This window comes from Gossypium arboreum, chromosome 12 (assembly GCF_025698485.1).
Source record: "Gossypium arboreum isolate Shixiya-1 chromosome 12, ASM2569848v2, whole genome shotgun sequence".
In the NCBI taxonomy this organism is placed as follows: domain Eukaryota; kingdom Viridiplantae; phylum Streptophyta; class Magnoliopsida; order Malvales; family Malvaceae; genus Gossypium; species Gossypium arboreum.
The window spans coordinates 8,310,850-8,382,938 of record NC_069081.1 but is presented as its reverse complement, the minus strand read 5'-3'; the positions used below and the strand labels follow the sequence as shown (position 1 = coordinate 8,382,938).

The 72,089-nt window shown below is 34.1% G+C and overlaps 5 protein-coding genes, 1 long non-coding RNA gene and 2 other non-coding genes across 17 annotated transcripts; 3 read left to right on the top strand and 5 right to left on the bottom strand.

Moving 5' to 3' along the window:
• Positions 1-10,555: 10,555 nt before the first annotated feature.
• LOC128286022 (small nucleolar RNA R71) lies at positions 10,556-10,661 on the bottom strand. The gene has a single exon (XR_008276569.1). It is a non-coding gene; the product is annotated as a small nucleolar RNA R71 (small nucleolar RNA).
• A 15,158-nt stretch (positions 10,662-25,819) lies between these two features.
• Positions 25,820-25,925, top strand: LOC128285765 (small nucleolar RNA R71). Its single transcript, XR_008276315.1, has one exon. It is a non-coding gene; the product is annotated as a small nucleolar RNA R71 (small nucleolar RNA).
• A 3,603-nt stretch (positions 25,926-29,528) lies between these two features.
• Positions 29,529-37,193, top strand: LOC108479572 (uncharacterized). 7 transcript variants are annotated; one of them, XM_053022716.1, is made up of 14 exons: positions 29,558-29,891; positions 30,120-30,722; positions 30,879-30,956; positions 31,339-31,582; positions 32,212-32,541; positions 33,105-33,341; positions 33,642-33,776; positions 34,096-34,278; positions 34,613-35,022; positions 35,106-35,309; positions 35,420-35,512; positions 35,608-35,715; positions 35,834-36,190; positions 36,963-37,193. In XM_053022716.1, the coding sequence occupies exons 2-14, from the start codon at positions 30,216-30,218 to the stop codon at positions 36,990-36,992; spliced, it is 2,916 nt and encodes a 971-aa protein (XP_052878676.1). In that variant the 5' UTR covers positions 29,558-29,891; positions 30,120-30,215; the 3' UTR covers positions 36,993-37,193. The 7 variants fall into 7 exon arrangements, with proteins under 7 accessions (XP_052878677.1, XP_052878676.1, XP_017637746.1 ...); XM_017782257.2 differs by having other exon boundaries at positions 29,559-29,891; positions 30,106-30,722; positions 34,637-35,022; XM_017782256.2 differs by having other exon boundaries at positions 29,559-29,891; positions 30,106-30,722.
• A 77-nt stretch (positions 37,194-37,270) lies between these two features.
• On the bottom strand, positions 37,271-40,995 carry LOC108479571 (leucine-rich repeat receptor-like serine/threonine-protein kinase BAM3). The gene is given in 3 exon segments (XM_053022715.1): positions 37,271-37,901; positions 38,118-39,919; positions 39,921-40,995. Coding segments are annotated over 3 exon segments (2,943 nt in total). The 5' UTR covers positions 40,676-40,995; the 3' UTR covers positions 37,271-37,515.
• Positions 40,996-48,524: 7,529 nt separating this feature from the next.
• On the bottom strand, positions 48,525-54,050 carry LOC108479812 (MACPF domain-containing protein At4g24290-like). Of its 4 annotated transcripts, none has more exons than XM_053023311.1 (8): positions 53,963-54,050; positions 52,754-53,040; positions 52,231-52,469; positions 51,676-51,877; positions 50,964-51,032; positions 50,681-50,867; positions 50,047-50,213; positions 48,525-49,606 (listed from the first exon to the last, which is right to left on the bottom strand). In XM_053023311.1, exons 2-8 carry the CDS (start codon positions 53,012-53,014, stop codon positions 48,920-48,922), a joined length of 1,812 nt encoding a protein of 603 aa, XP_052879271.1. In that variant the 5' UTR covers positions 53,015-53,040; positions 53,963-54,050; the 3' UTR covers positions 48,525-48,919. The 4 variants fall into 4 exon arrangements, with proteins under 4 accessions (XP_052879271.1, XP_052879270.1, XP_052879269.1 ...); XM_053023310.1 differs by having other exon boundaries at positions 53,909-54,026; XM_053023309.1 differs by lacking the exon at positions 53,963-54,050 and adding an exon at positions 53,518-53,945 and having other exon boundaries at positions 52,754-53,240.
• A 1,303-nt stretch (positions 54,051-55,353) lies between these two features.
• On the bottom strand, positions 55,354-59,287 carry LOC108479998 (phosphoribosylamine--glycine ligase-like). Its single transcript, XM_017782885.2, has 4 exons — positions 58,657-59,287; positions 58,002-58,372; positions 57,201-57,731; positions 55,354-56,040 (listed from the first exon to the last, which is right to left on the bottom strand). Exons 1-4 carry the CDS (start codon positions 58,928-58,930, stop codon positions 55,624-55,626), a joined length of 1,593 nt encoding a protein of 530 aa, XP_017638374.1. The 5' UTR covers positions 58,931-59,287; the 3' UTR covers positions 55,354-55,623.
• Positions 59,288-60,411: 1,124 nt separating this feature from the next.
• LOC128285684 (uncharacterized) lies at positions 60,412-62,001 on the bottom strand. Its single transcript, XR_008276218.1, has 2 exons — positions 61,553-62,001; positions 60,412-60,725 (listed from the first exon to the last, which is right to left on the bottom strand). It is a non-coding gene; the product is annotated as an uncharacterized LOC128285684 (long non-coding RNA).
• Positions 62,002-70,814: 8,813 nt separating this feature from the next.
• Positions 70,815-71,523, top strand: LOC108477624 (uncharacterized). Its single transcript, XM_017780144.2, has one exon. It carries the CDS (start codon positions 70,975-70,977, stop codon positions 71,521-71,523), a length of 549 nt encoding a protein of 182 aa, XP_017635633.2. The 5' UTR covers positions 70,815-70,974.
• Positions 71,524-72,089: the final 566 nt, after the last annotated feature.

Genomic DNA, 72,089 nt, shown 5'->3' with positions numbered 1-72,089 from the left:
AAGCTATACTTGTAGGGAAAGGCTACACATAAAAAGAAGGCATCGATTACGATGAGGCTTTCTCTCCGATTGCCACGCTCAAGTCTATCTGCATACTCTTATCCATTGTCATTGCACTCAATTATGAGATCTGGCAAATGGATGTCAAGACAACTTTCTTGAATGACTATCTTGATGAGACCATTTACATGGCTCAACCTATAAACGAATACAACATGAACAGCCTCGCGTACAAACATCTCACGATCAATCCAATTACGGTGCATCTAGACTTTGCATAAAGACATGTGGCAGATAGCACATGCAGATATACATATTTTGAAGAGTCTCACAAATAGACTTATAACAATTTAACTTGGCAGAATCATACATACACAATGTTGTTGGAAAAACGAGTTTAGAAAACGCAATGAAAAATAAGTTTAGGGAAAACCTAGAGTTTTAAACTTTTTTTTCCAAAAACAAGTACTTGGTTATGATATCTAAAGTAATAAACACTTAATCAAAATTGTACATTTTTTATTTGTTTAGGATGAATGCTTCGACCGAGTATTCTTTTTCACTATCCTCAAGCTCATGTTTGTCAAGTATGGGCTCGCTTCAAATCAAAAAATTTTCCACAAAATTACCAATAGGGAAATTTTGCAATTTCTCTAAAATTTTAGGGTCAAGCTGTAAATAAGAAAAATATCTCTAGAAATATTCTAAAACAATTTCTTTAGAGAATCTTCTCTCTAAACTTTCTTTTGAATTCAGGTCTATGTAAAATAATGACCTAAGGCTCTCTTTATATAAGGAGAGTATAAAGAGTTCAACTAAGATCGAACTTAATCATTTTAATATTAAATTAATATAATATTTATCAAGATAAGTATTACATTAAATTTGATATTAAATATATTAAATTAATAAAATATTTATCTACAAAGTAAATATTAAATTAAATTTAATATTAAGATAATCACTTTAATATTAAATTTAAAAATTACTATCAAGATAAGTATTAAATTAAATTAAATATTAATTTATTAAAATAATATTATTTTTGGAATATTTAATCTAAAAACAAATTATTTGGTAGAGTCTTAGTAGGAGTGGAATTCTCAACTACCGAAAAACCACCACCGCCAACCATCCATCGGCCACCGAAATGCTGTCGTCACAGTTGCCAACACCGCAATGCCCAGTGGTACAGGCGCGACACTCTCATGACACCCTGAGCCGGTTCATCTACTACCAATTCGGTTTGATCCGGCCACCGATAGGACTGTCGACCTGGTTTCACATACTGGACCCGGTTTGACCAGTTTGGTCTTGGTTCCAATTTTCGATCTCAAGTCCAGTTTTTAAGTTCACTTACCCATTGGGCCAATTGTCTTACTTGGAAATTAATTTCCAAAAATATCATAATTATTCTAATTAATTTGATTAGTTTAATATTGCTTGATCAAAATTAATTTTTCCAAAAATCACTAAGATTTTTCAAAATAAAATTTTCAAGAAAATTCTTTAATCAAATTTTCTAGTTGAACGATTCTTACGACCGCCCAGTTTAATTCCACATCGACTAAATCGGCTCAATTAAATTATTTCCAAAATCGTAGAATTTTCTTCTGATTCAAATACAGTCCGGTCGAGATTTTGTTAAGCCAGCAGAGGGACCGATCAAACATATAAAAATAGGCTCTAGTAATTGCAATTATGTCCAGAAGCATGGTTCCGATAATTCAAAATTTACTTAATCATGGAGTCAGTCCACAAGAAATACCATGATTGAAAACTCATTATTGTATACTCTTTATGAAACCAATTCATCCCACTGTTTTGTCCAATGACGTCGTCATGTGTGTGTTACCCTTATATGATATCCTTGATTTTTTTGAGTTAAATTTTTTCACTCAATACAATCCTAGTTTATCTCATTGTCATTATTGTGTTTTAATGATTAATATGATCACTATCAACAAATGACTGTGATAAATTGCTTGTTCGAGAATGAGCAACCTATGGTCACGTTCTATAATTATCAATCCACACAATGCCAATGAGAGCATATCCTTAACTCTTTAACTGAAGTATGAATTCCATTGTTGTTAGTAAAGTCATGTCATACACAAATCATGTACCCAACATACTGGCTATGGACTTGATCATCATTAAAGCATAAGCCTTTACTTATATCAAAACACATGAGTCACATACACATGGTTTGTGACTAACTTAGGATTTAGGTAAATCACACCATGAATTTCACAAGTGAATTAATTCACAAACAGATTTAAAATTAATTCAACTTGGGTCCAATCCAATGTATCATTTTTTTAATGAGTACATCTATATCTCTACCCATGGAGTCAACTGCTCTGCTAGCTAAGACTAGCCATCTCCACAATTGGAATTGTAGACAACATAACAATCATTCTAAGTATTTGAATCAAATGCTCATTTTGATTCTGTTAAGGGATTATGAACTCGTTTAGATTATCTATTGAAGTAAGTTCTTTTTCTCACAATGTAAATGTTCTTATAGTGCCACTTATCATTAGTTTGAACTTAGACAATTAATGAGCTAATATTTGCTTGTCAAAATTTGGTTATGTATGCAAAACATGAAAAACATAAATACAAAATATATAACAGTGAAATGTGAAATTAACTTTATTTATTCATCATTCAAATACATAGAAAACAATTACATGTTTACTATAATATGGGTACATTTCCCAACAAAAGCATATGCGATCTATTTCACGAACTGTAAGTGGCAACCAGTCACACGAACATATAAATGGTGAACTATCACGCGAATAACAACCCGTGGCTTATCACACTAATAGTCCGATAACGGACAATTTATTTATAAATTCAAACCTAGCACATCCAGATGGTTAACAAACATATCAAAATCTACAGCACGTAAAAACATATATGCACAAGATCAAACAATCCATTCGTCTTCAATCAGGCCATAACATTAATTGGTTATACATTTACCATATCGGTACCAGTTTAATATGTCATATTTTATCAATTGAAGCAAGCTCAAATACCCAAGGTGTGTATGCATATACATGATTCAGCTAACCAAAACACAACAAAACTATTAACCATTACACCTATTTATATGCCACTTATAATCGACCAAAATGGTCAAAAGATAACTAAAATGATGGGTGGATAGTGTAAGCTCTACAGATGATACGATGGACTTGTTCTGCAAAATGTCAACTATAGAAACAGAAAATGAAACAAAGTAAGCATTAAATAAGTTTAGTGGGTTTATATGAAATTTACTTAACCTACCTTGATATTCAAATAATCTTAGCAATTAAAACATATTGAAATTAAGCATGAAAATCCTTTGGCATCCTATTACTTTTATAGGTACATCATTAGTACGTTCTTATCATGAACTTATATCATATTCATACAGAACATAACAGTCTATCATATAGCATATACCAATTCAATCATGCTTCAATTGTAACATGAATAATTCCATTCATATCAATCTTTCAATCATTTACTACTACATAATGTTATTTTTGTTTCTATCTTTCACCCGAAGGCTACAATAATTTAAACTTAATTACATGAAACTGATTTACTTACATATAGAGATGTATTTGAGTTGCTAACACTAGCTTTAGATCAGGATTGCTAACACTAGCTTAGTTCAATGCTGCTAATACTATCTTCAAAGAATCCGCAACAAATGCAAGACCTCAAGCCATCGAATTAATTCCTGATCACAACACCCATTTATTCATACAGACTGATATACTCAGGCCGCTAACACTAGCTTCAGATCAAGGTTACTAACACTAGCTTAGTTCGATGCTGCTAACACTAGCTTCAGAGAATCCATAACATATTTTGGATCTAAAGCCATCAAATTACCCTTGATCACGACGCTCGTTCTCCCTTTTGGGAGTTTAATAGCAAGACATTTACATCTCAATTGTTTACTAGATTCACACAACTTGATATCAAATTTGTATCTTTTTTTTTCTATAACTGTATACACTTTTCATATTTCAAATAGCAATTCATATACCCATTAAACATTATAACATCATCCTATACATATCATTTATTCATATCATAAGTCCCAATTCATTCCATCTGCATATCTATTTGTATTTATAAAAATATCAAAATTTCCATTTTAACTTTTTAGATGCCATAAATCATTAAAATTTTACATGTATGTAATTTAACAAATATAATCATACAATTCAAACATAATATAAAATAACATAGTAAGTTCTATATAAACTTACTTGGAAATACGATAATAAACTAGGCATTAGGGATTACTCCAAAATTTCTCTTTTTCTTGATTATCTACCAATTGATTCAAATATCAATCTATAATGATTCATTAAAATTTATCAATTTAACACTAAAAGCTTTAATATTCAACAATGGCAACATCTCAAATCTTTAACAGTTTTGAAAATCAACGTACGGGTTACCTAAATTAAGTTACAACAATTTGAAAAATATAAAATTTATGAAAAATAGGTTAATTTAAACTTACCATGCTTACCATGCATGAATGGAAAGCTTGGTCGAATTCCTTCCTTTCAACAATTGGTATGAACTCACCTCGGTGATGATTCGAGCCGTTTATATTGCCCGATCGTTAAAATGGAGAAGTATCGTTCTTGAACAGAGTATTGGTTGAATTTAGTTAAGTAAGGCTTTAAACAAAGGGGTATGTGATAGTTTGAGATAATTAAGGAATATGGTTTGGTTTAACAAAGGAACTTGGGTGGTTTGAAAATGGGTAATATAGATGGTTCAAATGGCTTTAAGGTCAAGAAAGAAGTAGTACTAAAATAGAGTACTAACCCAAATCTTATAGGACACTTAAAGGTCGATAGAAAGATAGATAAATTATGACTCACTATCTATATGGAGATAGGAACCAGTCGGTATAAGGGTGAACGCCACACTCTATTTAAGAGTGATAAGTTCAGAAAGAATAGGATGATGCCACTAGCAAACTAGATAAGTCATGTTGAGTCTAAAACGAAATAGGAGAGTTGAAAAACTCACAAAATGTTATAAACATTAATCAAAGGATCAAAAGTCCCCTAAACAAGGTGATTACAAAATATTTATAGTGCTACATGAGACCTAGCTGAAAAGTCACTTGAATTCAACTTTAATGTATGGTTATGAGCTAAAATAAAACTCTTGAAATCTCTATGCCTAAGTAACAACAACTATTAACATTATTTAATGTTCCAATTCAGCTGAATAAATAAGCTAAAAACTTAAGCTGGAAGAGTTCAACGTTTTGAGCAGCCAAATGACTTCAATTCTTTCATTAAATCAGCCTTAGGCAGCTGAATAGACACCAACAACATGTATAATGCTCTCCTTTAATTGTTGTCTATTGCTATTCTTGAACAACTCCTTGGAGAAGAGGAATAGGCTGCTGAAATTTAATGGTGCATAATGCTCTTCTTTAAATGTTGTAACAGCCCCTTGAATGTAACCGATTCCAACTGAATAGTCACATTTAACACTTTGTAGCAACTCCCTTAGACTTAACTTATTCCAGCGGAAAAGTCACCTATAAGCATTAACAAACACATTAAAAACACATTTAAACACACTATACTTGATAAACACTTTTAACTCTTAACTTAATTTAATAAACTATAAATAAATATATTTAAAACATGTAATAGGCTGGACATATTAAAATTATGTATGAACTAACACTTAATTAAAATGGCCAGAATTTAGACATATTTATTTAGACTAAACTATATTAACTAACTTAATTAAATAGCTAGCAGCTTTAGAACGCATGAACTAATTGAGCTAAACCAAATTAACTAATTTGGCTAAGCAAGTAATTATTCCAGCAACTAAAACAAAATAAATTCAAAATAAATTCAAAACAAGCAAACAAGCTTATTGAGCTAGAAATGAGCTGAATTGAGCTCAACGAGCTGTGATTAAGCTTCATTTTGCACTTGGGCCCCTCGAGCTTAGGCCACTCTCGATGACATCGAGTTGTGTCGAAACATGATGCAACCAGGTTCGCATCAACAATGGTGATTTCGGTGAAAAGAAAAGAAATATCAAGAAGATGACCACTTTTGGTCATGAATTAATGTTTTAATATTTTAATTCTTAAGCTTAACTTAATACCAAATGAAATTTCCATTTAAAAACATGCACAAACTGTCTACTATTAAAATAAATGGCCTAATGGCCATTTTAGGCCTTATCTAAATTTTATTTAACCCTAATAAAACCAATAGAAATCAATTTTTACAGTTTTTATGATTTAGTCCTTATACACTAATTATCCATCCAATCACTAAAAATTTTAAACCAAAAATCAATATAATACTATTTACTAACTCGTCCATTGGAATACCGAGTTTCAAAATCATCATTTTCAGTACTACTAAAAACGGGCTGTTACAAACTCAACATCCAATCTGTAGCCCTCAACTAAAAAATGTTTGTATAGTCCCCTTTTAATTTTGATATATGGCGTGTACCCAAGTTTCGGAGTCAGACTTATATCAATATGGTTATATTGAATTTAGGATTGGCAATGTAGCTTAATTTTAGTGTATATCTTCTTAAATACATATATATATGAAATTGAAATAAGTGGATGGAAATGGTTTAAATGATTTGGTACGTGGAATGTCACATGTGTTAAAGTTGCGATAATGAATTATTTGTTAAAGTTGGGATAATGAAATTTTGTAATGTATATGTATCTATGATGCTAAAGGCTAGAATTAAGTATATGGGAATGGTATTCTTTAATGAAATGGTACAATGTGGCATTGGTTGTTCGTATAGGTAATGCAATTTGGTACCATTTGGACTATTTGGAGACAGACGGTCACGTCGTGATGTTGAGCCCTTTAACTTCCTGACGAGATTAAGTCAGTGACCTCCAAACTCATGACTGATACATGACATTCATGACAGGTTTTAAATATTTATATTGAATCGTTCTTGAAATTAACTATTATCACAATGAAGGCAAGTGTACCTATCGAACAGTAGTATAGCTTTAGCAAGACAGGATTATCGAACCCAAAGGAACTAAAAGTACTAGTAATGACTATCTTTTTTATTATCTAGCCTAAGAATAATAGGGTTTGTTTTAACTAAATAATTAACTAAACTAAGAATTCATAGAAAATAGAATTGGGGAATTACTTTTGGAAAAACGATGTAATTAAGACAATACCTAAGGAAAAATCCACCTAGACTTCACTTGTTATTTGACTCTGACTCGGACGATTTATTCATTTGACTTGATCTGTAAAAATCCCTAAGTTATATTATTATCTCTCTCGAGACTAACAACTTCTAACCCTAGGTTGAATAATTGAATTCTCTTTCTAATTAACTCCTAGGGTTGCACTAACTCGATCTATGGATCCTCTTATTAGGTTTCACCCTATCTCTAGGCGCGCAATCAACTTCGCTTAATTATGACAAATTTACTATTAGACAGGGTCTATTCCTCCTCTGAATAAGAGCTTAACTTGAATCATTATCCTGGAATATCAAAACAAGAATTAAGAACACATAATTAAGAACAAGTCAAATATTTATCATACAATTCAGATAATAATAACAAGATCCATCTTAGGTTTCATTCCCCTTAGGTATTTAGGGGTTTTAGTTCATACTAATGAAAGAACACATCTCAAAAGAATAAAAATAACAAAACATAAGAAACCTAAAACTCTAAGGGAATTTGAAGGGAGATCTTCAGTCTTGATGGTGAATCCGGCTTTTGAGATGGATCAATCGGCTTTCCTTGAGCAATTCTTTGCTTCCTCCTGTGCGTCCCCCCTTTTCTTCCTCCTTTAGGGTGTATTTATAGGCTTTGGAATGCCTAAGAGCCCTCAAAAGTGGCCTTTTCTGAATAGGACCCTGCTTAGGCTTGCCAGGGACACACCCTGTGACACGCACGTGTGCAATTACTTCAGGCCGTGGTCAAGCCTATTAAATAGGCATGAGCGTGTGGTCTACCCGTGTGAGTCATGCTTCGATTCTGCCAAATTGACACGGCCGTGTGGTCTGCCCATATGAGGAAATCCAGGCCGTGTTGATTTCGTACGTTGGCCCATTTTCTCCGTTTTTGGCCCATTTCTCGTTCCTTTCACTCTCCTATGCTCACCTAAGTATAAAACATGAAATTAAGGCATTAGGAGCATCAAATTCACCAAATCTAAGGAAAAATCATCCATAAAATGTGCTAAGCATGGGATAAAAATATGTATAAATTACGGTTTAACAAATACCCCCACACTTAAGTATTTGCTTGTCCTCAAGCAAAATCCTCAACTCATAATCAAAATAAATTCTTCTTAACTTATAATTTCTATCAATAATATCTCAAAATAATTCATAGGTAATCATACATTGAAAATTCAACTGAAAGAACATTGATAAACCGTAAATTATACATATTTTTACCCCATGTTTAATGCATTTTATAGATGATTTCTCATTAGAATTGGTGAATTCGATGCTCCTAATGTTTTAATTTCATGTTTTGTACCCAGGAGAGCACAAAGAGTCAAAAGGAGCCAAAAACGAGCCAAAAAGGGACAAAATAGACCAAATCGAGAAGATGACACGGCCTAAGCCTTGCCACACGGGCAGCTCATACGCCCGTGTCTTTCGAGGGTGTCGACCAAGGCTTTCACGATTCACACGGCCTGGCTATTGACCCACACGGCCGTGTGCAATTCAACGGATCGAACACAGCCTAGCAATCACGTCACACGGGCGTGTCCCTGCTAAGCCCAAGTTAAGTCCAATTCAGAAAAAACCACTTTGGAGGGTTTCTAGGCATTCCAAAGCCTATAAATACGCACTAAAGGAGGAGAAAAGGGGAGACAGAGAAGAGGGGTAAGGAATTACCCCAAGGAAGCCGATTGATCCATCTTAGAAGCCGAATTCATCACCAAGACTGAAGATCTCTCCTTAATTTCCCTTCAGGAGTTTTAGGTTTTCTTTATTTTTTGTATTCTTTATTCTTCTGAGATGTTTTCTTATTTAGTTATGAACTAAATTCCCTAAATACCTAAGGGGGATGAAACCTAAGATGAATCTTGTTATTATTTTCTGAATTGTATGATAAATATTTAACTTGTTCTTAATTATATGTTCTTAATTCTTGTTTTGATATCCCAGGATATTATTCAAGACACGCTCTTATTCAGAGGAGGAATAGACCCTGTCTAAGAGTACATTTTCCATAATTAAGCGGAGTTGATTGCGCGCCTAGAAATAGGGTGACAAGATTTTGTCGGATTAGGGTGAAACCTAATAAGGGGATCCATAGATTGAGTTAATGCAACCTTAGAGCGTTAATTAGAGAAAAGTCTCGGTTATTCAATCTAAGGATTAGACGTTATTATTCTTGAATAGGGATAATAACATAACTTAGGGATCTTTACGGAACAAGTTAAATGAATATATCGTCCGATTTTGAGCCAGAATAACAAGTAAAGTCTAGGTGGATTTTTCCTTAGGTATTGTCTCAAGTCAATCGATTTTCCCAAAAGCAATTCCCCAATTCTTTTCTCTGTGCGTTTTTAGTTTAAATAATTAGTTAATTAAAAGAAACCCTTTTATTCTTAGGCTAGATAATAAAAAGATAATTATTACTAGTACTTTTGGTTCGCTTGGGTACGATATCCCGATCTTGTCATTACTATACTATTGTTCGATAGGTGCGCTTGCCTTTTCATTGTGATAATAGTTAGTCTAGGTTTGATCTTCATTATAAATATTTATTACTTGTTATGAATCACTGCGATCAAGTTTTTGGCGCCGTTGCTGGGGAACTGAAATATTAGGACACTAAATTTTTATTACTTTAGCCATTTATTTTTCTTGCAATTTTATTTTATTTTATTATTTATTAATTTACTTTTTGCTCTCTCTTGGCAAGTTTTTATAGTTTATGACTAGAAGAAACCCGTCCGGACTATTACTCTTTGACGAAAAAATCGATCGTACAATTCACATAAATCAAAGAGAAATAAGGCGTAGTTTACACTACACGGAGAACAAGCAAGAAGACTATACTCAAACCCCAACTGACGAGATGGTTGAAAACCCAAGCGATCAGCTGCCTCCTGCAATTGCAGCTAATCAAAATCCTACTCCACGTACTATGTATGATTATGCTAAACCTTCTTTAACAGGAACTGAGTCTAGTATAGTTAGACCTGTTATTGCTTCGAATAATTTCGAGCTAAAACCGAACACAATTTAGATGATACAGCAGTTTGTTCAGTTTAATGGTTTGCAGGATGAGGACCCAATACGCACTTGGGAAATTTTCTTGAAATTTGCGATACATTCAAAATCAATGGCGTTTCTGATGATGCCATTCGTCTTCCTTTATTTCCCTTTTCACTGAAAAACAAAGCTAAACAGTGTTTGAACTCGTTACCACGAGGGTCTATCACTACTTGGGAACAAATGACCGAGAAATTTTTACTAAAATATTTTTCGCTGGCTAAAATGGCTAAATTACATAATGATATTTCTTCTTTTGTGCAGATGGATTTAGAAACACTTTACGATGCATGGGAGAGATACAAGGACTTACTGAGAAGGTGCCCTCACCATGGGTTACCGCTTTGCTGCAAGTACAAACATTCCACAATGGTCTGAATCCCTCGACTCGGCAAATGGTTGACGCAGCTGCTGGCGGAACCATCAACAATAAAACACGGAAGATGCCTATGAATTTATAGAGGAGATGTCGCTGAATAACTATCAGTGGAAAGTTATGAGGACAAGGCCAATGAAAACAGCCGGCGTCTAGAACATCGATTCAGTCACCATGCTCTCAAATCAGGTAGAACTTCTCAATAAAAAGATTGGTGGTTTACTTAGTTCTACGCAGGTACATCCAGTAATGAGGTGTGACTCAAGCGGAGGAGGTGTGCATACAGAATATCAATCCTTCAATCCCACAACCGAAGAGGAACAAGTCAACTATATGGGCAATAATAACTTTAGATCTCAAAATAACCAATACAGTAATACTTATAATGCAGGTTGGAGGAACCACCCAAATTTCTCCTGGAGTGGTCAAGGAAATCAAAAGCCACAAAATCCTCAGGGTTTTCAATAGCCACCTTATCAACAAGAGAAGAAACCAAACCTCGAGGAGATGCTCTCAAAGTTTATATCAATGTCAGAAACCTGTTTCCAAAATACCGAGACAGCACTTAAGAATCAACAAGCATTGATCCAAGGACTCGAAACTCAGATAGGACAGCTATCCAAACTAATCTCCGAACGACCACAAGGTAGCCTACCAAGTAATACTGAACCTAATTCGAGGGAACACCTCAATGCAATTAGCACTCAAGATACGGAAGGATTCATTACACCTGAGCCAGAAATATAGCAAGGCAACGCGATGAACAAAGGACGAGAATAATGATCCCAAATAGGTAAGTACAAATCAAGAACCTCGTGTGCCATATCCTAAAGCGATGACGAAAGACAGAACAGAAGAACAATTCGGTAAGTTTGCCAAACTCTTAAAGAAATTACATATTAACTTACCTTTTATTAAAGTTCTTTCGCAGATGCCCAACTCAGCAAAATTCTTAAAGGAACTTCTGAGCAATAAAAAGAAATTAGACGCTACATCACATGTGGAAATCAATGCAGTCTGCTCAGCTATTCTAAAGAATGAGCTACCTAACAAATTGAAAGATTCAGGGAGTTTTACAATTCCTTGCTTAATTGGTAGTCTATCTGTGAATAATGCTTCAGCTGATCTAGAGGCAAGTATAAATGTTATGCTATATAAAATGTTTAAACGACTAGGTCTCGGTAAACTCAAACAGACTAGGATGAGCATACAATTGGCTGACAAAACAGTTAGATTTCCTAAGGGTATTATTGAAGACGTTCTCCTTAAAATTGATAAATTTATTTACCCAGTATACTTCGTTGTCTTAGATATGGATGAGGATAACGAGGTACCTTTAATTTTAGGACGACCATTTTTAGCAACTGCCAGAACTATTATTAATGTAGGCACAGGAGAGCTAACACTTCGTACAGGTGACGACGCAGTAACACTCCAAGCACGTGACTCAGTCAAAACCTTTAAGACTCAAGATAATGCTATAAAACCGGTCGATAATAAAACTAATATCCAATCATCCTTGTAGGAACTTCCTCGAACCAAGACAACAGAGACTGTGCGCTACTATCATGAAGAGAACAAAGACATCCATGAAGAATGAAGACTACGGATAGAGGAGCTAGACAAATGGCGAGAACACAAACCGAGAACACATGATAAACCGAAACTACGCAAAAACAAGCCCGATACCTCTCCTAATCAACTTAAGGTTGGTGATACAGTCTTACTAGATACCGTTGACCCTCACATTGTCACTACCACACCGAATGAGGAAATCCCTCTTACGGTACTTAGTATTTTTCCATTCGGTACAGTAGAGGTGAATCATCCCAAGTTCGGCACTTTTAAGGTAAACAACACCCGTTTAAAACCTTATTTTACAATTGACAGTAGAAACAAGGAGTATGAACTCCTCGAACCACCATGATCATTCAACGGAAAGGTAAGTCGAGCTTAGACTATAAATAAGCGCTTCTCGGGAGGCAACCCGAGCACTAACATATTTTGATTTCTTTATTTTTATTTTCTAACACTTTGGATCCTTAACTTAATCTTTGAATTGCAAAGTATTTCAGCACACACGACCAGGCACACAGGCGTGCCTAAAGCCGTGGCCAAACAAGGGAAGAGACACGGCCGTGCGAAACGGTCGTGTTGAAGCAGGACATGATTTCCCCAAAACACAGGGTGCGATAAATCCCCACGGCCATGCGACATGGCCGTGGGTGCACTCGATAGGAAAAATACAAGCGTGGGGATGGAAACCCACGGGCGTGCCAGGGACAAGGCTCAATTTTGTTTCTTCGACATGGGCGGGCGGCACGCCCATGCCTTTCAGCCGTGTACAACAATCCACGGGCGTGCTACCATAACACACGGGCATAAGAGAAGTGAATAAATCTAGGCACGGTCGTGCGATATGGCCGTGTACCACACACGCCCATGACACACAGGCGTGGGAGAATAGCCAATCACAACCTAAAATTGTAAAATTTGAAACACACGGGCTCACCCTTATAAGTACACGGGCGTAGCCCTAGGCCGTGTGGCCCTCCCCTATATAAGCAAATCACCGTTCATTTTCTTCTTCCCTTCTCCACTCCCTGATCCCTATTCTCAGCCACCACTACCCTCTCATCCAGTTCATGTGGCAGCTTCATATGCTAACATCTCTGAGCACCTCACCCGATTCGAACTTCAGTGTTTTCAAACAATTTGGCAACATTGATGCTACTCTACAGTAGAGTTGTCAGTACCTTTCCATCTCATCGCCTGATCCTTACCATGAACCATCCAATGATGAATATGTTTAGAGATATTTATTTATTACTGCTTTTTACTTATTATTGAAACTATTTCTATTATTTTTATTAAATTTTAGAATTTTATTTTTATTCTTTATTTCAGTTATTTCTTTTCGAATCCTTATACTTCCTAATATCTCCTAAAAAGTTCCTGATTTTATCACTGTTATATAGAACTCCTAAACTCCTCATCACATAGGAACTACAACTCCACCGGGGAAGGTTCTCCATGACTGCCATGTCTTGCTCGACCACGACCATAGCTACCACTAGATATAATATTCTTTTGGCACAGGACTTATGGCCTAATGAACCTCTACGACTACCGGAGTATCCTCCTCCACTCTCAAACCGATCACTCTCCAAAACTCTAAGTTCGAGGAATTCATCATATAGGAAGTTTCACTTCTCTTCCTATCTTATTTTTATTCTCTAATATCTATCTTTGTACATTGAGGGCAAAGTACATCTTAAGTGTGGGGGGTATTTATTAATGATTGCCTTGTTCTCTTGAAAAGCTCTCATATCATATTTAGAATAAATTTTAATTGATTTATGATTTTGATTGATATATCTTGAATTAAAACATAGGGATTTATGCATTGGTTATTTAAACTTTAAGAAATTAGAGAATCAAGTATGATAAGTTGATTTTTAAGAAATTAAAATTATAGGCTATTTCCCCAAGTCTAGTTATTACTTTGAATTAGAATTCACGAGTCTAAACATCAAAAAGCCATAATTTTGTGAGATTTTTTAGCCTTTTGAGCATCTATTCATCCTTTCATGCTCACTTTTATTATTACTTTGAGTGCGTCAGTATTGAACTGTTATTCTAGAACTTGCTTGATTATGCATGTCGAGACCACACCATTTGATTTGATATATCAAAATGATTAAGGCACTTAGGATTAGCCCGCTCATGCCATGAAAAGCCTACCTCCACGATTAACCCCTAGTAAACCCCCTTGAGCCCAACAAACCAATTCCTGTATTACCCTTAATATTAACCTTTAACCTATTATTGTTGAAATCCCCTAAATTAATCCCTATTTTTGTCTAGATTTGAGTTGAATGGATTGTCTAGCTATGTTTTGTTCTTGATATTTAGTCTATATTATTTAACTTGTTCTTAAAAAAAAAACTACGTATACATATTAGTAATTCCATATTCTGAGAAGAAGCTCTGTTGTATGCAAGTGAAGGTTAACTCTCTTTCTAGTTAGGCAACTTTTCAATTCAATCTCGATTCTAACCCTTTCTTTCAGCTTGTGACCATACCCCCTAACCAAGCCTCATTACAACCCTCTAAAGACCTTTTGATTGATGTATCATCTTAAAATTAAAGTGGTGGAGATTTGATTTTCATGCAAGCCTATGGTAATAACTTTCCATTATTGACTATTGAGTGCTTCCTTTATTGTCCTTAAAACACCTCGAGTGATTTGAGTGAAAAAACCTCGAGTGATTTAAGTGAATCTTTAGCGAGGATGTAAAACTCTGTGATATTCTTAATTAAAGGTAATTACTTAGATGAGGGAAGACACTTATATTTTCGGGATAAAATGCTCATCTTAGAATGATTGAAACTTTTATGTTCTTTTAGTTAAATTCTCAATGTATGATCACCTATGGATTAATTTGAGATATCATTGATAGAAATTATAAGTTGAAAACGATTTATTCTGATTATAAGTTGAGAATTTTGCTTGAGGACAAGCAAATGCTTAAGTGTGGGGGTATTTGATAAACCGTAAATTATACATATTTTTACCCCATGTTTAATGCATTTTATAAATGATTTCTCATTAGAATTGGTGAATTCCATGCTTCTAGCTTTAATTTCATGTTTTGTACTCAGGAGAGCACCAAAAGTCAAAAGGAGCCAAAAACGAGCCAAAAAGGGACAAAACAGACCAAATCGAGAAGATGAGACGACCTAAGCCTTGCCACATGGGCAGCTCACACGTCCGTGTCTTTCGAGGGTGTCGACCAAGGCTTTCACGATTCACACGGCCTGGCCATTGACCCACACGGCCGTGTACAATTTAACGGATCGAATACAGCCTGGAAATCACGTCACATGGTCGTGTCACACGGGCGTGTCCCTGCTAAACCTAAGTTAAGTCCAATTCAGAAAAGGCCACTTTGGAGGGTTTCTAGGCATTCCAAAGCCTATAAATACGTACTAGAGGAGGAGAAAAGGGGATACAGAGAAAAAGGGTAAGGAATTACCCCAAGGAAGCCGATTGATCCATCTCAGAAGCCGGATTCATCATCAAGACTAAGGATCTCTCCTTAATTTCCTTTCAGGAGTTTTGGGTTTTCTTCATGTTTTTGTATTCTTTATTCTTCTGAGATGTTTTCTTATTTAGTTATGAGCTAAATCCCCTAAGTACCTAAGGGGGATGAAACCTAAGACGAATCTTGTTATTATTTTCTGAATCGTATGATAAATATTTAACTTGTTCTTAATTATGTGTTCTTAATTCTTGTTTTGATATCCCGGGATATTGATTCAAGACATGCTCTTATTCAGAGGAGGAATAGACCTTGTCTAAGAGTACATTTGCCATAATTAAGCGGAGTTGATTGCGCGCCTAGAAATAGGGTGACAAGATTTTGCCGGATTAGGGTGAAACCTAATAAGGGGATCCATAGATCGAGTTAATGCAACCCTAGAGCGTTAATTAGAGAATAGTCTTGGTTATTCAATCTAGGGATTAGACGTTATTAGTCTTGAATAGGAATAATAATATAACTTAGGGATCTCTACGGAACAAGTTAAATGAATAAATCGTCCGATTTGGAGCCAGAATAACAAGTAAAGTCTAGGTGGATTTTTCCTTAGGTATTGTCTCAAGTCAATCGATTTTCCCAAAAGCAATTCCCCAATTCTTTTTCTCTGTGCGTTTTTAGTTTAAATAATTAGTTAATTAAAAGAAACCCTTTTATTCTTAGGCTAGATAATAAAAAGATAGTTATTACTAGTACTTTTGGTTCTCTTGGGTACGATATCCCGGTCTTGCCATTAGTATACTATTGTTTGATAGGTGCACTTGCCTTTTCGTCGTGATAATAGTTAGTCTAGGTTTGATCTTCATTATAAATACTTATTACTTGTTACGAATCACTGCGATCAAACATCAAAGTTTTCAAACATTCCAAGTTGAGCATTTTATCATGAAAACATAGGCGTCTCCCCTCATCTAAGTAATTACCTTTGATTCAAAATATCACAGAGTTTCACATCCTTACTAAAGATTCACTCAAATCACTCGATGTGTTTAAGGACAATAAATGAAGCACTCAATAGTCAATAATGAAAAGTCATTACCATAGGCTTGCATGAAAATCAAATCTCCACCACTATAAATTGAGATGAAACATCAATCAAAAGGTCTTTAGAGGGTTGTAACGTGGCTTTGGTTAGAGGGTGTGGTTACAAGCTGAAAGAAAGGGTTAGAATCAAGATTGAATTAAAAAACTGCCTATGTAATAACCCGAATTTTACAGTTATCGGAAAAGTATATTTTCCAATCTCCGTTACTAAAAAATGGATCCCAAAATATTTATCAAAAATATTTAAAAAGTTAATTGAGTGGTTAATTAGAGTTTAATTAAGTGAATTTAGCTTAATTAAGGATAATTGGATAAAAGGATTAAATTGAATAAAGTGTGAAAGTTTAATTATAGATTAAAAGAAAATAAAAGGACCAAAATGGCAATTATGCCATTTAGCATAAGTGAGGTAGCATAAAAGTAAAAATCTATGATTTTCACTTAAATTTTAATTATAATATATATATTTATTAGTAATAAATGATATTAAATTAATTTATTATAATTATATTATAAGATATTTAAATGATAAATAAATTAGTACAAAGACAAATGTATAGTAAATAAAATTGTAACGCCCCGTACCCGAGACTGTCGCCGGAGTCGAACACGAGGTGTTAACAGACTTAATTCATTACTTAAACAGCTCAAACAATTTATTTTTAAAATTTCCAGTCAAGCTAACAATCTACGTCATAGTCGATTAAAAATTCATATATCGAGTTACGAAACTCGAAATCCAATTCCGTAAATTTTCCCTGAAACTAGACTCATATATCTATTTACTAATTTTTTCCTACAATTTTTGGTCAAGCCAATTAGTACAGTTTATTAGTTAAAGTCTCCCCTGTTTTAGGGTTTGACTGCTCTGACCTCTGTGTATTACGAATCAGATATCTCCCTGTACAGAGATTCAATGACCATGCTGTTTGTTTCTAATAAAACTAGACTCAATAAGGAATCTGTACATATAAATCATGACTTCTAATTATCTTTGAACAATTTATGGTGAATTTCCAAAGTCAGAACAGGGGATCCAGAAATTGCTCTGGCCCTGTTTCACAAAAATTTAAACATCTCATAAAATATAACTCATATAGCTGTTTTGTTCCATCCATATGAAAATAGACTCATAATTATTCAATTCCATATTTTATTCACCATCTAATTGTATCTCTACTATTTTTAATGATTTTCAAACTCACATCACTACTGCTGGCCTGAATCTATTTTATGGTAAATTTTACCTATTTCATGTTTTCCATGGATTAGCTAGTAATTTAGCATACATAACACCAAATATGATCATGATTAGCCATTCCAATGGCTAATCATTACCAAGCATTTCCATACCACTCAATAACAATATCATAAGACCATATATACAAAATGATTATAATGCTATACATGCCATACTCAAAATATGCAAGCCATTATGCCAAGATGGTATCTGAGATATAGTGTGAGCATGCCTCCGACCGTTCCCGATTTCGAGCTGGCATGTCAACACTACAAGGAATGAAAAGGAGGAGTAAGCATAAATGCTTAGTAAGTTCACATGCAAATAGCAAGTAACATAACCATATAAGCAAACATAAAACATCATTTGCATAATCATCACCAAGACATTCATATCACATTTTCATTTATCATCTTACCATATTGTTGTTATATCAAGTTTTCAACCCGAGGGTTAAGTACATACTTGTTCAAAGTATTCATTTCACAACACTTACCAATCGTCCCTTTCATCTTGAGTATTCCTCCATTTGAGTAGAACTTTACCCATTGAACACATCGAATATAATTGGATACATGGAAAGTTTGCACATAAGTGCCACATATGTAGCCAAGCTACTATGTAACCCGCCCATAAGCGAACTCGGACTCAACTCAACGAGCTCGGGTGTTCACATCCATGAGTGAACTCGGACTCAACTCAACGAGTTCGGATGCCTAGTTACATCTCACGAACTTGGACTCAACTCAACGAGTTCGGACATTCGCATTCATAAGTGAACTCGGACTCAACTCAACGAGTTCGGATGCCCAAACATCCTAGTGACATGTCACTTGTATCCTAATCTATTCCTAAGGTTCAAACGGGCGTTTTCCTCGATCACACATCTTTGCCATCTTCCACGGAATATCGAAATTGATACTTCGGTGATAGTTCATACTCATCAAGTAATTCACATAATTACATATTATTCAACAATAACCACAAAGCATAATATTTCATGATAATAATCAGCATCATATCATATAAACAACATTAAATTGCTTAAAATGACAATTATGTTCTTGCATTTACACATGAACTTACCTCGTATGCGAAAATTGCTACTTTTACCATTTCGTCCACAACTTGGTATTTTCCTATTTTAGCCGAATTTTAGTTTTCCTTGCTCTATCATTTAAAATATAGTCTAATTAGGACTCACATTATTCAAATTGACCCAAAATCATATTTTGGAAAAATTACAATTTTGCCCTAAACTTTTGCATATTTACACTTTTGCCCCAAAGCTCGTAAATTAAACTTCAACCTATTTTCTTATGTTTTATGACATGCTGATCATTTTTCCTTCTATGGCAACATCAAATTCTCACTCTAACATGTACTTATGATTAGGTATTTTTACTGGATTAAGCCATTTTGCTCGTTTTCACTTAAAACCGAGTAGCACAAGTTGTCTAACATAATTTAAAACCTCATATTCTATAATAAAACACCAAAATACACAAATTTCACCTATGGGTATTTTTCCAAATATAAACCCTAGGTTAAATTATTGCTAGCATAAGCTAAATCGAGCTCTGGGACTCCAAAACATAAAAATCATTAAAAACGAGGCTAGAACGGACTTACAATCGAGCTTGGAAGCTTGAAAACCCTAGACATGGTTTCTCCTTGCTATATTCGGCCATGGGGTTGAAGATGAGCAAAATTGGCTTTAATTTTGTATTTTAATTCATTTTACCCTAAATGACCAAAATGCCCTTACTACTAAACTTTCCAAAATTCCATCCATGTCCAATTTTTGTCCATAGACTTAGAAATTGGTAAAATTGCTATTTAAGACCTCCTAATTAATATTTCAAAACAATTTCATACTAGAAACTTCTAGAATGCAAGTTTTGCAAATTATTCAATTTAGTCCCTAATTTCAATTTAAGCACTTTATGCATAAAATTTCTTCACGAAATTTTCACACAATCATGCAATCATATCATAGACCTTAAAATAATCATAAAATAATTATTTCTATCTCGGATTTTGTGGTCACAAAACCACTATTCGACTAGGCCCAAAATCGAGGATATTACAAAAATATACAAATGTATGGATAAAAATACATACATTTGTAATACATGTATTAGATATTAAATAAATATTTATTATTTTATAAAAGATATTTATTAATTAAATAATTATATTATAAGATTTTATATGATAAATATATTAAATAATGACAAATGTATGGTTATAAATGAATACAATGTACTAATAATATACACATGAATAAATAAATAATACTTATTATTTATGTATAAATACATATGTGTATATATATATATAAAAAAGAAATAAAGAAAGAAAAAAGGATAGAAATGAAGAAACAAAGCAAACGAAACAGAGAGTAGGGGAAGAAAAGAAAGGAAAAGAGAAAAGAAAGAAGAAAAGGGAAAATTAAAGGTGTGAAGCTTGAAAGTTTAATAGGTAAGTCAATTTAGCCCTTTTTACTTAATTTTGATGTTTTAGAAGCTTTGGATAAGATTTTGATGAAATTAAGTTGATATTTTGAAAGTTATTAGATTTCTAGATAATGTTCATGTTGAGTAAAATGATGAAATAAGGGTTAAATTGATAGAAATTCAAGTTAGAAATGAAATAAGGATTGAATTGTAAAGTAAATCATAAGTTTTATGTTGAAGGGCTAATTTGAGGAAATTTCGAAACTAGTTAAATAAGCTGAAAATTTAGTAGTTAAATTTGAGTTGGGATGGAACTTGAATAGAAATAGAGTATGAATTAAGTTAGTAAAGTGAATGAATTAGTTAGGACCTAATTGAAAAAGGCGTAGAAGTTGCTAAAAGGATTAAATAGCTCAATTGTCAAATGAGGAAGGACCTAAAGTGCAAATAAGCCCAAAGGAGATATTCAGAGTGGCAATAGCTGAGAAAAATCAGGAAAAGGGTGAAATAAGGGCAAAATTGGAAAATTGCCAAAATTAGCTAAATAAAAATGGGACTAAATTGGAATATTTAGAATTCTCTTCATTTTTCTTTATTTTCAATAGCTGAAAAACAGCCATGGAAGAGGGTTCAAGCTGGTTTTCATTCTCTAGCTACATGTAAGTTTAATTCTTGCTTTCTCCTTGAAATTTCTATGTTTTTGGACTTTTACAATTGGGTCCAACTTACTTTTTCATTAGTTTTTGATTTCATGGCTAATTTTTAAAGTTATTATGGATGAGTGCTGGAAGCATATGATAAATAAACATAGAATTGAAGCTTTAATTTTGATATATGATAATTTTATCAAGTAAAATTAATGGAAATTGATTTTACGACCTAATTGTGAAAATGTTTGGAATTAAAGTCTAGTGCTGAAATTATGACTTCTAAAAGTTGTAAAGTAGCTTAAAGTGATAGAATAAAGTGTTAATTGAGAAAAATCAGCTAGGGACGAAATTGTTATTTATTAAAGCTTAAGGGGAAAATGGTAATAAACAGCTTGCACTAAAACAATATTGGATAGTAGCAGTAGACTAACTTTGAAAAATCACCATAAATTATAGGAAACTAATTAGGAGATGAAAAAAATATAAAATTAAATTTTATTGAGTCTAGTTTCTTATAGAAGAAACGATGTAAGCAATGGATTTGTAAATCATGAGATATAATGAATTTTGTGAGACAAGGTCAGAATGAATTCGGGTTCCCCTATTCTAACTTTGGAAAATCATAAAAAATTGGATAAAAATAATTAGGGACTTAAATTTATATTCCTAGAATCCTGAATGAATCTATTTTCAATATAAATAAACAAAAATATCATTCAAATTCTATACGAGGAGATAATTAATTTTTAGTGAAAAAGGGTCAGAGCTATCAGACAGCAGAATAGGGGTAACTTTAAAGAATAAACTGTACTTATTGGCTAAACCAAAAATTCTGAAAATTTTATGTTAAGAATATATATGAGTCTAATTTTAGGAAAAATTATCAGATCTTAATTTGGAGTTCTATAGCTCCATATATAAATAATTTATTGACTATGACATAGATGGACAGACTTGAATATTCATAAAAGTAAATAATAAAAATTATAGATGATGTTACTTACAAGTGTGTTATATACATTAAGAATATGGAATGGAGAGGAGGATGAGGAAAATATATATGAATATCTAGCTAGCATCGCTAATTTTAGTGTTTTAGGCTTAAGGACTAAATTGAATAAAAGTAAAACTTTAGGGGACAATTTTGTAAAAATGTCAAAAATGACCAAATTGAAGCAAATGAATTGTTTTATTATCTAAATTAATAAATTGAATGAAATTTTCAATTTAAGATCGAGTGAAAATCGGGAAAATGGTAAATTACCAAAATGCCCCTAAATCTTGATATTTCTGCAATTTCGCTAGGTAAGTTCGTGTAACTTGAATTATATTCTTAAATGCTTGAAATGTATGTTTTTTATATGAATATGATTTGAATGATCATTATATGAAAATTGATAAAACATTGATATATTTGATAAAAAAAGGAAGAAATCCCGGTTGAATGAAAGGAAAATGGATCTCTGAAAATGAATTGACGATAAAAAGGATCTAGCCCGGATGGGTGATCCTATCCTGATATAGCCCTCCCGAAGAATATGTGGAAAATGGATTTAGCCCAGACGGGTAATCCGAATTAGGGTCTGAATTTAGCCTGGACTGGTAATTCAAATCCAAGCTCATTAGAGTAATTGTCGTTGCAGGGGATTTAGCCTGGACTGGTAATCCCACTGTAAGGATGAGGTTCGTGGGAGTGTGCTCTCTGAAATGAAATGTGTAAGACCATGGTTGAAAGATACCATGGCAACCTGATATGAAATGTGTAAGACCATGGTTGAAAGATACCATGGTAACCTGATATGAAATGTGTAAGACCATGGTTGAAAGATACCATGAAACATGATATGAAATGTGTAAGACCATGGTTGAAAGAAACCATGGCAACGTGACATGAAATGAATAAGACCATGGTTGAAAGATATATTGCAACATGACGGGAAAATGAATAAGACCATGGTTGAAATATACCGTGGCAACATGACAGAAAATGAGTAAAACCATAGGTGAAAGATACTATGGCATCATGTCGAAGATAAATAAGATCGTGGAAGAGAGACGCCAAGATATCTGTTGAACAACTAATATTTAGGTAATATGTACCAGATGACAAATGGTTATATGAATTGGTTATACAAAATGGTTGTGTGAAATGTTTACAGGAATTGGTCATATGGAAATATATGTACAAAATAGTTGTATGAAATAATTAAGAAGATAGATAAATGAAATAAGTATAGGTACATGGAATTTAATTTATGTTAAGTTTAATACGAACTATTACCGAAATAAATATACATAAGATATAAGGAAATGATGGTGCATGAAATATTGATATAACGAAATGAATGATATATGCTTATGAAGAAACAAGAAGAGAATAGTATATTTTGTGACATGTACATATATAATTATCTTTGATATGTTGATACAAGGAAATTATGTAAGTTGAGACTATTATTAAACTCAAGTGTGATATGTTGAGAAAATAGGTATATCAATGTTGAATTTATATGAAATATGTGCAAGTATACTAACAATGTTATTGTTTGACACTTAGACAAGTGTCAAGCTATTGATTGAATGGTAACATGTTTAATTATAATGAGCATTGAATTGGTAAGTACTTAGATGAAAATTATAATTTAAGATTTTGCGAAAATTTTTCTATGATCCCGATTTTATTCCGGTTGGTTTCTAATGTATGTTTTGGGCTTCGAGGGCCCAATAGAGAGACGTTATGATTATTTTCAAAATATGAATAATAAATGACTCAGAATTATCTAAAAATTTTCAGTAAACTCCAGTAATGCCTCGTACCCTATTCCGGCAATGGATACGGGTAGGGGGGTTCGAGCATCTAATGAAACTTTATCTCCAACCTTAAGTTGATTTGGTGAGGTTTCGAGCATGTCATGGTGTGGTTTCGGTTTATCGTGTTTTCTAGGTTTAAATGTCAGCCATTCATCTAAGTTCTCGATTTGTAGCCTTCGTTCTTCATAGATAGATCATTTGTTGTGGATTGAACATGGCTCATGTATGTCATTCGAACTTTTTTCTCGTAAAATAGGTTGCACTGTATGATCAGTCTGAGTAGAACAATTTGTACAATCACCTTTAATTTTTAATGTGTTGTTCGGGTTACGAGCTTGAAGGGTGATTGTTTCGTCTCCTACACGAAGTGTGAGTTCACCTGTGCCAACATCAATAATTGTTCTAGCAGTTGCTAAAAAGGGCCTTCCCAAAATTAAAGAAACATTACTATCCTCTTCTATGTCTAAAACAACAAAATCAACTGGGACTATATATTTGTTAATTTTAACAAGTACGTCTTCAATAATACCCCTAAGAAATCTGACAGTTTTATTTGCTAATTGAATGTTCATCCTAGTTTGTTTGGGTTTCCCTAGACCTAGTTGCTTAAACAATTTGTAAGGCATAACATTGATACTAGCCCCTAAATCAGCCAACGCATTATTAACATCTAAGCTACCAATTAAACAAGGAATTGTAAAACTCCCTGGATCTGTTAGTTTGTTGGGTAGCTTATTCTGAAGAATGGCTGAGCAAACCGCGTTCAGCTCCACATGCGACATTTCATCTAACTTTCGTTTATTTCCTAAAAGCTCCTTTAAAAATTTGACTGCGTTCGGCATCTGCGAAAGTGCTTCAATAAATGGTAAGTTAATATGTAATTTCTTTAAAAGTTTAAGGAATTTATCAAATTGTTCGTCTGAGCGGTCTTTCCTTGTCGCATTGGGGTATGGCACACGAGATTTATATTCTGGATTTACCAATTTTGTTCGTTTTGGCCTACCTCATTCTTACTTTCGCTTACCACCAGTTCTAGCCTTGGTTTTGCCACGAACCCTTCCTCATCTTGAATGGCAATGGCGTTGGGTTGCTCCCTTGGGTTAGATTTAGTGTTGCTTGGCAGGCTATCTTGTGGTCGTTCGGAAATTAACTTAGCGAGTTGTCCAATCTGAGTTTCGAGCCCTTGGATTGATGCTTGTTAATTTTTGAGTGCCGTTTCGGTATTCTGAAAATGAGTCTCTAACACCGAGATGAATTTGGTTAGCATCTCCTCAAGGTTCGGCTTTTTCTCTTACTAGTATGGTGGTTGCTGAAAGCTTAGAGAGGGTGGTGGTTTCTGATTTCCTTGGCCTTCCCATGAAAAATTTGGGTGGTTCCTCCAACCTGCATTGTAAGTTTTGCTATAAGGATTGTTTTGAGATCGAGGATTATTACCCATGTAATTTAACTGCTCGTTCTCCATGTTGTAGCCATAAGGTGGGTATTTTGAACTGTTCGATCCACCTCCACTTGCTTCGCACTGCATTACTAGGTTAACCTATGAAAAACTAAGAAAACCATCAATTTTCTTATTCAAGAGTTCTACCTGATTAGAGAGCATGGTTACCTAATTGACGTTATAAACACCAGCTATTTTCGTTGGCTTTGTCCTCATAACTTGTCACTGATAGTTATTCAGTGACATCTCCTCTATAAATTCATAGGCATCTTCAGGTGTTTTATTATAGATGGTTCTGCCAGCAGCTGCGTCAACCATTTGTCGAGTTGAAAGATTCAGGCCATTATGAAAGGTTTGAACCTGTAGCCAGAGTGGTAACCCATGGTGAGGGCATCTTCTCAACAGGTCTTTGTATCTCTCCCATGCATCGTAGAGTAGTTCTAAATCCAACTGCACAAAAGAAGAGATATCATTATGTAATTTAGCCGTTTTAGCCGGCGGAAAATATTTTAATAGAAACTTTTCGGTCATTTGTTCCCAAGTAGTAATTGACCCTCGTGGTAACTAGTTCAACCACTGTTTAGCTTTGTTTCTCAAAGAAAAAGAGAATAACCGAAGGCGAATGGCGTCATCAGAAACATCATTAATTTTAAATGTATCGCATAATTCCAAAAAGTTTGCTAAGTGAGCATTGGGATCTTTGTCATGCAAACCATCAAACTGAACAAATTGTTGCATCATTTGAATTGTGTTAGGTTTCAATTCAAAAGTATTTGCAGCTACAGCAGGTCTAACTATGCTTGATTCAGTTCCTGTTAAAGAAGGTTTAGCATAATCATATATAGTGCACGGAGTAGGATTTTGATTAACAGCAATCGCAGGAGGTAGTGGATTTTCTTGGTTTTCAGCCATCTCTTTGGTAGTGGTTGAAGTATCTTCCTCTTGCTCTTCTGTGTAACATAAGCTTCGCCTTATTTCTCTTCGGTTTCTGCAAACTGTGCGATCGATCTCAGTATCAAACAGTAATAGTCAACTAGAAAAACCTGTCAGAAGAAAATAATTGAAGAGTTAGAAAAGAAAATAAAAATTTAAATTGCAATAAAAGTAAAATGGCTAAAGTAATAAAAATCGAGTGTTCTTAATATCTTATTTCCCCTGCAACGGTGCCAAAAACTTGATACGTGATATTCGTGACAGGTTTTAAATATTTATATTGAATCGTTCTTGAAACTAACTATTATCACGATGAAGGCAAGTGCACCTATCGAACAGTAGTATAGCTTTAGCAAGACCTGATTATCGAACCCAAAGGAACTAAAAGTACTAGTAAGGACTGTCTTTTTATTATCTAGGCTAAGAATAATGGGGTTTGTTTTAACTAACTAATTAACTAAACTAAGAATTCACAGAAAATAGAATTGGGGAATTACTTTTGGAAAAACGATTCAATTAAGACAATACCTAAGGAAAAATCCACTTAGACTTCACTTGTTATTTGACTATGAATCGGACGATTTTTTCATTTGACTTGATCCGTAAAAATCTCTAAGTTATATTATTATCTCTCGAGAGACTAACATTAAATAATTGAAATCTCTTTCTAATTAACTCCTAGGGTTGCATTAACTCGATCTATGGATCCCCTTATTAGGTTTCACCCTAATCCAGCAAAATCTTGTCACCCTATCTCTAGGCGCGCAATCAACTCCGCTTAATTATGACAAATGTACTATTAGACAGGGTCTATTCCTCCTCTGAATAAGAGCTTAACTTGAATCAATATCCTGGAATATCAAAACAAGAATTAAGAACACATAATTAATAACAAGTTAAATATTTATCATACAATTCAAATAATAATAACAAGATCCGTCTTAGGTTTCATTCCCCTTAGGTAATTAGGGGTTTTTGTTCATACTAATGAAAGAAAACATCTCAAAAGAATAAAAATAACAAAACATAAGAAAACCCAAAACTCCTGAGGGAATTTGAAGGGAGATCTTCAGTATTGATGGTGAATCCGGCTTCTAAGATAGATCAATCGGCTTTCCTCGAGCAATTCCTTGCTTCCTCTTGTGCGTCCCCCCTTGTCTTTCTCCTTTAGGGTGTATTTATAGGCATTGGAATGCCTAAGAGCCCTCAAAAGTGGCCTTTTCCGAATAGGACTTTGCTTGGGCTTGACAGGGACATGCCCGTGTGCGATTACTTCAGGCTGTGGTCAAGCCTGTTAAATAGGCACGGGCATGTGGTCTACCCGTGTGAGTCGTGCTTCGATTCTGCCAAATTGACACGGCCGTATGCTCTGTCCATGTGAGGAAGTCCAGGCCGCGTTAATTTCGTACGTTGGCCCATTTTCTTCATTTTTGGCCCGTTTCTCGTTCCTTTCACTCTCCTATGCTCACCTAAGTATAAAACATAAAATTAAGGCATTAGGAGCATCGAATTCACCAAATCTAAGGAAAAATCATCCATAAAATGTGCTAAGCATAGGATAGAAATATGTATAAACTACGGTTTATCAGTGACAAGGATCCTCCGAAGTCGTGACATCAACTCGATATTTTGAAATTTTTACAGTTTGGTCCTTATTTGACCCCGAGTCACTTTAAAAACTTTCGTAAGCTCGTAAAGGACCCAAAAAATAAAGGTATAACATATTGTGAATGAGTATTATGATTAATAGCATGTTTATAAGGTTAAATTGAATCGTAACCATGAATGTGACATCTCGTAGCTCAAACTCAGCGCCCGAGTCGGGTATGGGGTGTTACATGTACTTGGCAACTCATTCTGTTGTATGCATATATGTTAGTTTCATGTTACTATAGCCTTGATATTGGATGTTATGTTATTGATGTTTTTGTGGTATGCGTATGCTTAGTTTTTAATTTATCGTTGGTCATTATTTGCTTTGATGTATGAATGTGTTTTACTGTGAGTTGCCATGATGTTTGGTTAGGAAAATTTGATGCTATGACGTGTTTTGAGCATGATTTTTGCATGGTTTTATAAGAACTTTTGAGTATGTTATATATTTACTTGAGAAATAAGTGTTTTGGAATGATTCTGCAATGTTTTAAACTTGAATTTTTCGTCCTTTACTTCAAAGTTTCAATATATTCCTTTTTGGTATCGAAATATTGAACTCAATTTTAGCTATATAGGTTCCAAATATTGGTACATGGCTTGGATATAGTTGAACATCCAAGTCAATGGCTCAAAATCTTTAGTACCTCCCAAATGTATTGAAATCTCTACTCTAGATTTAGGCCAAGGCACCGTTTTGGTCCCTTTCGACTCTGATTAAAGCCATCTAATCGTCTTAAACTTGATTTATTGAATTTTTGTAATTATTTTAATGAATGATATTTTGAGAGTTTTAAGTTTTGAGTGTTGTTCTTTTGTTGTGGTAACATTTTCTATCCGTACCAATCATCAATGTGGGTAGGAGAAGTTACACTGGCGGTTCAATCGTCGATTTGGTTTATGAAAACCTTAAAAAAAATACCATATAACACCATTATACATTTAAATACGCATACACAAATAAACTATATACAATATGGAAATAAATAATTTATTTATTAAAATATTACAAATAAATTAAAAAGTAAAGTCTCATATGCATATTTGACAATCAAAATTTTAAGTTCATAATTGCACAAAATCAAAATTTACAAATCAAATTATTGGATCAAATTTGAAATTTCCCCTAATGTCACTATTTTTTTCCCACTTCACCCTTTCTCCAATTCGTGGGTAGACTTGATTATGGGTCGAGCCAGGTTGGGTACAAGTTAGGCCAATGCAGAATTTTAGACCCGAGCTCTATCTAAAAAATAGGCCTAAAATTTTATCTAAACTCAATCTATATTAAAAATATTAAAACCGGACCTAACTCAACTCGACTATAATATCTTTTTTAAATTAGTTTTTATATAAAAAATTTAAAATATATAATATACAAGTGACACGAATCAAGCCAAGCTTAAGCTAAAAAATTATACTCAAAGCCTACTCTGTTTAAAAGACGAATCTTACATTTTACCCAAATATATTTTTTACTCTATATTTCTACTCAAATCCCCTTTTTATTCTTTTTTTAGACAGTACTTCAAGCCTAGAATACTCGCTTGAGTCACGATGAATTCCACTTTGGGTATAGAAGTTGTCACTAAAAGAAGTGACGTTAGAAAACTGAAAGAGTCAATGACGACCGTAGGATTTTTGTCTATTGGTATAGAAATAATAGCTCTGAAAGTGTCGCTGAAGGCTTATGCAGATTTATTGGTTTCTTCCACTTTTAGCGGCGCCGTTAATCGATGATCGTCACGGTTATAAGCTGAACTCTACTCTCGCTTACCCTTCAAGTTTGGGGCAGACGATTTCTCCCAAAATATTAGCTCATTCCTCCCACCTCAGTTCGACTTGAATTTCATAAGACAAAGGTAACTACTCTCTCAATTCAATCTAAACCTAAATAATCACTGTGATCGCTCGGTTATTTAGTTTAAGGACAATATTAGCGAGAAACTAGTGCTATCGAAAGATTTGGGTTTCTGTGTGTGTGTTTTTTTTACAGTTTTAATATTTTAGAATAATTTAATTTTTAATCAAATTTTGCTCTAGTTTAATATTTTCCTATTATCTTGTTGATTGTAGTGTTGGTTTTCTAGTTTACAACCATGAGCTGGAATTTGAAGTAATCTGATTTCTGTAACGATCTTTTGCGTAAAAGAGAGTTTCTGAAGCTTTTAATTTGTTGAAAGAGAATGAGGACCAAGCGAAAACGAGCATGCAAGAAATCCCCAGCCAGAAAATCAGCTGCAGTGGCCAGAAATGGAAAAGCAACGAACCAAAGTGAAAAGGCAGTGAACCAAAACAAGGAAGCATTTTTAACTTCTATTAACAAAATTAACAAAGAAGACTCTGTGTCTGCAGACTCTAACGATTTGGAAGTAATTGATAAGTGTGATTCTGACCCTGATGATGCCAAGAGAAATTCATCATCATCGTCCACTTCTAGTGACAGTGATGAGTCATTTAGTGCTGAAGATAGTAGCTCTGGTGACTCTCAATCAATTGATAGGAGATCTAGGAAATCAACTAAAGGACATGGTAATGGAAAGCAGAAAGCAAGTAAATTGCCAAAGAAAGGGAGGAAAGATGATGTTAAGTCATCTAAGTTATTGCGGTCTTCTGGTAAAAGGCAAGACGAATTTAAGATGCCTCAGCAGGATCCTCGCTACAATAAGAAAGAACTGGAAGCTGCATTGGAGGTATGCTGACAATCCTTATCAGTACCAAACTTCAGGCATTTGAGAAGGAAATAAAATGTAGTTACAAATTGCTAATGGAACAATGCCTGTTGTTACTGATCTGCTTTTGAGGTTTTATGCATTTTGTACTTACTGTCATTTTTCTCAACTTATTAGGTGATAAAGAAAATTATGAAGATGGATGAGGCTCAACCATTCAATGTTCCTGTAGATCCTGTTGCTTCAGGGAAACCTGTAAGTATATGATACCTTGAAAGTTGTGAATGTAATGCCAAATTATCTTTAATAACCCCATGCTATGTGTTGAATGATTCTCCTAGGGTCAGCAATTGAATCTAGCCTAAGTTGAAGGCCTGCTTGCTTGTCTTGTCTCTTTATATTTTTTGTTTGATATTCCCTTAGCTAGCATTAAAAATGATATACAAGTTACTGACTCACATTATTCACTCATGTTGCCTTAAGTATAAAATAAAAGATTCACTTGTATGGTTATCATTTTTGTTGGCACAGTGCACCTTTGAATGCATGTCCACTCTGATCAATGATATTGATTAATCTCACTAACTTCCTTTCTCTCCTCCCTCCTCCCTTTTCGGTTTTTGTTTACTGGAAACAGGATTACTATGCTGTAATAGATACTCCAATGGATTTTGGTATGATATGTAGTAATTTAGAAAGTAGCATAAAGTACTTGAACTCAGAAGACGTGTTTAATGATGTACAATACATTTGGGAGAACTGCTGCAAGTGCAACAAGAAAGGAGAGTATATAGTATATCTAATGAAACGAGTGAAGAAAAAGTTCATGAAGTATTGGACAGCTGCTGGCTTGAGCATCAAACAATCAAGACAGATTAATGGTATGGGTCCTTTATTATTAATTGTTTCTTACATTCGGATGGTTTTCTCTAAAATTTATCAAGCCCTTTATGCTAGAGATGCAAAACTATTACACAAGCTTCAGATGCTTCATGAAAAGAGATTTCCTGTTATATCGGCTACTTCATTTTTTTTGATATTTTACCTTTCTTGATCAACTAACTAGTTCAGTCAGTGTCCAAATAAATAGCAATCCCGATATACATATTGAGTTAATTTCAGGGCTTACTGACATCTAGAAAGTTCCAAAAAATGTGTACATATATATAATTAGGGGAGCTCAAGTAGATACCATCTAGAAAGTTCCAAAAAATATATTCATCTATTACAATAAGACATTAAACTTCTCATTAGTGAATTATGAAATGATAGCAGACTAGCAATAAAATGTAATGCAAATTGCAAGGTGCTTATTCAATTGGTAGGTTAATGTTGAGAAATGAAGATTTATTTATATGCACAATGTTGAGACATCTAATTCAAATGCCATGCTGTATGAATAGAGTAATAAATCTGAGATTTGTCTTGGATTCTCAAATCCAATTACAAATGCATTTTGAGGATTTTGTTTTGGCATTTATGGATTCGTATTTCAATTTTATTTATTCAGTGGGAACTTCGTACAAACCATCTACCACAGACTATGCTACAAGGCATAGTGGGCTTGAGCCCTTCTATCAGGTAAGCAGTGCAGTAGGAGGTGCCAGTCAGATGCAGCAGGATCAATTGGGTTTTAGTCAGCCATATGGATACATGCCTCCATTCAGCTATAGCCAACCTCATCAATTACCACAAACTACACCAAGCACTTCATGGCCACAGTTCTCCCATTTGCCCCCAGTGAGTTATCATCAACATTGTCAGTCACAGCATCCACAGCCTAGCACCAACCAGTCCCAATTCTCCCAATTACAAGCTTGCACAGGCTGTAACAATGCAGGTAATATATTCATCATTTCTGTCAATCTTTTCTTGGATAAGTGTTTTAACTTTTTATTGTCTATCTTCCCTCTCGGCCTGCTCAATACTAATCTTTTTTCAATTTCTAACCATGCCCCTTCAAAAAGTGCTAAGTTTGAATTGCTTACCTTTTATTTAAAAAATCATTAAGGCAAAAATTGGAAACTGAACAGTTCTTCATGTAGTCCAATAAATGCTTTCTTTCAATCTTTGTATGTAGCGAAAAAAGATAATAAAATTGTGAAGAAGCGATTATGTTATTGTGTTTTCAGTTCGCAGAAATGGTTAGCATAATATATAATGAAACCATTTATCATGCCTCAAATCTGCTAATGGTTTTCTGTTTTGATGTTATACTTGTAATTGACTTGGTTTATTTTTTTTAAGTATACCAATCTTGCATGTGGAACACACTAACTCATGTTAATATTTTTGAAAGAATCTAAATTGTACTCTTTTTATCTTAATTGATCAGCCGTCAGTATCTGACAACTACCATCTAGCTATTTTCATTTCTCTTTGACACCAATAATGAATTTGTAGGATATTCGCATTTGCAACCACATAAAGAAATTGCCCCAAAACACAAAAAGCATGAACCTTTATCAAAACACAAAAAGAATGCAGCTATGGCTCCTGCTGCTTCAATATGTGGTGGTGCACCCAGTGATTCTCATGCACAACAGCCGCAGTTAAGCAACAAGCAACCGTATTTTCTGCGGCAGCGGCAGAGCATCAGCCCACTACAACCCTCTCAATTGCATGATGCTGCAGATGGTGGTAAGCAAGCACAGCAGTTCAATAATCTTTGTACCGCTTTTTAACTTATAGTCAGTACATGCTCAAATGGTTATTTATTTTGTTCTGTGAGAATCCATTATTACAGCAGGTTCTGAGTTAGGAAGCATGCATTGTTTTTGCATTACCCTGACATTTAGTCCTCTTTGTTCATTTGTTTATATACTTTATTTCCATTTATTTAGTTTTCATTTGTGACAAATACTGTATAGCTTTTTCCATTTCTATTTATCTCCTTTGCCATTTTCACTGTACTATGTTCATATTTTCATCTTCCTGCAGACATAGCCCCAAAACACAAAAAACATGCATCTATGTCGAAACACAGAAAGAACTCGTCTATGAATCCTGTTGCCTCCATTCATGGTGGGCCACCTGGCCATTCCCAGACACAATTGCAAGCTGTTGTAAATGGTGGTAAGTGAATACAGTAATTCAGAACTTCTAATCCTGAATGATCTTGTAATTAGGACACTACATTCTCAGTGATTCTTTATTTTGTTTATTTTAATAATCCATCCTTCTAGGTCAGAGTTCAGAAGCATGCTTCATTTCTTCATTACTTGAAATATTAGATTCTTCATTTATTTGTCTCTTTACACTCAAGTTTTTCCCCCCAAAGGATTTGCGGTACATGTTTCAATGACATGTAAAGTCCATGGTAGAGGAACTTCAACCATTATTTATTCACATTCTTTTACTTCGCTAGTAAAATTGCACTTGCCACCTCAAGCAGATTATACAAGATCCAGTGGTTATGTTCCCTTATATCCTGTGGATTCCATGGCTGTACTTGGCCAATCACATCCCCAACAGTCCCCGTTGAGCCGTAGTGAATCTAGTGAACCTCAGCAACTGCATCCAAAGGCAAGCCATTGCCAGCCTCAGTCATCCCAGCTGCAAGATAATTTAGATATTGGTACCATCTATATGCTATTTCTTTGTCACTCTATGAACCATCTACTTCCCCTGTATTTATATAACATTATATGGTTGGCTTTATCTTCTATCCAGTTTGACAATTTAACCATCTGCACCTGCATAAAAGCAGTAATGAAAATAAATAAATGCTAAACATGATCGTCAATATTAGTCTTTATTGACTTGTTAAGTTGCATTAGCTATTATGATGCTTATGTAATGTCAAATTCTATTTTCCTCTGTGCAAGTGCATTGATGTTTTCAGTCTTGATATAAATTTTTATATTAGCTTTTCATTTTGGATGGTGCGTCTGTTTCCCCCCTCTTTGCAGAATATTCACACATGTCACTTACAGATTCTGCCTTGAGGGGTATTAGATGTGCACTTGAGTATTCTGCCCGCCCCACAACCAACAAATCTAACAAAGCAAATCAGGACCAAGTGGCCTCTGTCAATCTCCAGCCTGATCAGACTCCACAGAGCCCGGAACATCCACAGCGCATAACAAAGAAGAAGAGAGGAAGAGGTCCCACTCGCTGCCGCTTCTTGAATGACTTGGCAGATGGTGAGCGGATTTTTGTTCATTTCAACAAGTTTGGACAGCCTGTTGGTCCTGAGTCATCCAAGCTAAGCAGCTTCCTGGGCACTATAGCACGGAATGGACACAAGGCACCCCTTAATTTTGTTCACTGGAGAGCAATGCCAGATTCTTACAAAGAGGAAATGTGGGAATATGTTCAGGCATGATAAAACGTTTACTTATTCCTTTTGTGTCATATTGCTTTCCTTTTGTAGTGACATTTTGCCTCTTCCATGTGCTATAGACAAAGTTTGCCCTTGATCCAAGTGGCAAGTCCTGGGTCATGCAGTCTATTGCTACAAAATGGAGGAATTGGAAGGCAGATCTAAAGGCAACATATTATGATTCTCTTAAAACAGATGAAGAGCGCTTGAAGGTACTTGACCCAAGGGTTGTTCCTGACCAATGGCCAAGCCTTATCTCATATTGGAGCTCTGATGACACAAAGGTATTTACGAAGCAGTGATTGTAAATTCAAGTTCCTTTATTGTGGTGTAAATTTTGTTGGTACTTAACTTTAAAAATGTGAAAAATGTTATCTGTATTTTCCATTGGTAGAAACATTGTGCTACGAATAGGGCTAACCGTTTAAAACAGAGGAGTGGACATTCTTCAGGGACTAAGAGTTATGCAAGGATACTTGAGGAGGAGGTAATTTCTTGTGTTTCTGAAATAATAGTTACATGCGTGTTGCATAGTTTGTTTTGGAAGGCGTATTGAAAGAAATTTTGCTGTTGTTCAAATAGCGAAACAAAAGGCCTGATGGGAAGGAGCCAACTAGAGCTGAGCTTTATATCTTAACACATACACGCAAGAATGGACAGCCTGTTGATGAGACTGCAGCAGAATTAATTGTATGTAGATTTAACTCGACTGTACTTTTTTTAGATGTGGGGTTATATGTAAATATATGTGCATCTACCCTCTATCTGATAAATTTTGCAAGCTAAACAATTGGGTTTCTCTTTGCAGTCAAAGATCCGTGAACAGGAAGCTAAGAAAGAGACTACCTCACAATGTAGTGATGAGTCAAATGACACTTTGTGTCGAGTTATGGGAGAAGAAAACCATAACCGTGTGCGACCTTATAGAATGCGTTCCACTTGTACTGATCTTTTTGGTCCGATATCTAGCCGTGATGACCTGGTGAGAATGGCTTCTGAGGCCAAAAAGTCGGCAGATGAAAAGGTGCGCAAGATGGTAGTGAAAATGGAGGCTATGGAGGAAAAATATGCACGTATGGAAAACCATATAGCTAGGATGACTTCAAGCATGGAGAAGTTTCTCAAGAAGGTTGGTGGATCTTCAAATACTTTGGGTCTCGAACAGGTAATCTTCTGGTCTACATTTGTTCAGTGGTAGTTGATTTCTGTTTTATGTCTACTGTTATGCTGTTTGCATTTCAGTTTCATGATAATCCCAAATGTCCCTAGCACTCAAAGCTGCTACACGACGTGGATCTGTGTGTTAGTTTTTTGTTTTTTTCTAATTCTTTTGAAGGTTTCTTTTTCTCCTTATTTGTCCTGTACATATTTAATAGGAATGACCTTCTATTGCGTATGTTAACTAATTAGCTTAGAATTGGAAATGCACCGAGTTCTAATGAAAACACTAATTTGTTGGTGCTGTAGTTATAGTCTGCAGAGTATCTATGGTTAATTGATAGAAAATTAAATTTCAAAAAACCTAGGGACCATATCTCAATTCTTGAAAACAAAAATTGTTGTAGAATAGCACACTTTGGAAGTAGCTTTTCATGCATATGTAGTTTGATTTGTAAATTCATTTTAGTATTATTAACACATATAACGTGGAAGTTTCGATATATGACATAGAAAAACTGTTTATTTTTTGAGATTCTACTGTCCTGTTTCTTGCCTTCCATGGATACTATGACCTATTACTAGTCCGTTCAGTTTTGCTTTTGTTAACTTGTCAATGACCCAAGGAAAACTAGTTTTTGTCATCGCATATTGGCCCTTTGAAATCTTTGCACAATGATGGTTTGTCAGTCTGGTTATTTATCAAGGCTTAGATTATGCAAATGCAGTTCTGCCAATATCTTGAATAAAGCTTCTTTCTTTTCTCTTTTTTTTATCAGGCTGCAGAACCAGAAGAGGATGATGCTTAATGGACTTCTTCACCCACCTTTATGTTGAATGTGGCTTTAAGCTGATTCTATTTGTAAGTATTTTTAATTTTGCATGTTGAACCTGTGGAACTTGAATCGTTGAAGGAATGCCCTTCATTATTAATATCATTGGAACTGAAATTATTGTAAAATTGCAACAAATCTGTTTGTCTGAATGATTATGGAAGTTGTTAGGCAAAATGTACGAGCATGCATACATAACATATAATACAAAAAAGGGGGGGGGGGGTGTTAAATGCATTACATAAATGGCGCTGTTTTTAGGATTTGACGCTTCCTCTAGCTATAGGCCACCCCTTAGAAAGGACAACCTTTTATATTGTGTCTAATTCTGTATGTCGTGTCACCAAATCTTTTATCCTTAAATCTAAAGTTGAAAGCTTATGAGACAAATATCTATAATATACATTTTGCAAATGGAAAACTATAACAAACAATTAAAACGCCATAAAACCCTAAATTTGAAAGAAAAGAAGGTTTCAAGTTCATTGAACTCAAATACCTAACTTTTCTGATTTTCTTCAAGATTTTTCTGTTGATACTGAATGAATGAAGATGAAGATTGGTACTTGAGAGAATGTCGAGGGAACTCCGATAGCATTTGAACCACCTCTCGCATGGTGGGACGTTCGATGCTATTTTCTTGTACACATAGCATTGCAATGAACAATAAGAGTATTGCTTCATCTTTGGGCACACTTGTTAGCCTTGGATCAACAATTCCAATAACTTCTCTTCGACATTTTGTCACTCCTTTTACCCATTGGACAATATCTACACCTTCACTGAATCCACCCACTGGCCTTCGGCCAGTGATCAACTCTAAAAGTACCACTCCAAAACTATACACATCACTTTTCTCGTCCACTCTCAGTGTGTATGCATATTCTACAACAGAACAAAAGTAACATTAATATTTGGGGAAAAAAAGTATCTAATGTTCCAAATTATGTTGGTATCTCATCGTAAATCAACTGATAATAGATTAATACAAAAATTTCATAGGAACAAGCTACCAACTTAGATGAATACAAATTTCACAGTTTGACAAGCCAACAAGAGAATAAATTGTAAATATGGAGAAAACTTTTGTTGTATGCATACCAGGAGCAATGTAGCCATAGGAGCCTGCAATAGCTGACATGCACTCTGATGCAGCCCCATCGATCAAAAACTTGGCCAATCCAAAATCAGCAACGTGTGCTTCAAAGGTTGAATTGAGCAAAATGTTGTTTGATTTTACGTCTCGATGAACAATTAATGGTGAGCAATCATGGTGAAGATAGCACAGGCCTTTTGCTGCTTCGGCTGCAATTTTGCACCTCAAGTTCCATCCCAAGAATGCACCGTTTTTCCCATGTAAAACTTCTCCAAGGCTTCCATTGCTCATGTATTCATAAACCAAGAGATTGGTTTCTTTGTTGGAGCAAAATACTAGCAACCTGACAATGTTTCTATGTCTAATGTTTCCAAGTGTCTGGATTTCTGCTCTGAAACCGTGATCATGGTTACTAGTGCCAAAGCCAAGAAGTTTTTTTACTGCAATTTCTGTACCATTAGGCATTTTTCCATGATAAACAATCCCTGCACCTCCTCTTCCAATCACATTTCCATCTTTAATACATTCAAGGATGTCAGCAGCTGTAAATTCCAGCTTTTGGAATGTTGTCATCTTCCAAGAATCCGTACCATTTTTCTTGAATGGCTTGGCCTTGATTATGGCGGCAGTGGCAAATATTAGAGAGCATATTAACAGGCCTAGTGTGAAGATTAACTTAAAGTTCCTAGGGGCCTTTCTGGGGGTCCTTGTAATGGCAGAGAAATTGCAGGGATTTTTCAGGAGAGAACCACAAAGTCGAGGATTCCCTGCAAAAGATGAAGCGTTAAAGACGGCAAATTGACCGGATTCTGGCAGCTCCCCAGAGAAATCGTTGAAAGAAAAATCAGCAACCGTAAGGCTTTTCATTGAACCAATGCTTCTTGGTATGGCTTGACTAAAATGGTTCCTCGATACATTCAAGTAACTCAGGATATGGACATTGGAAATCTCAGGTGGAATTGAGCCTGAAAGGTTATTCCGGCTCATATCAAGGTACGTTAGATGGACACAATTTCCAATTACTGGTGGAATAATCCCAGAAAGTAAATTTCTACTAAGATCAAGCTTCAGTACTTGCCTGAGTTCACCTAGAGAAGCTGATATTGGACCTGAGAACTGATTTCCACCGAGTAGAAGGATTTCAAGAGAAGTGAAGTTGGAAAATGAATATGGCAGTGGACCAGAAAGGAGATTGTTTGACAAATTAAGCTGGCCTAGCTTAACAGGTTTCAAGGAGCTATTCCTATTTTCGGATAATATTCCCGTAAGGTAATTGTTCTGCAACTCTACTAAGTTTAGCTCAGGCAGGTAGATGAATCCTTTTGGAATACTACCATTCAAGTAATTCTGCCCCAGCCTTACTCTACTGAGACTATAACATCTCTCCAGGCCTTCAGGAATGGTCCCAAAAAGGAAATTTTTCATGAGAACTAATACCCTTAACTGATTTGAAGCACACAAGTCTCGTGGGATCGTACCGGTTAGCTTGTTGGAGGACAAATCGAGCAATTGCAGCTTCCCATTTTGACCAAGATTCTCGGGTATCACACCAGTAAAGTTGTTCATCCAAAGGCCCAGAGTTTCCAAATTAGGCAAGTCGGCTACATAGTCTGGAATAGACCCATGTAATCTGTTCATAAAGAGATTGAAAAGCCTAAGCTGCTTAAGATTGACCAACTCAGATGGGATTTCTCCAGTGAGTGCATTGTGGGAGAGATCAAGATTCACCAAGTTTGTCAAGTTGCCTAACTGCTTAGGAATTGGACCGGAGAGTTGATTGAGATGCAGATACAGAGTATCAAGCAACTCCCAACTCCTGAGGAATTGGACCTTCCAGTTCACAACTTGAGAGATCCATGTGAACTAAATTTACCAAATTACCCAACTCCAAAGGGATACTGCCTTCGAAAACATTGTAATACCCCAAGTAAATCTCTCTCAGCTTTATGAGCTTGCCTAACTCACCAGGGATTTTTCCCTCAAGATCATTTCCGGCTAACGAAAGATACTCCAATCCCACTAGTGTTCCATAGCTTGGTGGAATTTTGCCATAGAAATAATTTCCACCAAGGTCCAAGTACTTGAGCCTCTTCAAGCCAACAATCCCAAGTGGCAGTAAAGCAGTGAAGTTATTATTATAAGCATCAAGTACTTCCAGATTGCTGATACTTGCATAGTTCCAATCCAGGTGACCATTGAACTGGTTGTTTGAAATGTTAAGAAATCGAAGGTCACTTAAATTTGCCATCTCAATGCTGCCAGTGAAGTTGTTACCTGCAAGAGAGAGGTTGGTTAGCCTATCAAGTCTCGAAATCTGAGGTGAAACAGAGCCGCACATATTCATATCTGTCAAGTTCAATGAAACAACTCGCCCCCAGGCGCATTCTATTCCAGCCCAAGAACAAACGGAACTTGGGTTTGAAGAAATCCACGAGCTTAAGAGAGGTTCAGGGAACTGAAACCCTTTCTTGAGCTTGACCAAGACATGAAAGTCATTAACTAATGAAGTTGAACAAGTGGTGCTTAGAAGAGAGAAGAGTGTCAAAACAACGAGAGGGACCATGTTTTCTACGCAAATAGTATGTTCCAAGATGAGTGAGTTTGAAGAAGCTAAGGCCAAAAGATTTTAAACGTTCAAAGGATAAAAGATTTTCTAGGAAAGGAGGGAAAAGTGAAGTGAATCTGAGAAACTTTAAGCCTGTATAGGCTTACGGAATCCAACATTTTCTTACAAAGAGTCTTCATATACAAGAAAGAATGTGAGCCTCTCCTTTTTGGCTCTTCTCTTTTCTCTCAAAGAAGTCAAAGCTGTTAGCCATGGTTTTTTAAACCATGAATTCATGGAAATTGGAATGAAAATTTAAAATTGGATTACAGACTTTTAAAGCTGAGAGTTAAGACTAGGGGAGGGAAAAAAAAGTAAAGCTGATGCTCTCTTCCTTTATTCATATGACAAAAATGCCCTTTAGCTTTAATCAAAGAAAGGTCTTTATTGCTTTGAATGAGAGATGGATGATGATGATGGAATTGCAGTTTCATTCAATTTTAAAAATTGCTCAATTGTTCTATTGCTTTTCATCAATTGATGGCCATGTAGTCCCATTTTTGTTTTCTTCTAATAAGTCTTTTTATATAATTATCAATGGAAACATGTGGGGATATATAGTAACTAATGCTTCCTATAATTATCATGTTATTGTATTTTTTGGTCTCAAAACTTTGAGAACGATTCAAAAGTAAGGCTCTTTTAGGCTCAAAAGTATATTGAGTTTAAAACATTCAATTTCTTACTGTACTATCTTTTGATTCTTTGGATTGGTTGAACATCTGGGGATCTTGCTAGTTTCTACATAAAACATCAGAACCTATATATAATTAGCTCCTCTGATTAGGACATGTTAATTAATTCTCACCAATCTCAGAAGAAATGGTGTTTGAATATTCTTCTAAACTATGGTATATTTGACTTTAGATAGTATAAATATATCCCTAGAACACCATGTTTTAGAGGTCCATGCAAATGTAGCACACAAAAAAAAAAAAAAGGTAAAAGAATATGAGAAATCAATGGATAGACTTCTGAGAAATGCCGATATGTATATGTATATGTATATGTATATGTATATGTATATGTAAGTATGTATGTTTGTATGTCCAAACAAAAGTAAAGAAACTTGCAGCGTGAGAAGCAAATTGTGATGAGTTTGATGACGCCTGTCATGACAACCTGACAGCACCATAAATCTCTTCAACCATAGGTTGGACCAGAAATGGATATAAAGTGAAAACGCAGACATAGTCTTCATTTTGTGAGTATCTGAATACTAGAGGTAGTGAGATGTTTCAGTTTTTGAGTTGGAAACATGTGCCTGCAGCAGCAAAGAACTGTGAGTAAAAAGATGGTGATTATTAGTATAACATTACAATGTTTGTTGAAAGATCTGTGTATGAAATTATAATTATTGAATGGATAGGTTGCAGGGATGGAGGGTTATTCCCATATCTCTCTATCTCATCTCCTTGCTTGCACTGCAGTGCTGGGACCAACTATTAAGTTACTGCACCAATATTGTGTTTCAGCTTTAATGGAAGATGAAGATGAAGTATTTGAAGAGTGGACTTAAAAGTAAAAGCAGCAGGGATATCTATCTGCTTTTTTATTTTCCACCTCAAAAGAAAAATCCATGCCATATATGTCCCTTTTTCATGAAAAGAGGGCTCTATTACTGCTCTCTCTTTTTCTTGGAAAGAAAAATCCATAGCTGATGCCAACCCCATACATGGGAAATTTTGTGATAACATGAAACGAGCTTCATTCTCATTCTTTTCCATCTCATGTGCCCATCCTTCACAGCTACCTGCTTTGTGAATGGGGAAAAGCGATTTGAGCAAGGTGGGTGCTCTTTTGAGGTGTCTCTATCTATCTACCTTCTTCATGCCAGCTCTGGGCCCATTTAAAGCTTCACCCTCCCAATGGCTGAAGAAGATATGCGCGCGCGCACACACACACACATATAATATATATGTCCATTAAGTAAAAAAGTAGTGCTCATTCATATAAAATAATAATGATGATGATATTTAGTCATTGATGAAATTTTATCGTCTGAAATAACACTGTTTTTCATCAACTATATAATTGTTTTACCTTTTTTTTTTCTTTGTTTTGTAATAGTAACCATTGCTGTAATGACATTAACTTTGGAGAATCTTATCTGACAGCAAAAATCCAAGAGGGAACATATCTCAACTTGGCTTTTGTCTGAATCTTTCATGTAAAGAATATATCAAAATCAAGCAGCCCCACTTGGCATTACAAATGCTTAGCTTCCCTTTATTGTAATGATGACGGAATTATTGTTAAATGTCCCACTTATGATCCTCAAAAAGGAAAACAAAAAAAAAAAAAAAAAACTGATTATTTGTTGGTTTTTGACAAGCTCCTCCTGATCCTCAAACATGGGGCCATTGTAATCACATTTGCTGCTATTATCTGGTGGAAATCTTGTTCAAATTTCAGTTTTCATAAGACATATAATAACAATTGATGCGCGCGCACACACACACACACATACATGGAACTAATATATGTGGTTGGAAAGAGACAACTGGCTTTTGATTCATTTACTTCATGAGTTGGGATAATCAACTAATCACTGGGTTATTGCAATGTGACAAGGAATTACTGGGAGATGGAATTAATGCTGTTTGGTAGCCATGAAAATGAATATGAAGCTTCAGTAAGCTAAATGGAAAGACATATTATTGGCTCTCAAATTCGCACTCCTCCAAAGTTCTATCACATCTTCACAAGTCCCATTTATTAGTAGCATTAATGCACAATTCAAGAGCAAAGAAAAAGGGTAATTTAAACGTAATGACTTGGGTTCAAATATCTAGAGGTGAACTTGAGGGTGCCAAAAGTTTGGGAGAACCTATGAGTATTCAAAGAGGCTAATTTTGGCTTACTCTTACTATGACACGGCTCGGGTTAGGTCAGTTGATGACAAAAAGATTAGAAGATTGATGAGAATCAACTTATTCACACCCACACCCGTAGAAATGAATCTGCCGCTAAAGGATAAAGGGGAAAAGTGAGTTTAAAAGATGCCAATTCTAAAGCAAAAAAAAGAAAAAAAAGGAAGGGAGGAAGAGGGACAGTGAACATGGATCACACTCTTGGGGGGTAATTAAATGGCAGTAGAAAAACTTAGTCTTTTAATTATGAATTTGAGGCACAGACAAGGCTTGCTCTTAGGTATTGGACGCTTTACATTTCAATACCTTGGGCGAGCAGATGGTAAAAAACACACCCCACGGTTACAACCCGGCTCGGTCCGTCAGGGTTGGGTTTTATTTTTTTTGAAAATTTAGATTTAGGGTGGATCAAATCGGGTGAAATTAGAAAAATAATAGGATCAGGGTCTAGTTTGAGGTAAATCTGGCCCCCCTGCCCTGCTTTGTTCAAATTATTTTATAAAAATGCCCTTAATGTATATATTAAGTTTTTCCTTTCATAAAAAATATTAAGTTTTAAGTCTATACTAAAAAATTATTCTTATTTACTTTAAAATAAAAATAAAATAATTAAATTAAATTGAGCTAATATGGTTTTTTATTAATTTTTTTGATTTAGTCATTAAATTTTTGAAATTAAATATTTTAATCACTTTAAATTGATGTGGACTTTTTTTATTGGTTTAATAATCAAATTAACCTCTAATGTTTACACATTCTATAAATTTGATCCTAAATATAAAAAATTAAAAAAATTAGCCCTTAATGTTTATAAAATTTGTCATTTTAGTTCTAACTCTAAAAAATTAATAAATTTGGCCCCAACATTTACAAAATCTAGCAATTTACTCCTAACTCTAAAATTTTTAAAATATATATATTTTTTAAATTTCATTTTAGCTCTTTATAACACATCGACTAACCCATGTGAGATATTTAAAAAAAAAAAGAGTACACTCTTTCAAGTCACTTGCAATAATTTTTTTAACTATGATTTAGGCTCCATACTTACCAACCAATTGATTTGGAACCTATTTGAAATAATTGACTACATTACTACTCAATCAGATAACATTTTTAATGTCTTTATTTTATTTTGGATCTTAAATTTTTTTTTTATGATTTATCCCAACTATTTAAAGTTCTTTTGCAAGTGACTTGAAAAATAGTGCTTTTTTTTCTTATTTTAATATATCACATGAGTTAGTCATAAGAATGACAAAAAAAACCCGAACTTGACCTGATAGGGTCAAGTTTTTTTGTTGAAGTTAGGGGTCGGGGTAGAGCAGGTTAATTTTTGAAAACAATCAGTCGAGTTTAGAATGAAACCATCCATCCCTCTTCGAGATATTTATGAAATTACTCTTTTTATATGTTAAATATTAAATAAATTAAAAATCCCTAAAATTTATCACTACTAGTCTCATTCTACTACCTCAATACTAGTCCCCCTTTCACCATTGTAAGGTGATTTTCTCCATTTTCTATCTTCTTAATTTAATAATTTATTAAAGAAATTTTTGTTCCTTCTTTTTTCTTTTGTGTTTTAATCATAGTATATGTGTAAATATACATTAGCACATAACTCCAGAGATAAATCATTAAGCAAATCTAATAAGAAATTGTGCCAAAACTTTTCATTTTTTAAAAAAAAATAATTAATCACAATTTTACAAAAAAAAATATAAAAAAATTAAACTTGAGTCGGATTGGAGTCAAGTATACTATTAATTTTTGGGTTCAGGTTCGGATTCAGAGTGGGTTAAATTTTTTAAAGTCTGGGTCGGGCCAATGAGTTATAAAGGGTTAAAAATGATTTTTTTTAAAGAATAATTTTAAAATTTCTAGAGCTAAGATTAAATTGACAGATTTTTAAATATTGAGGGTCAAATTTATTAAATTTTTTAGAATTAGAACTAAAATGAAAAATTTTATCGAAAATATTAATAGTTGAGTCACCAAAATTTAATGAAAAGTATAGTTAGGTGACCATTTTATAGTTTACCCATAAAATAATTTCAGCATGTTTCACGTCATTATTTAACAAAAAATTTTAACGTAAAAACTAATTTAATTTATCTATCTTTTTAATAAAGTGATCAAAATTCAATATACTTCTAAGTACATATACTTCTCTAATTCTTTTTAATCCGAATATATGAATTGTGTATAAATTTTAATCCGGATCATATTGGATTCTTAATCCTTCTGTGTATTCTACTTGCATTTTATATTTGTATTTGTAAAATATTCTTTCTTTAAGAAAAAAAAAAGTGAATTGCTGGCTTGTGTTTACTGTATAAAAGGTTTGAAAGGAAGTGTGTTTGGTTGCCGTGGTCATTGTTGGGAAGGGGGAAAAAACAAGACAAAAGCCAAAATTATGCTTCTAATAATAAAGCAATGGTGTTATAGTGTCCCTCACGATACAACTGTGTCTCCCTTGATTCATCATCCATAATTGTATGAATAATAAAATTTTGTACAAACATTTGAAAACCTAACCTTCATCATTTATATCCCTCTAATTTTTATCAAATTACTCTAAAATAAATAAAAATCTAATATTTTTAACGTCGCTAATGTGATGTATATATAAATTATTATCTAGATGACACGTTAATATTTAATTAAAATTTTAATTTTTAACAAATTAAAAATCATTAAAATTATTAAAATAGTATAAAAATATTTAAAAATATTTTTCAATTTTAAAATATTAATTAACTACATGACAATTCACATATATGCTATATCGGCAAAGGTAACAAACGTTAATTTTTTATCTATTTTGAGATGATTTGATAAAATATATAAATTTAAGGACTAAAAAATAAAAATTAAAATGATTTTTTATTAAGTTAGAGGGAAAAAAATAATTATGCCAAACCATATATGTATGTGTGCGCCATTTGACAACATGGCATTGACCTTTGCGAATGGCACGCGGCATTGGTGGAAATCCAAGTCGTATTCCATTAGGATTCTCCATTCCTTGTCTTCTTTCTTTATTTGTTTTTAGATGACGACATATTAAGCATTTGACACATATAACAGATTTTCAACTATCAATCCTCCCAACTCCCCTATCCATACAAATTACAATAATAACAGTAGAAGTTCATACAAGTCCTAATATTATATCTTAGTACTTTGAAAACTGATCCCCAAGCAAAAAATAGTTACTTTGGTTGAAATTGTACTGTTAAATAATATTTAAGAGTAAGATAAATTTGTATTTTTAATATATTTATTTTTGGTTAATTATCAAATAAAATGCTATCAAATTTAGATTTTTCTTATTAGGAATAAAGTTAGTGTATTGAATTTAAACTCTTGTAAAAGGAGCAAAATTGGAACAAAAAATAAAGAGGAGGGCCTGATTGAAAGATTGAAGATTCAAAAATAACTAGATAAAAATTGAAAAGTTAAAGATTTTTTAAAAAGTGGCTGGATAAAGATTGAAGAATTTTTATATTATTACAATTCTGTAATTAGTTTAAATTCTAGTTTAAATTTGATTTTAAATTTTGAATTATTTAGTGATTATATTTAGTGATAATAGTTAGGATTATTTAGTGATAATATTTAAGAAAAAGTTAGCTAAATTTTAGTACTAAAAGTCTGTATAAATACCTACTGACTATAACTAATTGAAAACACTTTTTTCCGCTATATTCTAGCCATTTCAAATTTTTTTCTTTTACTTTCAACTTGTTGGTTTAATTGATTTCCAAGGCCTTTCCCCTTTCCATCACTTACAATTTCACAAATCTATTTTCACATGATTAACTAAACCCTTTTTAGCTTTAGCCCGAAACTTGCTCTAATAAAACAATAGTGAGATACGAGCCTACTCAAAAAAACCTCTAAACTTAGTATTTTCTATCTCTCTAGTATATGGGATAGTACAAATTCGTCCTTTAAAGTTGATTCAACTTCCATTCAAAAAAATACACGTTGGGTTGGGGTTGTTTAGCGTATAGTTAGGAAGACGAATCGGTCGTGTTGTATTTGAATTCCTGCTAACAAATTGACATGTCTAGGTGGGAAAAGCCAGTTGGATTCCGTCAAAGGAGATAGAGTTCGAATTTAAATGACTCATGCGGTTGAGGCTGTTGATTCGAGTTGAGCTTTTCAGATCACAAGGCTGTTGAAATCTTAAATTGCAAACACATACACATGTATCGCAGTTAGAAATTTGGCAAGAGTTAGTTTGCAAGTCGTATTAGGATTGATTACATAAGGAAAAGTTGGTGATCGAGATGTTCTTGATCATTATAACCAGTTTATTGCTTGGAAGGAAAAGTCTATTTGAAGGATCAATTCAAGATTAGAGTACACCGAGCCTAAGGCTAAGCTTAAAAAAATATTTTGTTTATCTATTTATTTTATTTTCTTAAATTTATTTATTTTTTACATTTTTGAATCTATTTTATTTTATTTTTTATATTTTCTTCTTTTATTATCTTAACCAATTTAAACCCCTATTTTTATTAACATCGATTCAGGTCACAAAAAAGGCGAAATTAGATAACCAATCCCTGAAGATTCAACCCTATTGCTCTATACTGCTAATTACTATTATTTTGTTGATTTCGACACCCATCGATACTTATTATGAAATTATAATCCTATTAATTATCATAATGTCCTTTAACTATATCTAAAACCTTGAATCTTATTTATAAACACAATATCTTCGAAGTCTAACGTATGAATTAATTACATATGTTCTAGTTTTTAGAAGAAGATACTTCAATAGGAAAACATGAAGCCAATGTGAAACATATAAAGGCAGATTAAGTGGCTGTTTGTGGTGTGAAAAAGGATATTAGATTACATGCAGATCAAGAATGACATGCATCATAGGACTCCTCGTAACCTAACCTAAACACTTTTCAGTTATACATGTATCCAATGTATATTCAAACACTGATGTAAAGATTCAAAATGCATATATGATAAAAACATTAAAAAAAACATATATACCCGAATCGAGAGTCCGTGTAACACCTTACTAGATACATCAACTTGAGGAACCGATATTAGAAACAAGAAAAAAAAAATTACATTATAAGATACAAATTGCAAGCAAGGAAAACAATGATACAGCCAACATCCTCAACGCACACCCAATCATCGTATCACCTTCAACCATCCCTTCTAGTTCTATCCCTGTAAACATGACCGCTTATGTTTCATCAATTCTCTCTTCTTTTTTCGTATTCATATTTGTTTATACGTGGTGTGCGAGGAAAAACAAGGTGATAAGAGGTGAGAGAAAAATCTGCTACTGCTCCTCTAAGCCATCTTCATCAGGTAATATTGCAGTCAATAAAGAATACTGAACCCGAAGACGGATCCTTCCCTTCTCAACAACTAATCTTGCCCCCGAAACAACCCAATATCCAGGAGTTTCTTCTGGCCCTCTTGTCAGCTCTGTTGTATCGACAAATTTCAAAAGCTTGGGAACTTGGACAGGTACAGGCGGGCCTCCAGGATAAACAGCAGAGTTTATATTCACATCAGCTGGCCTTGGAGCTGGCCTCTGAACGGTTGTGAAGTGATGACTAATTAGTGTTGATATGAGTCCTGACTTAGCTGCCAACCCAGGTGATCCATCCCATTCTGGCTGCTTAAGAGACATAGCTCCCAAGACAGTTGAAAAGCGTAGCCGTAAAAAGAGAATATTTTTAAAACCATGATTCTCAACCTGCAGTTGTGCTCCAGTTACTATGGAAAGATCCTCTTCAGCCTCGACAGGAGCAGTGCATACATGAGAGTAGTTCTTCCAATAAACTTTCTCATAGTATTTACGATCACGAGACATTTGGCTGAAGTTCTCATTTGGATCATCTACAAGTTGGAAGATTTTTGGAAGAGAGGAAAGATGCTGCAAGTGGATGGCCAAGCGATTACTCCTTTTACCTTCTAGATATAGTCGGAGGCCGGTCACTGGCCTCTTACCCACATCAACCTGTTATGAAACTAGATATCAGCTATGGTTCCTTCCTTTCAACATGAACAAGGTATAAGACATTGCCAAAAAAAGGCCACAGCTTAAACGATGCAAGAATTAATGTTAGTTCTCAACATTACACCCACAATATGGAACAAAGTTGAATTATTCTCTTTACAATACCTAAAGAAGATGAAGTATCATTGATATGAGTTCCCTTGAAGCATCCTATATATATGTATGTAATTATAGATAAATCTTGTCTCATTACAAAATGTTATAACCTTTTAAACATACAATGCTGAAGAGACTCTAGTGATCATCTATAAATTCAACAGCAGCACATCAACATGTTTTGTAAGTTTAAGAACAACTCAATACATACATGGGTGAAACCTACATGGTCAAACACTCAGACGCATCAAACAAAAAATTTCCAACTTTAGAAAATGCTTTACCGGAGTAGTGTTCACAAAAAGCTTGGGCCCCATGAAACTGAATTGCAAAGATGAAGTGCTTTGTTGCTTTCGTTGTGGGCCAAGAGGAAGCTCACTGAAAACTGGCGCCCACTGTCTTGGAAGTTGAAATTCCAAAAACTGGTGGAGTTCTTCAATCGGTGGTTTATCTGTAAGAGTAACAGCTTATGGATGAAACATGCATAGAGACTGTTTGCCATAAAAGAAAGAAATATCATTTGCACTTTGTAGCAGTGGGCAAATGAAGGAAATAACAAATGATCTTGTTTCATGGCAACATCAAATAAAATGCGACCTGACTTCTTGGTTCAAGCACCGCTAGTTAAGGATTCCATGACAATAAAAGTGATCTAAGATCACATCCTATTAATGCAATGTTGTATTTACTGAAAACTTATGGTCATTTAACAATTCAAATTCAACCAAAATCAGCTCAGAACTCATGACTTTGATTCTTATAACATAATAATAAGATGGTTAGTGAAGCAAAAATAAAAATAAAAATAAAAACCTGAAACATACTCCTTCCAGAAAATAAATGTATTCCATTAATGAAAGAAACAATATAGATGTAAAAGTAGAAAACCAAAGTGCAATAGATATAGATCTTGCTTACATCGCAAATACAGATTTATGGCATGGCTCAGAAATCCACTACCAGGGACTCCATTCAACAGAGAAGTAATTGGGATAAAGGACATTGAAATCACATCAGGCTCTGACTGAACTGTTTGTAACCAATCATTATGAGATAGGTTTCTATTATCACTTCCACCTCTCCTTTTGTAAATGCTTAGAATATCCTACAATTTTTAACATCATCGATATTGGGGAAAAAATTAACCTTTACACTTTTTAACTGTTCACTAACCACACTATATGAAAATCAGAACACAAACCTCTTTATGTGCATATGAACTTGATGGGCTATTATGGCCAAACCTTAGCCGTTGCTCCCTGATTTCAAACTGGAATAGAGATGATTAGATAAGATACCTTATAAAGCATCACAAATAATGCCAATAATTCCACTCATAATTAACTACTGGCACAAAAATTAAACCCAATAACAAACTAAAAAGATAACTTCCACTACTAAAGATGGAAGCAGATCAGAACACACGGACAAAGAGATATAACTCTACTAACCTACGGCAAGCAATTAAAGCATAGTGTGTCAAAGTAATATCAAACAAAAACAAAACTACTAACATAATTGAAAGACAAAAAAACACCATTCTCATCAAACAGTGGTAAAGCAAAAACAGATTCAACTCCAAGTCCTGGTCCAAACCCTAAACATTTAAAACAATAGCAGACTTTCTCTGATAACCATTTAACTGGTATCTCACAAGCAGTCATGAAATACCAATATGATGCTGGACTATAACTTAGCATATTAAGAGAGAAAAAGAAATCTCCCTTCTGAACTAAAAACAAATTTAGAAGCCAACATGCAACAATTCATAACAATTTCCAAAATAACATCCTGCTTGAAAGGTATCTCATGGGAACCATAAATTGAGTTCATTCCATGAAAACAGTAGGCATGATTCATCAAGATATACAACTACAGATTTGAAGTGTATTATTGATAGTTCTATTGCAAACCTTGTCGCTCTGGAAAACTTGCTCAGACACAGTTCCATAATGTTCATTGGCATCTAAAAACCTCTTATCAGCCATATCCTTCAGCCTTTTCTGGATATCAGCAGGTTGAAGAGTTGAGGAATGCTGCTGTTTTATGTAAATAACATCCTTCCCTCCCATCTTCACACCAACAACAATGTGGGTGCCATAAGTGCCAATAAACCTGGGATGCCACCAAAATTATATAGCAGACCTCAAATACTATACAGCAGAAAGTAAAGAACATAAAATAAAGCAGGCCGTGGAAATCAGAAGATTTATACCAACTAACATAATAGCATTCTAGTTATTTTCATCAAGCATATACAAGCTGAACCAGAACCAAAAAGTTTGGAACTTGATCATTACATTATTCTCCATGTGATAGAAAAATTCAATGAAAAGGGAGAGAAATAAGCATAGGCTGAATTGCTGACACCCAATTTATCAAATGAAGGAAACAACACTACTAGATGCCAGGGTCTTATTTAAGAACTCTGGCGCCAGAGATCAAAGATCAAATGTGTAGAAATTCACCTTGCTAACGCTGCAGGTTCCCATGTAGATGGGACTGCTTTCTTGACATGATCACGTAGCACCATTTGAGATTTCTCCAGTGCAACTGAGTAGAGGGTGATGAACACCCCATCAAAAGCAAGTGTCTTAGTATTGGCAGCATCTCTTTGCCAACAACCAGAGAATTCAAACATGGAATTGAAGAGGCCTGAAGGTATTTTTCCAGTCCAAGATATTTCTTGGTTGAACTGCTCTGACATCTGGGGAAAATAAAAGAAATGAAATGAAAAAAAGCAGACTCTCATTACAAACACTGAAAAAACAGAATCAAACTGCAAACATGACTGCCATTTCTTATACATCGTCCACAATAGTTGACTAATGCCACAACCATTGAAATACTAATTTGATGATAGAAATAGATTATATCAGCTACTACGCAGGTATCTAGTGGTTTTCCAGTTTGAATGGGTTAGTACGCAAAGAAAAACACATAGAAGCTGAATAAACTGATAGGAAAGCGTCGGACAAAGAATAAAATTACCTGTTGGAAGGAGAGAACATCAGACCTGAATCGTGTGCGCTCCCCTTTATCACATTTTATTGACTTGGACACGTTGGGTACTGAAATTCCACCAGGCAAAACAATCTCACGGCCTCCATCTTCATCGATCTCAATAAGACATGGATCTTTAGAATCCACTTTACAGTATTTGAGCCTAATATCTGTACCGATATCATATCCACATCCAATGGACGCTATAGCAATCTCAGCCGCCTTTGGAGCAGGAACCCTTAGCGCCATTGCTCAGTGCATTACTCTTTTCAACCCTATACATGTTTTGTTTATTCAAACCAAACTTCAGTCCAAGTAAAGCAACATTCTTTCAATCATTTCCGTAAATGAACCTAATCCAAATTTTGGAAACAGCTCAACTCGTCAAAACCGAACAAAAACTAGCATACACACTTATCTTTTTTCTCTTTTTTCTTTTTAAGCATTTTTTACCAAAACTGAGCAGATCAGAAACCTATACAAGCGTAAATATTCAAATTAATATCAAATGGAGGCAAGTTTCATACTCGTTTTCCACAAACAAGCAGAAATAGACATCAATTTAGCTCAAATTAACGACAAAATGAACCAATTTTCACAAACTGACAACACTGAAAACCCAAATATAGTTCAAATTGGACAAGTATCCTCAAATTCAAGGAAAAAAAATTAGATCCCACAACTGCAAATAGACTAAAAAACAAAAATGGAAAAAGAATGTTACAACAAATTAGACCTAAAAAAAATCATACGTTTTAGGCAGTGCAAGAACTAAAGTGGAAATCTTGGGTAGGATAGTTGGGGCAGATAGGGAAGCAGAAGAAACGAATGGAAACGAAGGTCATGCCATATGAAGCCGAAAATGCCAATCCCTTGGTTCTATTTCGAGGTGGATGGAAACTGCGAGAGTTTCACGTTGGAAAATTCCAACAACATACCCTAAAACCAGAAAGAAAATAAATAATAGAAGAGGGGTTGCTTGATAGAGAAAAGAAAAGAAAAAGAAAAGAATAGTTAAAAAGAGAGAGGCTAAGGGGGGAAAGAGTTGAGAGAGATAGAAGAAGTAAAAATGGGGTTTGAATGAAATAGTGAGATTAGAGATTCTATTGATAATGTGACTTTCTCTTTCTCTTTCTCTCACACCTTTTTTTAACTGTGCTTTCAACATTGGCGTTCTTTAAACTTCACAGACCTCACCTGTTATCTCAGTTGCCAATCTACTTTCATTAAGCATTTTTGAAGTATTAAATTTATTTTCGTCATTTATTCAATTGGTTGTAACCCCTTATAATTGATTCGATTGGTGTCAATTTTAAAAAGAGATATTACTCTAAAGATGTGCTATTTTGATTTTTTTTTAATTTAATTATTTTAAAATTTTAGTTAAATTTTATATTTTTTAACAGATTATTAATGTGATACATTAACCTATTGAGTGATTGATATTTAATATTTTTTCTTTTTAACTTTTAACTAAAATTGAAACCTCTCTATAAATAGAGAGAAAAAGTTTTGAAATAATTATAGAGACGTCCCTAAACTTTAGTTAAAAGTAGTCAAAATATATCGCGTGTTAATCACTTAATGTGCTAATGTGCTATATTAGCAATTCATTAAAAGAAAATGAAAATTTAACTGTTGCAAGTAATTCACACAATTATTTTATTTAGATTAACTAAATTGAAAAAGAAATTGAAGTGACCAAAATAAAACAGATCTTATTTTAAAGTGACCATAAGTGTGGTTTACCCTAAAAAATATATGGAAATTAAACATAATATAATATTTAATCTTTTAACTTCATCATTTTATTAAAATCTCATTTTGGTTTTATATAATTACATTTGTTTCATAATACCTTTTACTTGTCTTGTGATTGTATCTTTAAATTTATAAAGAGGATGTCTCTACTTACATCTATATACAATTGAAATTGTTTTACACATTTTTTTTTAACTTTTTATACGACCAAAAGTTTTTACACAACAATTTATATAAATGAGCATGAAATATGATCTTGAGACGGTGTAAATCACTCTAATTTTACATCGATTTGAGCAGATACCTCTTCATTTATAATATATCTTTATTATCATTTAATCTTTCTAAATCGTAAATCAATTATGTTCCAACTTAATTAAAAATTACTAAATAACCAAAATTTTAAAACAAAAACATATGTTTGAAGGGTTATATAAGTAATTTAATTTAGTTTTAAAAATAAAATAAAAATAACTCATAAAATTTGAATTTAAGTGTATGGCAACACAATAAAAATCTAATTAGTAAAATTATTTATATATTTTATTAAATTATCGATAAATAGTACTTATGAAAAATCATTGGTTAAATATTATTTTAATCCGAAGAACTAATATTAATAAATTATATGATCAAGAACAACTTGATCCGTCTTTATTGCACTAAACTTAGAAGAATGATTAAATTGAAGCCTTCAATAAAATAAAATAACAGTAAGCTGTTGAGTTATTAGATCTTATATTGGTATTTCATTTATGTCGACCTGCTTTAATATTTGCTTCTTTTTTTGTGTTTTTTGTTTTTTTACACACACATACATATTCCTCTTTTGCCAAACCCTTTATGTTCTCTCTTATTATATATCTATACAACAAGATTGTTAATTTACAACTAAACAAAATCTAAGGACAGTACCATATATATATATATATATGAAGAAAATATAATCTGGAAATTCAGAATAAGGGTGAGTCAGACAAGTTTCGTTTACCTCTGTTTCATGGGTGACTTCAATTTTCAGTTAGTGTAAGAGCCAGTTATAAAGCATCCAACATTATAAGATGTCAAGTAGTCCAGAGTATTATAATGTGAAATAACTAGGCATTTCTAGCAAATTCACTCTGAGGAAGTGCTCTCCATCCGATATCCCGCCGGTAGAATCCTCCAGGCCACTTGATTTCTTCAACTGCATCATATGCTCTATCCCGTGCTTCTTTAAGATCTCTGCCCTTAGCAGTAACCCCAAGAACACGGCCTCCCCTGGCAACGAAATTTCCATCCAAATCAAGTGCAGTTCCAGCATGGAATATCTTCACACAAGGAGCCACATTTTCAGCTTCTTCGAGGCTCCGAATCACAGTCCCTTTCTCATAGGAGCCAGGGTAACCTTGGCTTGCCATTACTACCACCATGGCAGACCCAGGGGACCAGTTTAGTGACACCCCTTTCAGCTCTCCTCTACAAGCTGCTAGCAGAACTTTCGCAAGATCAGACTCCAAACGAATCATCAGAACCTGTGTGGAAAACCCATCAAAACAATTTATGAATCTAAGATTAATTTATGCCCCAACTAACAATATTCTGCATGCCATAAGTAAAAATTAGCCGAGGATAATAACAGTCTAATGGAAAGCTTATACTTATCATATGTGATGTAAGCGCAATCTAATGTCCAATATCAACTTCTTCATCCTTTAGGCCTTCTGTCACATGGTCAGTTTGCAAAACTAGAGACTTTCAAATTCCAACCATCATTTTGTTTCTAACCTTGTTCACTAGGATAAGAAAAGAAATACTACTAGTTATTTCGTATCATATGACTTTCAGGCCCTTCAAAATAACTCCAATGCACAAACACTGACTAAATGAAACCTGTAATAGATAACTCCAAAATTTTAATCTACCAATTACTTCAAAGCTATCAGTTAGATAATTAATCTCAAAAATGTATTCCACAACTGTAATAAATGAGAGTTCGGAACAAGATTGTTTGTAAGCAAAGTAGTTATACATAAAGGAATACAGTGTTAGAACTGCCAGGTTGTTCCTAGGGTTCTAAAGGAACATGTCATAAAATTATCCAACGGTGATTCCCAGGTATCTGGTTTTCTACATGATGGTTGATATGTGCACCACTAAAGTGCATCAGACTACTGACCACTATCCCAAGGACTGGATCCCAGCAATAATATCATAGAAGAACTGAACAAGCAAAGGTATGAGAGAAGAGAAAGTGAAGCAAGGCAAATAAATAGCATAACGGATGAGTACAAATTCTTATGCCTTTCCCTTGTAACGTTTCCTGTCTTATCTTTTCCTTAATTCCAAGGTAACACAATTACCCACACGTCATTGTTAATAACACAAAATTGTTAACCTAATATGGAGAAACAGATATCAGAACTAACATATAAAGAAATAAACCTCCCAGCATTACATTGAGGAGCTTACTGCTAAAGTGCTAATCAAGTTCTCACTTAACGTAACAAAAAGGGCTGCACTAAATCCTTAAGTTAACAGAACGCAGTTACAGATACCGTGAACACACAAAATTCATATAATTGACATAGTGTTCCAAGGTGTTTATAATGCCTGGTCGAAGGTTTAAAAATATTAAAAGCTTAACTTTAAAACTAAATCATGCATATAAACCAACCAATAGCCTGTAACTGACCTGACACTCTGGATCTCCAAAGCGGACGTTGTACTCAATTAGTTTAGGTAATCCAGACTTCTTCTCGATCATTAGTCCAGCATATAAGACACCAACAAATTTGCATCCCTCTGCTGACATACCCTTCACTGTTGGGAGAATAATGGATTCCATGACCAAAGATTGAAGTTCTTCCGTTAAGACTGGTGCAGGAGAATATGCTCCCATCCCACCAGTATTAGGACCTGTATCACCATCTCCGACCCGTTTATGGTCCTGAGCAGATTCCAGTGGTATGGCATTCTCTCCATCCACCAAGGCAAAGAATGATGCTTCTTCTCCTTCAAGAAATTCCTCAACAATAACACGGCAACCAGCAGAACCAAAAATACCCTCAACAAGCATTGAATCAACAGCCTCATATGCCTCCTCTAGTGCCATGGCAACAATAACTCCTTTTCCAGCAGCCAGGCCATCTGCTTTGATAACGATAGGTGCTCCTTGTTCTTTAATATATTGCTTTGCAGCTGATGCATCTGAAAATGTTTGATACTGCACCAAAAATTTAAACATAAACATAAGCAAAAAACAGGATAAAAAATCACAACGTTATGATGCGGTAAGAATCAAGAACATTTGCTCAGCTTAATAAGGCCTTTTCTATTCTCGCACAACCAAACTAAAGGTGATAACACTATGCAATTAATAAGGTAGCAAACAAGTTCACCATGTAAAGTCTATGCGACAATATGTACTCACAAAAGAATAGAGGAAAAAATGTCAGCAAATTAAAATTTAGCAAGAATGTATTGTGGAACAAACCTTAGCAGTAGGAATTCCATATTTGTCACATATGCTTTTCATGAAGTTCTTAGAACCTTCCAAAGCAGCAGCCTCAGCTGAAGGGCCGAAAGTTGGAATTCCGACCTTTACCAAATCATTGGCAAGACCTGAAACAAGGGGAGCCTCTGGTCCTACAACAACTAACCCAACACCCCATTTGCGGCAGAAAGAAATTACAGCTGAGCTATCAGAAATGTCAAGCTCAGGAATACAAGTTGCATTCCCAGAGCTGGAAATACCAGCATTGCCTGGTGCACAGAAGACGGCATCACAAGAAGGAGAGCGCTGCAATGCATAGCAAAGTGCATGTTCTCTTCCTCCTCCACCAATAACTAGCACAACCAGTCTCTCTGTAGCAGTGGCAAATAACAAGATTTTGAGAAATTTTACTCAATTCAACCCCTTTTCTTCATTTCCCAGTAGTCAGTCACATCGGTAAAGTAATGCAAACATGTGCGAACAGTACATCAAATCTCACCAAATCACAATTTAATAATAGAAGGTCAAAAGAAAAAGCTATTCACCGAAATAATCCATAACTTTTCCTTGAGTAAATAAAAACGAAAATTCGAACTAAAAGCAAGAAAAATGGAGAAATGTGTAATAGATAAAAATAGAGCAGTTGTTATCCTACCGGAAGCGCCGTTACTGCCGAGGCCATCAACCGGTGATTTCTGGGCAAAGCATCTGAAGCAAGTAGAGGAGCATGGTGAGGCGTTGATGTGGGGGCAACGCGAGGTTTGATGAATGGTGGAGAAACTGAGAGTCGGCACCGAGAAAGAAGAAGTCCCAAGGAACAAATGTGATGATAAAAAAGAGTTGGATAATTGAGAATCGAAAAAGCCTTTGTTGTTGCTAACAAATCTTAGAGAAGGAGATAGATTGAAGGTCGCAAAAGCCATGGCCATGCTTTGCCTGCTATTCTATTGTATCGAAAGAAAAAAGAGATGACAGTAGTAGGGTTTAAGGGTTCTCTTTTCTTTTGCATTTTCCATTTATACAACACTTATTCCTATGGCCGGTAACACGTGAGGTGAGGGGATTCGTATCTCTTAGCCAAAATTCCTCGGTATGTTGCGTTTTTTTTTTACAGGTACTGATCATCTTGTGTCTAACCTAATGAGATAGGTTTGATGGTATTGTGTTCAAACATGCTTTGAGAACAGGTAATCAGTCTGCTCACATTTACCTCAATTGGCTTTGTCTACCAAATTCAAGAATGAAAAAATCGTGAATTGTGCAACTGATGGTTCCAACATTCTTACTTTTACAGGCTACAATAATTAAAAGTAGCCCAATTTGGTGAGACCGGGCCCTGTAAAATTAACACACTCAAAAATTAGTTGTTGAGAGGAGGTCAGACTCATTTTAGAAGACGCCTTCGAAGTGTCGTCTACCAGGTGGTCGATTTTATCTTCATATTTTGTCTTCTAACTTCACGCAGAGCCTCAAAATGTTCGCAACTGATAAGATTTGATAAAGTAAATGGGTCATTCATGTCATTATCTCTTCTTTGAAAAAGGGATCCGTCATGGCATACTCAGGCTTCTTTCGCAATAAAGTAGCCTAACTTTCAAAGCGTTTAGGGTGTGTTTGGTTCACTGAATCCTAGATTACATTTTGAAATAAGATTACGGATGAAATGTAAGATTACTTATTTGATTCATTTGATTGGAATATACTATTCAAGTGTTTGGTTGACAAAATATAAGATTACCTAAAAATACATTATAGTATTGTCTTTGTTATAGATTTTTTGTTTTTACAAGTTCATTTAACATTTGTTAATATGGATTTTTTATAAAATTATAATAAATTCATTTTTATTACACCTTGATTCAATTGAATCACCCTTAAACCTAATTATGATAACTTATTTATATGGTTTATTAATGGTTTATTATAGAAGATTTGGTTGCTTTTAATATCAAAAGAGAAATGAAACTAAAATTTTCACAAAAGTAATTATCATATACATATAGATATAAATGTAACATCCCTTACTTGGAGTGAACCGATTTCTCACAAGCAAAGAATGCCACATTAATACATTAAGTTACTCAATTCGATCATAAATTTTGAAGCTTTGATTTAACATAGTTAGATTCCTTTGGAGTTATTCAAAATATTTCTAAGCTTTCCCTAAAATCTAGTTTCAATCGAGGGCCAATCAGGCCTATTCAAATCAAAACAGGACAAACAAAGTCAATGTCACGACACTGGGGTATGAGTGTCGCGACACCCAAAATAGATTACTCATTAGAGACTCCCATGCTCCAATGTTACGACACTACGGGTCGGATATTGCGACATTGAGCTAATGTTGTGACATTGAGTATTGGATGGTCACGACACCTAAGGTAGATTGTCTAGAACATGTTTGAAACAATTAAAACAAAATCTAAACATTTTTAATTCATTCCACAACACTTCCTAAACATTATCACACATGGTTCCCCATCAAGACATCATATAATGCCACTTAAAACTAAATTAAACAAGTCCAAGTTTACAAAATTTGCATGAAGAATCAAATACTATCAAATGTTTCCATGAAAGTTCATCCACAACATTGTTAACATGACCCTATGTACATGCCATCAATTATTGCCAAAAATCAAAACATACTCTCTTCCAAGCCTCGGTTTGTATTGAGATGAGTCAGAATTGATCTTCACTCTAAAGTTTCAAAACAATCTTCACCTATGCGTTAAAGAAACGACGCATTAAGCTCATGTAAGTATATCAAGAATTAAACTTTGCATTTTAAATTAATCCATTACTATATATATATATATACCTTACAAATCAATATCATCACACATGAATTCAATTCATTAATAATTATAATGAGGTACTAAGTTAACAACTTTTTGAGTTACTTACCATTATCATCATTGTAATCACTTACCTTAAAAATTTATTGCCCAATTGTAGACTCCATAGGATGTATAGGATAAAAGTCAATAGATTGCACCGAAGTGCTATTGTCAATTGCACGAGTGTGCTATTGTCACTTGCATCATAGTGCCACTAAAACATGCACCATAATGCCACTATCATTTGCGTGTATAAAAATTTTACTAATGGCATGCCACTTATATCCTACTAGTTCTCATTTTATTTACTTGGGCATTTAAACTATACAATTTATTTACATTTTCTCAACAAATAAAACAATTCAAACTTTACTATTTTTACAATTTAGTTCTTATCCATATAAAATCAACAATCATCAAATTTCACTTGATGTCTATTTTCAACATTTTATATTTCACTTAAATACTTCATATCATCATCTATTTCACCCATCTAACTTTTACACTATTTGCAATTTAGTTCTTCTCACCAATTTCACTACACATACACTTTTCAATTCATAATAAGAATACAATTTCACATTCAAATAAATTCCATAAAATAAATCATCATTTTCATATACAAATAATTCTCATGTATGATACTAAACCAATTTATCAAGTTTTCCATTTAAGGTTTAATTAAACAAGTAAAATTATTGATATACTTACAATCTAATACTTGGATGAGTCATTTTCTTCTTCTTCACTCTTTTGCAACTCCCTTGCCTTTATCCCTAATCTGTGCTTCACTTCTTTTATCTTACAATTACATACTATTCCCACGCATTTAGATGAAATAGACATGAAATCCTAAATAAATAAAAAAAAACTTCATCATCTTACCTTCCTTCTCAAATCCTTAACTTTTCTTTTCTCTTTCCACAAGTATGTATTCTAGCTAACTTCACAAACGACTTAACTTGTCATGAAGTTGTTCTTGGGATTTCACTAAAAATCCATGGAGGAAATTGAAGTTAAAGCTTGAAAGGGTTGGTAATGGAAGAAGGGACCAAAATGGAAGAAATTAAAAACTTGTTAAAAATGGAAGTGAGAGACGTGGGAGATAAGGTAAAAAGATGATGATGGTTGACTTTCTTTTCTTTCTTTTTCTACATCTTTTCAATAAAAAATCTATCAAAATTCTTTTTTTGTACATTAAATTTATTACTAATATTTAATTAAAGAAAAATCTAACCACAATCATTTCAAACAAATGGTCCCAAATCACTTTCAATCTCATTCACGTTCCCATGTACTTTTCATTATTAAAATTCTCTTCTAGTCATTCCTCATTTTTTTTTATCCATCTAATCTAGTAATTTCTTATTTTTAATTTTTACACTATTGCCCAACATTTCTTATACTTTTACTATTTAGTCAATATCCTAAATTAATTTCTCTAAATTCAAAAGTCTTATAATATTCAATTACCTTCGTCACTGATTTAAAAAAAAAATATTTGATCTATTTAAAAAATTCTAACAAGTGCAAACTCAAAATAAAATTATTCTCATTTCAATGAGTGTTAGGAATGTTACAATAAATATTAATATTTAAAATGCAACGTTCTTCGATAAATACTAATGATTTTTGTTTCTTGTTTGCTTAAGTACATCCAATATGTAATCGCAACTTGAAAATTGGCTATTTGCTAAGTTTATGATCCAATGGTGTGTAAAAGTTTGTTTGCTTAGTTTTTTATTCTTTTTATTTACCTTTGAATTTTTTTTATGAGATTTGGGAACATGATTCTTTGATTCACTAATGAATTTTTATTATTATAAAATTTGGGAGCCATTAGGCTTTAACTTGTTCTAGTTGTGCTATCTTATATAAGAAAGAAAGAAAGAAATACTCATGTTGTCATATGTTTTGCAAGGAAATAGTAGTGAAAATATTCACTTGAAAATATATCATCATCATTATCATATAATGTTTAATCCTTAAATTTACGTTATTTATTAAATTATCTCAAAATAGATGAAAAATTAATGTTTACTAATTTTGCTAATACGTAATACAAACCTTAAACTCTACTTATTTTATTAATAAGATATAAAGATGTTAATTATATTAAAGGATAACTTTGTACAAAAACAATAAAAGTAGGACGAAATACAATTTACTTCTAAAATATATAGGGACTTCTTTAGAAACTTCCCTTTTCTTCCTCCATTCTCTTGCTTTGCTCTTCATATAAGTTGTTTTACATCTCTATCTTTTGCTACAAATTAGCAATTTTTTAAATGATGGCATTCCATTAAAAATCTGGAATAAAATTGATATAAAGTCAAATATTTTAAAAAGTTAAATGCACAAAATGGTAAAATAAAATATTTAAAAACATAGTGGAATTTTTTATAAAAAACAAATTAAGTAATAACTAAATTAATTAAAAGATAAAAAACAATTATTTAACAATAATAATCCAAGCAATCGAATATACTACCTTTAATTCTCGTTTGTGTGATCTATGTGATGAAAATTCCTTCTTTGCCCACGTACTTTGCATTATATATGAAAAAAATCTGCAAGAAAAGCACGAGTGAAAATTTTGTTAATATAGGAGCATGTAAACTAATTCGGAATATTGAAAAATTTAAGCAAACATTGCAAACTCCAATATTTTCACTTAGTGGTACGTGTTAAGTAGAGTTGATTATGGGTTGCGTTGGATTGATGTTAAATTTTAGGTTATTTTTTAAGCTTGGGTTTAGTCTAAGGGATGGACCTAAAATTTTGATCAAGCACAACACAAATAAAAAAAAATAAAATTGAGCCCAACTTATATTAATTTTTTTTATATAAAAATAAATTTTAAAAATATAATATGTCAAATATATTAAAAACATTAAACTAAATGCTTCTCAACAAATTGAAAATTCACTAAAATAATTGCAACTTAGCAAGCAGATGCCTCTAAATAGAGTAAAGTTAACAAGAAAAACAAGAGTTATACAATATCCAAACAATAACAAAAAAAATAGTAGCAATATAATAGCAAAATGACAGCAAAACAACAATAAATAGTAGCATGAAAAAAATTTAGACAGATTCGGACTAGACGAGCCTAGGCTAAAAAATCTTACCCGAGACCCGACCTGTTTAGAAAGCAAGCCTTATTTTATATTTAAGTCTATTTTTTGAGTCTATATTTTTATTCAAATTCTTCTACTTTTCGAGTAAACGTTTGTACCTAACCGAATGATCCAATTCAAGATAATTCTAATGGAAAAGTCGAATTTTATTCTCTCTAGTCGGAATGAGATTTGCAATATTTAGAGTGAAAAATAGGATTAATTGGAACCTAGAAGAATTTGCATTAATTAGTATTTTGACTACATTAATTTATAGAAATAGGTAATATATAAAACTGATTGTTGTAAAGTACGATAAAATGAGCAATACATTACATAATTGATTAGTCAACATCATAAAATTTAGAGAAATTAATATAATATATGACTATGGAAATGATTATAGTCAAATATATGGACTTGATTAACTAACAACACAAATTATGGAGAAATTAGTACAAATTACGAAATAATGGAAGGTAATTATTTAAGAGAAAATGTCAAATTTTTAATATTTATGGGATTATATTTTTTCTAAAATTTTGTGGGATTGGGTCGATTTTTGAAATGTAGACGCATTTTCAATATACTTTATAAGAAAACACATTGAGCTAGACGCATTTTCTCATTCTCTACCTTAAATTAATTTAGGGTTTTTCTTTTATGTTTTTTAAGAGGCATATTAGGGTCCATTGGATAAATGTTTAGGGTTTAGGCCATTTTAATAATGTTCTTGTTTAAGGGTTAAAACCCTCAAGTTTTTGAATTTAACAATTCAACTCTAAATCTTAACACCAATAAATTTTTATTAAATTTGCTGGAGTAATATTTTAATTTTTCTGTTAAATATATGGTGATCATGTAAGAAAAAAATTCCAATAGACGTAAATTTATTAGATAATTTTTGTAGCTAAAGTGGAATTTAAAAAAAGTTTATTCCAACACATCATGCAAAAGAAAATTTTTGTTAGAACAATATTTTGTTTAAAATTCACATAAATTTTTTATCAAAGTAATCAACAATATTAACTATTTGAAGTAAACATTATAATAAAAAATAAAAATAGGACCAAAAAATCAGTCTATGTATCAATATTATAACTTTACTTTTATGTACACATTATAACTTTACTTTTATGTACACATTCTCTAGTTATAATTGTATTCGATTGAATTGCACAATTGATTGATTAATTGATTGAATTCTTAATTATGTTCGTGTTTGAGGTAGACATTGCGAAAGGGGGGTTGACAATAAGAATAAGTAAATATGCTGCAAAAGCTACTCGCGTGCCTTGAAAATATTATCTGGGAATCCTTGGATATCTAAAGAATTCTCGAGTGAGGAAAACTTTTCACAATATGCAAACCTTTTGCCTCAGAAGCATGGCTTGCAAAAATATCATTTGAAGGATTCGGGTGAGGAAAACTTAGCTTTACAATTAAGATTTACATGAGAAGAAAGGAAAAAATCATCGGCCTGGTCGGACCGAATGTGTGCTAGACTAGATGGGCGTCAGTGTGAGACAAATTTATTCTTCGTATAAGTTGTGGTTCCGACTCTTCATCCTCTTCTTCATCTTCATCGATTGTGAGACGAGTTTTTTCTTCGTGTTCATCTTCATCTCTGTCATCCGTTGTTGGGTGAGGTGTGCTCCTATATTGCCATCGTTTCTCCTCTGTTCTAGGAATAAGTGCTTGCAAAGATGATCCACCTTGGTAGAACAATGATGCCCGAGGTGTTTGTGAGACTAACGACGTATAAATGTATGGTGTCCCAAACACTGGTGGCATAAAATATGGTGGAAATGTCGTTGGTGGCACAAATATCATCGACGGATACATCAACGACAGCGGATACATCATCGTCGGTGGATACGTTGAAGTCATCAGACTGTAATATGCTAGGGACGGAGGTGGTGCAAAAAACCTTATACCTGTAGAAGGCATAGAAACAATGAACAAATGTGGTGCAAATAACATACATGAACCAAAATAAGTCGAGCCATACTGACTGGGAGAAGGTGCGGACAGTGGTGTCTCTTGTTGTGTTGGTGCCGATGATGGACCTGCTTCAGCACCTGCTCTAGACCTTGGATTCCTAGGTAGTCGTTGTGGCCTCCTCAAATGAAGTTGCCTACACCTCGCCTCCTCCAATAGTAGATATGGCTTTTCATGGTGTCTAAACCATGACATGTACAATGGATTGACAACTAATTCACGAGCAATAATGCTTTCATGATTAGGCAAAAAGTCAAACCTATGCTCCCAAATGTTGATATATTGCTTGTGGAATTTAGCCTAGTCTTTCTAGGTTCTCCCCTACAAGTCGATCTTGTGCAGGTCTCCAATGTCTTGGGGTGGCGGTGAAATCATTTCCCTAAACCTAAACTGCTGCATAACTCGATCAAATTCATGCATCTCCACCGTAGCATAAACTACCAATGGCACCTTCACGTGCCAGATGTTGGGATTCACTAAGAATTCGGATAGGATGCATGCTTGAATTATCAAATTGGAGTATGACGTCCATTCAAACTATAGTACAAAATAATAATTTCAATTATATACTTACTAATAAATTTTAAATCCTTACATTAATATTATATAATTAAAATTTCAGAAATGCTAACATTAACTTTCTATCATTGATGTAATAAGAGTCGTATATCTTGAAGCTCCTCCGGTAGTCCCACATAACTCGGCCCATGGTTCCACCTATTGAAATAATATGTTAACTTTAAAATTTTAAATTTTAAAAAAATTATTACAGTAAAAATATTATCTAATAAATTTTACCTTGTTACGAGTAGAAATGTATACGGGTAGTCAACTCGAGGACGTAAAAATGGCAACCGATACCACGTTCATGATTGCAGTAGGAGCATACAATCACCAATTTTAATTTTCTGTGATTGCGTCACTTGACACATCTCTCGGTACAATGTTGCCAACACAGTTAATTCCTAACTGAGTTGGCCTGAAACACCCCCTAACCTTTATCCGTCACCGGAACAGGGGTACAGAGTATTACTGGACTTTTCAGATCAAATATAAACATTACATAATCATTTAACATACACATCATAATTTAACCATATTGTCCCTCTTTTGAGCCCTCGAGGCCCAAAATTTGAGTTAGAAACAAATCGAGACCAAATCGTGTACTGTAGAAATTTTTTGTGAAATTTTAAAAATTTTCCTAGATACAGGGCACACACACCAGTGTGGTCAAGAGACACGCCTGTGTGACTATAGGACACACTCCTGCCTCAAGTCGTATCTGAACATGTGTAACTCTCTGACTTAGACTACACAGCCAGCTATACGCCCATGTGCTAGGCCGTGTGCCTCACACGGCTGAGACACACGTCCGTGTCTCTGTCCGTGTGAAATTACTTGAGCATTCTGTTTTGAAATTTTAAAGTTACAGGGGACACACGGCCAAACCACACACCCATGTGTTAGCCGTATGTCACACACGGGTGTGTGCACGGTCCAGTCACACGCCCGTGTGTTTGGACGTGTGGACTCAAAATGAACCTTAAACATCAAGTTTACTATTTCCTGCAATCTTAGACATCAAGTAATTCAAAAACTAATCTTCAACCAATTCAAATCACAACCAAATACATCTAAATCATGTCCTCTCCAATGAATACTCATAGGTATTTCACATATATTATCCAAACAATCCATTAAAACACCATTTCAAGCTACTGCAAATTTTCATACCATTTCAACCCAAATCGTGCCTATTTCATACTTTCTTATACATAAACTTAAACATTCCATATTTTTTTTACTCAATAATGGTAGAACACTACCACAATGAAGTAAATAACATACAAAAACACACCTACCCCCAATCAATCAAACAACCCTGAATATCAAAAAGCACTCACAAAACAGAGCCCCTCCAAACACCAAACAAATCGAAATCCCCTAAAAAAGGATCACTCTTTGATCAAAAGGAACAACAACCAAACATTGAAACACCATATAGACTCATACAACAGCAAACCCATATTCTCAAACATCCTAAAAAAAATAGACCCAATTCACCACCAAGCCTTAAACAAACATTGCCTACTCATTCCAGCAGTTGCTAGTGTTTCTGCCATTTCATTACTGTTCAGATTAGCTATTAAAAATGATATCTTTCCAACACAGGCAATCCTCCTTTCTAAGTCTGCAAATATAGCTTGTTTTGACCATGGTCTTTTTTTTTTTTTGTCTAAAATCCAGTTATAAACCACCCTTGAGCCCATTTCGACAATTAATGAACTTCCCTTCCAACCTATCTCAATAAAAATATCCAACGCATGCGTCACATGGACTCGAGAATAATGCTCTAACACTACTTTCCTTGTCACTCATCACGCCTCCATAGCCTGAAGCACTCTCAGAAGCAGTTCCACTAATGTTAAATTTTAGCCACCCATGTGAAGGATAACACCAACCTCTTGAGCCAGATTTAGAAAGACTGCACTTATACGGACAAAACCACCATAATCTCTCTTGAATTATGCACTCGTTGAAAGCAGCTCTTACCCATAATAATGCCCTCATCTTGGAATGAAAGATTAGCGTAGCCATCGACAACACTTTATTTTCAAACACTATTTCATTCCTCGCAAGCCAAATAGACCAACAAGACGCCGCAATTGCAATCAGCCACAGACTCTTGCAAGAACCAACAAACTTCACTTTGAAACATGACGAGTAAAATTCTTCGAAGTTGTTCACCACTTTCCATCCAACGTCCCATTAATTAAAAATCCTCTTCCAAAACCCATCAATAAAATTACACTTAAAAAACAAATGGTCCGCCCTCTCCAGCTCCCTATTACACCAAGAACACACATTCAATATGGCTTGTATTTTCACCCCTCTCTTTATTAAGAAATCCTTTGTAGGAACTCTGTCTATAGCTAGCAACCAAAGAAAGTTACGCACCTTAGAAGGGACTTTTAATTTCCATATTCTATTAAAGGCAAAAATGGAATCATCCCCTTCTCCCTCAAGCAGTAGTTTAGATAATTGCTTCACTGAGAACTCACCTTTAACATCGTGCGCCCATAATAGCTGATCCTCCACCTCCGGAACTAAGACCTCGCAACTTACCCTTTCAATGAGATGACAAAGAATCTCCAATTCTCGATCCAATAGAGGTCGTACAAATAACTCTTCCCATTTAACATTACAAAAACCATTATTGAACGAGTAATAAAAAATCGAACCTTTTTTATTTTAGCTAAATGAAAAAGTCTAGGAAAATCCTGTTTTAAAGTACCATTACCACTCCATTTATCCACCCAAAACAACATAGCCTTTCTATTCCCTATCTTCCAACTAAAATCTTTATCTCCCATCCAAGTAGCCACTCAGCATCTAACAAATTCTCCACTATCCCTCTCCAGACCGTTGACATTTTTTTTCATTTTGCTCGCACTAAATCGCCATTGTTTCACATTTATGCCATACTGAGCTAAAATCACTTTTCTTCACAATGCCTTTCTATCAACTGCAACACGCCATCTCCATTTTGCTAATAGGGCTTTGTTTTTTATCGCAAGATTAACCACTCCGGCTCTACCTTTTTTAGTTAGCCTGCATATCTGTTTCCAACTAACTTTCGCCATTTTCCGTTTTCCATCAAAGCTACCACACATAAAGCTTCTCGTTATTTTATCTATTTTTTTTAATAACTGACACCGGTGCCTGAAAAAGTGACATGAAGTAAATGGGCAAAGTCGATAACACTGCATTTATCAATACAATCCTAGTAGCCCATGACATAGCTTTACACTTCCAACCCGACAATTTCTTTCTAAATCTCTCAACTACAACCGCTCAAGTAGCAATTCTCCTCGGATCCGCTCCTAACGGTATACCCAAATAACAGATAGGCAACACCCCTATCTTACATTTGCATAAAGCTGCCATGCGATACAGAAATTCTTCATTCACACCAAACCCCACAGTGCATGATTTTTTGAAGTTTATACTCAAACCCGAAAATATCTCAAAACAACGAAGAATACATTCCATATTAAACCTCAACATAACAATATATTCATTTATATAGGTAACTAATATCATCTTATAACATCATTTACATTCTTTTTGTCCGGTTTTCGCTTGTTTTTCACTACTTTCACTCCCCTATGCTCACCTGTATAGAAACATGAATTTAAAGGATCAGGAGCATCAAGTTCACTAATTTGTACAATTAATCATCCAAAAACGCATTAAGAGTGGGATTAAAATATGTTACTTTTATAGCTTATCAATCTAGTTTAAACATATTTTCAATTTAATCATTATTCGAGCACTAATGATTCTACACAAATTCAATTTAATTATTTAATTAATCTAAATTTAACTCAAATCAAGTTCAATTGAATTATTTCTATTTAGCCCAATTAGTATCCATAGGCTTCTACCAAGACTACACACATAGTAAATGGCTAGTAGTCGAACGGATTTAACCTTTATTGTTTGGGTTAGGAGTAAAATTTCAACTAAAATTGACCAACTAGAAAAATACAAGGACTAAGTCTAAAATTTTGGTAAAGTATGAGGACTAATTGAGAAATTTAACCGAATAAATATTAAGTCAAACTGAATTAGTTCAAAATTATTACGTTGAAGAAAAGGCTAAGTCTTCCTTTATTACAAATTTCAGCTTATACAAAACTATTTAATCTTGTAAATATCTTGCTTTTTTTTTTTTTAAATCTACACTAGTAAATTTATCTTAGTTAGTGTATAAGTGGGATTTTATTTTATTTTATTTGGGTTTTCCAAATTTATTATAAGTTGAAAACGATCTGAGAATCCTTGTAGGTATAGGAAAAATTAATTTTCAAACTCCAAAAGAAATAGGAATTCTCATGTTGATGAGAATTGATATGATCTAAGTCGGTTTATTTCACTTTTTATAGAGCTTCTGCTTCTTCTTCTCTGCCCTTTTCACTGCATTGGACGTAGTCAAGAAAAGAAGAAACGATGGGTTTAAAGGAAAATGATGAAGATCGGAGTCCCTTCCAGTGCTTGCTAGATGCGGCTGCCTTGGTAGAGAGGTTGGACGAAGAAACGATGAGACTGAAACTGAAACAAGGGTTGAACAAAATTGACGACAACAACTCGTCTGGCGTTGATACCCGACCCACAAACTATACAACTGTGAGAATATTTGGAACTGATGTTATAATTGCTGCCATCGACGAAGACGTGATTACGAACCAGCCTCCAGCTGGTTCTTCAAAGAAACGAAAAGAAAGGGTTGAGTCAAGTAGAGCAAAGCAGCCGATGCCGAAACAGAAAAGGAAAAAGCTCAAGCACGAGGCTACTTTTGGGGCTCAACCCTGTTTGCCCCAAAGGTTCAAAGAGATAATCAAATGCATGGATGGAAGCGAGGAGAAACTAATTATACAAAAGGCACTCTACAAAACTGATTTGAGCAAGCACCACGGACGTCTCTCCATACCCATGAATCAAGTCGAGGTCGAGTTTCTTACAGATGAAGAGCTGAAACAAAGCAGCAAGGAGGGATAGAAGCATTGGTGATTGAGCCATGTTTGAAAACCAGGGACATGAGTTTGAGAATATGGGACATGCCAAAGCCAACAGGCCGTTTCAGCTCCTCTATGTCTTAGTAACTGGGTGGAAATCAGTGGTAGAAGGTAATGACTTGAAGGTAGGTGATGTGATTCAAGTGTGGTCATTTCGGGTCAATTCCAAATTGTGTTTTGCACTCGTAATTGTTCCTTGAACAAGGAAGACGAAGCTAGATTTCAGATTGGACTGGAGTTGTCCCAAATTCAAGGCGGCTGTAATTTTATTTGCCATTATTTCTTAATTTTTTGAATTTCTTGTATTGGAAACATCTATCAATCAATGCAACTCTTCTCTTTTTTTTCTTTGTATTTTCAATCTAATTTACCTAGAAATATTCTACCGCAGTTGTTTGTTGACAAAAAAAAATCAATAAAACAAAATATTTCTTTAACAATATTTGGCATGTAAAATGTGTTGATTTAGGGATGTATAGGCAGATGTCTCATTATTTTGTACAAGATACAATTAGGAAATGTATATACATATGTAATTCAATGGCACAA

Bases quoted from the DNA above. Each gene is read 5' to 3' on its own strand.
- LOC108477624 (XM_017780144.2), top strand. From the start codon at position 70,975: ATGGGTTTAAAGGAAAATGATGAAGATCGGAGTCCCTTCCAGTGCTTG.
- LOC108479812 (XM_053023311.1), bottom strand. From the start codon at position 53,014: ATGGCGCTAAGGGTTCCTGCTCCAAAGGCGGCTGAGATTGCTATAGCG. The intron at 52,470-52,753 runs GTAATTTTATTC...TATTTTCCCCAG, and splicing joins ATGTTCTCTCCTTCCAACAG to ATGTCAGAGCAGTTCAACCA. The intron at 51,878-52,230 runs GTGAATTTCTAC...GTGGCATCCCAG, and splicing joins GAACCTGCAGCGTTAGCAAG to GTTTATTGGCACTTATGGCA.
- LOC108479572 (XM_053022716.1), top strand. From the start codon at position 30,216: ATGAGGACCAAGCGAAAACGAGCATGCAAGAAATCCCCAGCCAGAAAA. The intron at 35,023-35,105 runs GCATGATAAAAC...CATGTGCTATAG, and splicing joins AAATGTGGGAATATGTTCAG to ACAAAGTTTGCCCTTGATCC. The intron at 35,513-35,607 runs GTAATTTCTTGT...TTGTTCAAATAG, and splicing joins CAAGGATACTTGAGGAGGAG to CGAAACAAAAGGCCTGATGG.
- LOC108479998 (XM_017782885.2), bottom strand. From the start codon at position 58,930: ATGGCCATGGCTTTTGCGACCTTCAATCTATCTCCTTCTCTAAGATTT. The intron at 58,373-58,656 runs GTAGGATAACAA...CCACTGCTACAG, and splicing joins CGGCAGTAACGGCGCTTCCG to AGAGACTGGTTGTGCTAGTT. The intron at 56,041-57,200 runs GTCAGTTACAGG...TTTTCCACACAG, and splicing joins TTGGAGATCCAGAGTGTCAG to GTTCTGATGATTCGTTTGGA.